Source organism: Vigna unguiculata, chromosome 2 (assembly GCF_004118075.2).
Source record: "Vigna unguiculata cultivar IT97K-499-35 chromosome 2, ASM411807v1, whole genome shotgun sequence".
NCBI lineage: Eukaryota > Viridiplantae > Streptophyta > Magnoliopsida > Fabales > Fabaceae > Vigna > Vigna unguiculata.
Genome location: NC_040280.1, coordinates 11,101,656 through 11,173,744, shown reverse-complemented (window position 1 = coordinate 11,173,744; position 72,089 = coordinate 11,101,656).

Sequence of the window (72,089 nt, the reverse complement as noted above, 5' to 3'; positions counted from 1 at the left end):
CTATTCGACCTGCAAATATGATTCATAAACCTGATACGTAAACTCGGTTCGAAAATACGAAATGAAACTGAACTAGTAAACAAGAGCCATAAAAGAAGATCAGTGAACTCGGTCGATAGATCATACCCGTAAACTCGGCTTGAAACTTGACCATAAACACGACCCGAACAATAAACTCGATCATAAACTTGTCTCATAAACACGACCCGAACAATAAACCAGAAAACTCAGCCTGTAAACTTGACCCGTAAATTTGCCCCAAAAGTTTTACTCGTAAACCTATCGAATAAACTCGATTATAAACTTGTCTGCTAAACACGAACCCTACAATTGACATGTAAATTTGACCATAAACGCAGACCAAAAACACGACCCAGAAAATCGACATAAAATTTGACCTCGTAAAATATGAGTCATAATCACGACCCATAAACCCGACACGTAAATTTGACTAAACTATTCGACCTATAAACATGATTCGTAAACCTGAAATGTAAACTCGGCTCGAAAAGACGAAATGAAACTGAACTTTTAAATTTGACCCGTAAAAGAAGATCAGTGAACTTGGTCGATACACTGTACTTGTAAACTTGGCCTGAAACTTGACCGTAAACTCAAGCAGTAAACTTGTCTAATAAACTTGATCATAAACTTGTCCCGTAAACACTACCACAATAACATACCCGAAAATTCGGCCTGAAAACTTGATCCATAAACTCGGCCCGTAAACCTGTCCAATACAGTCAATCATAAACTTGGCCCGTAAACACGACCCCAACAATCAATCTTAGCGAAAAGACAATGCACAAAATCGACATAAATTCGACCTCATAAGATATGAAGCATAATTAAAACCCATAAACTTGACTAACCTAGTCAACCTGTAAAAACAAGATTTGTAAACTCGACTCAAAAAGTTTATACGAAACTCAATTTGTAAACTCGACCCTTATACCTGACCAATTAACTCATCCAGAAAACTCGGCCCATAAACCTAACCCGTAAACCTGGCTCGATAATTCAGGCTTTAAAGTTAGCTCCTAAACCTATCGAATAAACTCGATCGTAAAGTTGTCCAGTAAACATGAACCCTACAATCGCTATTTAAATTCCACCATAATCGCAAACCAAAAACACGACCTGGAAATCGAAATAAAATTCGACCTCGTAAAAGATGAGTCACAATCACGAACCATAAACCCGACACGTAAATTTGACTAACCTTTTCGACCTATAAACATGATTCATAAACTTGATACGTAAACATGGCTCGAAAATTTGAAATGAAAATTAACGAAAATTTGGCCTGAAATCTTGACCCATTAAGTCGACCCGTAAACCTATCCAATAAAGTCAATCGTAAAGTGGTCCCGTAAACACAACCCCAACAACAAATCGCTAAATTTGACCATAAACTCGAACCAAAAACCTGACGCACAAAATAGACATAAATTTGACACCATAAGATGTGAAGCATAATTAGAACCCATAAACTTGACTAACCTAGTCGACCTGTAAAACAAGATTTGTAAACGCGATCCGTAAACTCGAGACAAAAAGTTGAAACGAAACTCAATTTGTAAATTCAACCCTTAAACCTGACTCATTAACTCATGCCGAAAACTTGGCCCGTAAACTTGGCCCGATAATTTGGCCCTTAAACGCGGCCCGTAAACCAATTGAATAAACTCGATCGTAAACTGTTCTGATAAACACGAACCCTAGTATCACCATGTACATTTGACCATAAACGCAAACCGAAAACACGACGCAAAAAATTGATATAAAATTCGACCTCGTAAAATATGAGTCACAATCACGACCCAGGAACGGTACGTAAATTTGACTAACCTTTTCGACTTGTAAACATGATTCATAAACTTGGTACGTAAACTTGGCTCGAAAAGACGAAATGAAACTGAACTAGTAAACTAGAGCCACAAAAGAACATCAGTGAACTTAGTCGATAGACCGTACCCGTACTCTCGACTTGAAACTTGACCATAAATTCAGCCCGTAAACTTATCCAATAAACTTGATCATAAACTTGTCTCATAAACATGACCCGAACAATAAACCCGAAAATTCGGCCCGAAAACTTGATGCATAAACTAGGCCCGTGAACCTATCCAATAAAGTCGATCGTAAACTTGTCGCGTAAACACAACTCCACAATAAATCCCTGAATTTGACCGTAAACACAAACTGAAAACATGAACCATAATATCGACATAAAATTCGACCTTGTAAGATGTGAGGCATAATTAGGAACCGAAAATTAGGCAAAAAAAGTTGAAACGAAACTCAAATAGTAAACTCGACTCTTGAACCTGACACGTAAACTCATCCCGAAAACTGAGCCGTAAACTTGACCTGTAAATTTGGCCCAAAAATCGGCCGTTAAACTCGGCCTGTAAACCTATCGAATAAACTTGATCGTAAACTTGTCCGGTAAAAATGAACCCTACAATCGCCATGTAAATTGACCACAAATGCAAACCAAAATCATGACCCAGAAAATCGACATAAAATTTGACCTCGTAAAATATGTGTCATAATCACGACCCAGAAACACAACACGCAAATTTGACAAATCTATTCGACCTGTAAACATGAGATGTAAACTTGGCTCGAAAAGTCGAAATGAAACTAAGATAGTAAACTAGACCCGCAAAAGAAGATCAGTGAACTCGGTCGATACACCGTAACGGTAAACTCGACCTGAAACTTGACCGTAAACTCAGCCTATAAACATATCTAATAAACTCAATCATAAACACAACATATACACTTCACACGTAAATTCGAACTTAAACTCGAACCGAAAAAATCACCATGTTATAAACAACTATTTCTTGGCTTTCTAAATCATTATGAATTTACGGTTGAAATCACGGGCGTCACACAAAATCATGTTTTTTTTTAATTTACGGTTGAATTTACAAATCTATTGTAGAGGTTGTGTTTATAAGACCAGTTTATGATCCACTTTATTGGATAGGTTTATGGGCCGAGTTTACGGGTCAAGTTTTCTGTAGAGCCCACTTTTATTGACTCCCCTAATGCTAAAGGCTGCCTCACTGATGGCTTTTTCTTGTCTCCATTGAAGCTTGCATGAAGAATGGAGGCTCCATGGATGGTGTCTGATGCGGAACCATGAAGGAAAGAAGCTTAAAGTGTTTGGTTTGGTGTAGGTGAAAGGATTCATAAGAGAGGTGAGGCCAGCTCCTAAGGAAGAAGACTAGAGTAAACTAGAGAAGAGTTTACTCTAAGGTGAGCTCAAAAGAGATTTGTGCACAAATTTGGGCAGCAATTCATTACTCAATTTCAAGCTGAAAAATACATCTCCTAAGCCTTCTATTTATAGGCTAAAATGAGACCAAGGAGTCTCCAAAAAGTGGAGGGAAAAAGGAGTCTAAAAAGTCGAATTTTGGAGCCAAAAAGGAGCATGTGGGAGGTGTGACTTGCCACCTAAGCAAGTCACACTTGTCTTGCCATGGGAAGTTAACTCTCATCCTTGGAGAGCAAGTTTGATAAGCTTCTAGGCTTTTCTAGAGTAGACACACTACTCTTGGCACATTTCGCCCAATTCCCTTTTTTGGTCCAAAATTACTTCTAAAGCCCAATTTCTTCTAAGGCCCATGGCCTAAAGAAAACCCTATTCTATTGGGCCAAAATACAAAGCCCAAAATAAAATCCTAATCTAGCATTTACAAGAAAAATGTCCTAGGCTAGGTCTTCACATCTTCCTTGGCCCAAGCGAAGTTCATCTTGGGCCTTGCATGCGCATTTAAGGCCCATTCCTCTTATATTTTCCTAGCCATGGCTTTGTTGTAGGTCCCTTGGCTCGAGGCATCTCATCACTCACTATTGGTGATGAGGCTCCTCCGTCACGGTACTCGCCAGAAAAGCTCTCCAATCAGCGTTCCACCGATTGAATCTCGCGGAGAGCGAGAGAAATGTAGAGGAATTGTTCGTGTATGGTGTTTAACACTCAGATTGCTCTCGTATCTCACTTGTTTGGAAACCCTAGGAGGAGAAATCCTCATCCCAAGGGAAAGGGGAGCTAAGACGAACGGTGGGAGTGATCTCAACCGGACTAACATTCATCAAAGCTACCATACATGTGGTTGGCCTGCCTTTATATAGGTGGAAAGGCAGCCGAGAAGCAAAGACAAAGAGGAAGCCAACTAACAGATTCCTAACAGCAAAAAAAGGTGAAACGGGATAAGCATTCCTATCTAAAGGGACAGAACCCTAAAATGGCACAACCCTCTCAAGAACCCTAGCAGCTGGTGATGTAGAAACCTAGCTACGGCGTGGGTGTACTTTAGGCGAAAGGAATGAATTCACGAGCCAAAACCGTGATTACAGAATGTTATTGGGCTGCACGGGTGAAAGGAAATTGTATGCGTGAAGGCTGGAAGAAAGTTTGGCGAGCAAGAACCCTAGCTGCATCTATCTTCAATATGGATGCATTGGAGAATTGGCTGGAAGCGGTGAGTGTTGGACCCGTTGATGCAGATTGGGCTTAAGCCCAATAACGTTGATTCATGAGCAATGGCTGGTGTGATAACGTGAGGTGCGTTGCCGTGTTGCAAAGTGGTGGTTTACGCACAATAATTGGGCTGATGTATGATTAGTCTTGGCCCAACAAATGGAGAAGAGAATGTTGACGAAGCGTGGCTGCATATCCTTGATCTGTGTGATGTGCTGGAAAAAATTTAGATGACGCGTGGACTGCTTGTGTTCGGCCACTAAAACATATGGAATGAACGACTTCACAATGGTTCTTGGCACAACAAAGACACGTACTTCTCATGCCACTTTCAGAAAAAAAAAATGTTGTTCACATTGGTGTGGTGAATTGGGTCGTAGGCCCAATATCAATTGGCAGCTTGAAAAGTGGGCTGCATTTAGCAAAAACAAACCAATTAGAACAAATTTATTTAATTAAAAATAAAAGAAATTAAAAGGATTAGGCCTAGGCGTTGGCCCAATGCTATAAGCCTTATTGGGATCACATCATCCCCTCCCTCTTGAAGAGGATCTGTCCTCAGATCTAGAGGTTTATTAAAGGCCCAAAGCAACGAAAGTTAAAGTTCCACCAGAATCAAAAACAAATCTGCACTAGTCATCAAATAAAATTATAATGAAATCATAATGACCATGCAGTAAAATTGAATGGAAAACTTTTGAAAATGGGCCTTTGAAAATTAAAAAAGATGATATTAAGCCCACTTCACAAAAAGAGTGTTTCACACTTTGACTAAAATGATTTTTGAAAAGAATTTTAGAGTCAAAGTGTGTTTTGACACAAGATATGGAAGAGGATGAAATAAGGGAATGAGATGGGGAACAAAATGTTTGAGAGGGAAACAAAACAAAAGATTTAATGACAAAGTAAATAAATCCTTAACAATTAGTTCCCCTTTTGCTTTTGAAACAATCTTTAACTCTACCATTGATGATTGTATTTCAATCTCACTCTTTTTGTCGTATTTTGTCTCTTTCCTCTAATTCTTTTCTCTCATTCTCTTCTTTTGCTTTTCTTAGACTCTCTTCTTTAGCCTTTTCTTCCTCATCTCTTTTCTTTCTCTCTATTATCTCTTTTTCCTCTTGTTCTCTTTGAGCACAAAGCTTCTCAAACTCTTCTTTTTCGCGCTTCTTTTCAAACTCTCGAAGCTTTTGATGTTTAGCTTGCTCTCTCTTGTAGTTTCCTCTATTTCTTTGTTCACTCAAGAGCAAGTCTAAATTGTGCTTAAAATCTTTTTCTAGTCTAGAAAACTTAGCAATGTTTTGGATGAATTGATGAAGGATTGACCCCAACCAAGGATGGAGGCACATGCTTAAGAAGACTAAGCATGATGAAGGATTGATTCCCTATGTTGACTTAGTTGAATCAACTTTAGTTGACTTGTTAACCTTTGACTAGGTTTGACTTGTTGACTATAGTTGACTTGACTTAAGCCAACATGCTAATATATGTTTATTTGCTTTGTAGGTTAATTAGGAGTAACAAAGCAATGCTAGGTGCCGCATGGTGATTGGGGAGCATAAATGATGTGGAGGAGAGAGTAAAGCAAAGGCATAAAGCATAAAATAAAAGGCATGAAGCAAGTGTACCTATGTACCTTTGGTCTCCTTTGTTTTTAGCACACTTTGGCCACTTTTTGGAGACATATGAGACACATTCTTTGTCTCCTTTTGTGTTAGAACGAAATTAGCCTTGCACACACCATAGTTAGGTCTTTTGTCTATCATTTTTGTAACCTTATTTGACCTAGATTCTAGAAGCTAGGGTTAAGTTTTTGTAGAGACATCCTTAGGTATCTTTTATTTGCTTAGAGGCCCCTAAACTCTTCTATATAAGGGGTGCTCCTAGACATGTAAAAGGGTTGTACATTTTGAAGTAAAAACACTCTTGTGTCTCAACCATTTGTGAGAGTTTCCTCCCTTAGGAGTGAATACTTTTAAGCCTTATCTTGCATAGCAAGTGGCGGCACACATCTACTCATCTTCAAGGTTGCCATGGCTTCTAGCCTAGCCTTGTAGTGGCGTGCTTCTTACATTTTTACCATTTCTTTCCTTTCCATTTTATGTTTTCTTCTTCCTTTAATTGTTCTTGGTTTTCTATGGTTTATGTGCTTTCCTTTTCCTTTTTGTTTTGAATCAATCCATCATCTTCTTCTCTTGAGCTTTGTGAAAGGAACCTTCACATCTAGATAGCTTGCTATCTTAATGTCCAGTGGGGATTTTACTTAGCTTTGTTAATCAACTCACACCATATTCAATTATCTTAAAAAGAAACAAGATAATCCTTCATCACACATACAAACTGATCACGAAATGCAATTGGACAAACAATGCAAGAATGCAGCACAAATTCAACATGAAATAGTGAAAAATGTACTGCAAGAAATTGCTATTCATCTAGTAGCAATAGGTGAACTCCACAATACACCAAAACAGAAACTAAGCATGTGATAGACCAAACATGTACTGAAACAGAGACAAAAACAGGGACAATACACAAATTAGGCACGCATCTATGGAATCATTGACACAGAAAATGAACTAACAAAACCTAAGACAAAAACACGAGATTATAAAATTTAAAGCTAGGTAATCAAAACTGAAATTAAACATAACAAACATGCATTAAGCGGCAGATTGAGAGAGCTAAACATTTCAACAGCACAGTTACTGATTCAAGGCAATCTGAACAATAGTAAAGAATCAATTTTAGCACGAAAACACATCAAGAGCACAAGATCAACACTAGAGAAGCAAAAATGACTCAAACGAGTATAGAACACGACATAATCGAACAGATAAAGAGAAAAACAATAGAGAGAGTGCTCGAATACTTAGCTTTGAAGACATCCGAGAACCGAGTGGCTCTAAATACCACTTGATGAGGCTCCTCCATTGCGGTACTCGCCAGAAAAGCTCTCCAATCGCCAGGAAGCCAACTAACAGATTCCTAATGACAAAAAAAAGGAGAAACGGGACGGACATTCCTATCTAACGGGACAGAACCCTCAAGGGCACAACCCTCTTAAGAACCCTAGCGGTTGGTGATGTAGAAACCTAGCTGCGACGTGGGTGTACTTTAGGCGAAAGGAATGGATTCACGAGCCAGAACCGTGCTGCACGGGTGAAAGGAAATTGGATGCGTGAAGGCTGGAAGAAAGTTGGGCGAGCAAGAACCCTAGCCGCACCTATCTTCAATATGGATGCATTGGAGAATTGGCGAGAAGTGGTGATTGTTGGACCTGTTGATGCAGATTGGGCTTAAGCTCAATAACATTGATTCATGAGCAACGGTTGGTGTGATAATGGGAGGTGCGTTATCGTGTTGCAAAGTGGTGGTTTACGCACAATAATTGGGCTGATGTATGATTAGTCTCGGCCCAACAAATGGAGAAGAGAATGTTGATGAAGCGTGGAATGAACGTCTTCACAATGGTTCTTGGCCTAGCAAAGACACGTACTGATCTTGCCACTTTCAAAAAAAAAATGTTGTTCACATTGGTGTGGTGAATTGGGCCGTAGGCCCAATATCAATTAGCAGCTTGAAGAGTGGGCTGCATTTAGCAAAAACAAAACCAATTAGAGCAAATTTATTTAATTAAAAATAAAGAAAAATAAAAGAAATTAAAAGGAATAGGCCTAGGCGTTGGCCCAATGCTATAAGCCTTATTGGGATCACATCAGTTAGGCCTAAAGGGCTGGCCCATAGGGTGCCAAGGCCCCTAAAGTAGCCAAGGTCCCTCAATTGCAAGTCATTCAGAAAAATCAGTGCCCTAACTTACCCATTTTTTCTCCACAAAACCTCTGCTAGGGTTTCGAAGTATGCTGAGATTCGCGCTCAACTTGACCATGGTTCGACTCACTTTTGGAGGTCTAGTTCTAGAGCTGCTGTGCTTCGTGGTTCAATGTCAAACGTATAACCCCTTTCCAGGTAAGGGAAGCTAGGGTTTGCTGGTTTCTTTCGATTTGTTACTTGCTTTGATTCTGTTTCATGATGGCATGACTTGATTGATTATTCTAATTGATTGGAAACATGTTTAAACATTGTTTGGCCTGAATGCTTATTTGTTGCACGCGAGAAAAGTGGTAAGTATTGTCTTTCTCGCCCAAGCGAGCGTGTCTCGCCTAGGCGAGACTAATAGAGGCTCGCCCAGGATCTTCTGCTTGAACTGTCGCTCAGGAAACGAGTTTGCATTTTTTTAGCGATGGTGATCTCGCTGAGGCGAGAAGGGACTCGCTTGAGTGAGAGATCGCAGAAGCTGCTGTCCCACTTCTTGAACCCTCGCCTAGGCGAGAAGGGGCTTACCTAAGCGAGAGGATCTCCCTCGCCTGAGCGAGACCTTTTAGCCTGAGCGAGACTGGAGGCAAGTTTTGGTACTATTGTTGAGTGATTCACTGATGTGTTGCTTGCTTGTTCGATCTAAATGCTTTATTGGAAGGGTTGAGGGATGATACCATGGTTATAGTATGAGGTTGAGATGGAAATAAGATGTTGCTTTATTGTGTGTGAATTGGGAACTGTGATTTGTATGATTGGCTGTTTATATACATATGCATGTCAACATGATATTAGTATTTATGGGAACTCTCTGATTGGTTGGTGAGACATATACATAGTCTGAGAAGGACGTAATTCCATGACTCTTGTAGTGAGAGTTTTTAGTGGTGCCTCACCTAATGGACGTAATCCCATGGGCCTTCATATTGGGAGTCCCTGGTGGTGCCTCATCTAATGGACTTAAAGGAGACCAAAGGTACATAGGTACACTTGTTTTATGCCTTTTACTTTATGCTTTATGCCTTTGCTTTACTCTCTTTTCCATATCATTTATGCTCCCCAATCACCATGTGCCACCTAGTATTGCTTTCTTACTCCTAGTTAACTTACAAAGCAAATAAACATAGATTAACATGTTGGCTTAAGTCAAGTCAACTATAGTCAACAAGTCAAACCTAGTCAAAGGTCAACAAGTCAACTAAAGTTGATTCAACTAAGTCAACTTAGGGAATCAAAATAACAAACACAAATGAAAGGGATGAAGGATTAGTGAACTTCCTTTCTCAACATGCTTAGTCCTCTTAAGCATGTGCCTGCATCCTTGGTTGGGGTCAATCCTTCATCATCCTGCCATTCTAGGAGAGAATTTGACCACAAATTCTTTAAGCCTTTGTAAATGGAGCTTGACTTGTTTTGGGGGAGGTTTTGTGCGTCCCTTTTATCAGCTCTTGTTGCATCCTTTCTAAGGGTACTACACCTAGCTTTGGTTAGGCCATCCCTTTTTTCTAGACTACTTTTCCTCTCATGCTTGCGCATTGGTTCTTCCTTTTGAGCCTTGCAAGAGAAGGAAGAATGGTGATGTCCATCTTGCTTTGGAAATCCTTTTTTGGAGGCAAGTAACACTTTGGAGGTAACTTGCTCTTTTTCTTTTTCATCTTTTCTCTTATCTTTCACTTTATTTTGGTCCTCATTTGTTTGATTGGGTGAGAGAGGTAGGAGTGTGAACTTCTTGCCTTGGAAGGAGAAAGCATAGGTGTTAGCATGGCCATCATAAATGACTTTTCTACCAAATTGTCATGGCTTACCTGGCAAAATACGAGCTGCTTCCATAGGCACAACATCACATAACACCTCATCTTTAAAATTTCCAATTGAAAAGTTAATGAGGACTTGTTGAGTTACCTTAATGTCTTCTTCCTTAAGCCATGATAACTTGTAGGGCTTGGCATGAGGGATAGTTTTCAAGCCAAGCTTGTCCACAACCCTTGTGCTAGCCACATTTACACTACTTCCATTATCTATGAGAAGGGGACATAGTTTGTCATTGATATGGCACCTTGAATGAAAAATGTTTTGTCTTTGAGAAGGGTCAAGTTCCTTGGAAACTTGTCTTAGTTGGTGCCTTATCATTAACAATCCAACTTCAAGGGGTTTAATCCTTTCACTTCAAGAAGAAGTGTGGGCAGAAGTACTTTTGGGGGAAGGGGGAAAAGAATGTTCACTCTCTACATTTTTAAGGTTTAAGGCCATGGTTCTTTTGGTAGGACAATTTGAAGCTATGTTCCCATATCCCAAACACTTAAAACATTTTATAGAACTTGTCCTTGTACCTTGAGAAGAATTAGGAGTTTCATTAGAAGGCCTAAACGAATTAGTCCTAGGAGGTGGGTATTGGGAACTCTTGGGTGGTGATTTATCATGTTTTCTTTCTTTATCTTTCCAAGTACTAGAATAATAGTCATTGTATGAACCACTCCTCTTGGCCTCTTTTTCCTTTTGCAATTGAGTTTCCACTTTGGTGGCCAAATGTATAACTTTGTCAAGAGAGGAAGTCATGGCATAATCCTCAAACTCTAAGACTACCAAATCTACTTGCTTTTGATCACTAACAACATGAATGGTAAAAATTTGGTCCACTTTTTGTTCCCACTCAATGTAGATGTTTGGGTCATTTTCTCCTTTGAACTTAGGAATCTTTGGAGTTTGCTTCTCTTGTGATGGGTTGTGCCTAGAATGCCCTCTTTTCCTTGCCTCTCTTTCTTGATCCCTAGCTTCAAGCCTTTGAATTTTATCTTGGATTCTTAGGTCACTTTGCTCCTTGTCCTTTCTCAATTGTTCAAAGAACTCCTTCCTATACAACTTCAAATCCCGAAGCAATCTCACCAATGTATTGTTTTTGTTTGGAGTAGGTGCATTTGATGAACTTGCCATGATTCCTACAACAAAACACTCAAAGCCAAGACAAAATAAATCAATTAGGGGTTAGACAACATGAAAACCAAGACCAATTCCAACCCAAAATGCAACCTAAGTGTTTAGATCACACTCCCAAAGTAACAAGGCAAGGCTAACACTCAAAATCCATCAAAGGATTGAAGAAAATACTTTTAAAAACTTGTGCAAAACCTTTCAAATGCAAGACAAGTGATTTGGCCACAACACCCCAAGAGTTTCAAGAAAAGAAAACTAGTAAGACAAAACAAAGAACACCTAGTGACAAGCAAGAAAAGCACAAAAACAAGGAAAGCTAAACTCTAAAGAAGAAAAGTTTGAGACAAAACTTTTAACAAGACTAAAACAACAAAAACACATTTTAAAGACTATGGAAAATACTTGACAAGCATCTTCAAGTCTTAAATCATGCATGCACCAAGAAAGATCATAACTAAGTTAAAATATGGAACTAATTAGCCAATATCACCCAATTCTCAATTATGAAAACTAGTGGCATAACATCTAGTGAAAAACACACTTTTAGTTCACAAAGGAGTAAGGTTGCTCTCGGTTTTTAGGCAAAAATTGGTGCAAAATTTTCTTCTTTCACAACTAGTTTCATAAAATGGTGAGAAAGAGTTTTAGGTGGCTTGGACACTTAGTTCCTTAAGTTTTAGGCCAAAATCAATTTCATGGAGCTTACATCAAGCAAGACATAAAGTGAAAGCAAAATTCAAATACTTGGAAAAACAAGAATAAGAAAACTTCAAGTTAACATATGACATATAACTCAAGCAAAAGTTACGCACCTTTAAAGACTCAACATGACATACACAAAGACACAAACATGTAGCTATCAAGCATTTAAACTCATGGATTTGAGGCTTAAAGACTAAGCATCCAAAGACATGTTATCCAACCACATTTAGGAGCTTAAAGAGGTGCAAAAACCGTAACCAAACTGCCACAACAGAACCTGAAAACATTGATTCACGTATTCTTGGCAGATTTGTCCTTTGCTTACTAATTTGATCATAACTTTCTCCATAGAACTCCAAATGCGTTGGTTCTTTTTTTTCCTGGAAACTAGCCTCAAAGAGCTTTCTTTTGACACAAAAAACTTAATTTTTTACCGCTAAGTTGGTGCAGTTGAATGTTTTAAAATCGTCACGTTATCTTTCAGCACTATTTTTATGTGTAATGAAAGTGGATTTGAACCATACAAAGATAGCTACAATAAGACAACGTTAGCACATGAAAAACACCATATTCAAGATAACCTAGGCTCTAGATATAAAATGATGATGGAGTTGATTATTGAGTATGGTGTGAGTTGATTAAGAAAGCTAAGTGAAATCCCCACTGGACATTAAGATAGCAAGCTATCTAGATGTGAAGGTACCTTTCACAAAGGTCAAGAGAAGAAAATGACGGATTGATTCAAATGAAAACGAAATGGAAAACACATAAACCATAAAAAACCGAGAACAATTAAAGAAATAAGAAAACATAAAATGGAAAGGAAAGAAATGGTAAAAATATGAGAAGCACGCCACTACAAGGCTAGGCTAGAAACCATGGCAACCTTGAAGATGAGTGGATGTGTGCCGCCACTTGCTATCCAAGATAAGGCTTAAAAGTATTCACTCCTAAGGGAGGAAACTCTCACAAATGGTTGAGACACAAGAGTGTTTTTACTTCAAAATGTTCAACCCCTTTTACATGTCTTGGAGCACCCCTTATATAGAAGAGTTTAGGGGCCTCTAAGCAAATAAAAGATACCTAAGGATGTCTCTACAAAAACCTAACCCTAGCTTCTTGATGAAGGATTATCTTGTTCCTTTTTAAGATTATTGAATATGGTGTGAGTTGATTAAGAAAGCTAAGTGAAATCCCCACTGGACATTAAGATAGCAAGCTATCTAGATGTGAAGGTTCCTTTCACAAAGCTCAAGAGAAGAAGATGATGGATTGATTCAAAACAAAAAGGAAATGGAAAGCACATAAACCATAGAAAACCAAGAACAATTAAAGGAAGAAGAAAACATAAAATTGAAAGGAAAGAAATGGTAAAAATGTGAGAAGCACGCCACTACAAGGCTAGGCTAGAAGCCATGGCAACCTTGAAGATGAGTGGATGTGTGCCACCACTTGCTATGCAAGATAAGGCTTAAAAGTATTCACTCCCAAGGGAGGAAACTCTCACAAATGGTTGAGACACAAGAGTGTTTTTACTTCAAAATGTTCAACCCTACTCACTCACACTCATAGAACCTTGGTGAAGCCTTTGGAGCTTCAAAAGAAGTTCCTTCCTATAGGAGGGAGGAACAAATCTAGCGCGCATAAGAGTTTTAATGTCCATCCAAGAAGCCGCGAGTGGCCCTTGGTCATAATTCTTACAAACTTTATGCCACCAAGTATTGGCATACTCCAAAAATCCTAAAACTACTAGATCAACTTGTGTTTGATCCTTTACATGATTTTCATTGAAAATTTGATCAACTTTAGCTTCCCAATCAAGGAAGACTTTGGGATCACTTCCTCCATAGAACTTAGGAATCTTTGGAGTTTGCTTCTCTTGTGATGGGTTGCGCCTAGAATGCCCTCTTTTCCTAGCCTCTCTTTCTTGCTCTTTAGCTTCAAGCCTTTGAATGTGCTCTTGGATTCTTAGGTCACTTTGCTCCTTGTCTTTTCTTAATTGTTCAAAGGCCTCCTTCCTAGACAACTCCAAATCCCAAAGCAATCTCATCAATGTATTGTTTTTGTTTAGTGTAGGTGCATTTGATGAACTTGCCATGATTCCTACAACAAAAACACTTAAATCCGAGACAAAATAAATGGATTAGAGGTTAGACAACATGAAAACCGAGACCAAATCCAACCCAAAATGTAACCCAAGTGTTTAGATCACTCTCCCAAAGTAACAAGGCAAGACTAGCACTCAAAATCCACCAAAGGAGTGAAGCAAACACTTTTAAAAACTTGTTCAAAACCTTTCAAATGCAAGACAAGTGATTCGGCCACAACATCCCAAGAGTTTCAAGAAAAGAAAACTACTAAGACAAAACAAAGAACACCTAGTGACAAGCAAGAAAAGCACAAAAACAAGGAAAGCTAAACTCTAAAGAAGAAAAGTTTGAGACAAAACTTTTAACAAGACTAAAACAAGAAAAGCACATTTTAAAGACTCTATGGAAAGCACTTGACAAGCATCTTCAAGTCTTAAATCATGCATACACCAAGAAAGATCATAACCAAGTTAAAGCATGGAACTAATTTGCCAATATCACCCACTTCTCAAGCATGAAACTAGTTGCATAACACTTAGTGAAAAACACACTTTTAGTTCACCAATGAGCAAGATTGCTCTCGGTTTTTAGACAATATTTGGTGCAAAAATTTTATTCTTTTCACAACTAGTTTCATAAAATGGTGAGAAAGAGTTTTAGGTGGCTTGAACACTTAATTCCTCAAGTTTTAGGCCAAAATCAATTTCATGGAGCATACATCAAGCAAGACATAAAGTGAAAGCAAGATTCAAATACTTGGAAAAACAAGAATAAGAAAACTTCAAGCTAACATATGACATATGACTCAAGCAAAAGTTAGGCGCATTTAAAGACTCAAACATGTAGCTATCATGCATTTAAACTTTTGGAAATGAAGGTCAATGATTAAGCACACAAAGACATGTTATCTAACAACATTTAGGAGTAAGAAGAGTAACAAAAACAGTAGCCAAAACTGCCCAACATAACCTGAAAAATGTTGATTCGCGGTGATCTCGGCAGCTCTGACCTTTGCTCACTATTTCAATCATAACTCTCTCCACAGAACTCCAAATGCATTGGTTCTTTTTTTGTTAAAAACTAGACTAACAGAGCTTTCGTCGGACATCAAGAACATAATTTTTGGACCACTGAGCAGGTGCAGTTTAATCTTTTAAAATCGTGAACAGTTTCTGCCAGCATTGTTTTTATGTGGACCATTCAAAGATAGCTACACAAGACAAGGTTAGAACATGAAAACACCATATTCAAGGACAACCAAAGCTCTAGATACCAAATGATGAAGGATTATCTTGTTCCTTTTTAAGATTATTGAATATGGTGTGATTTGATTAAGAAAGCTAAGTGAAATCCCCACTGGACATTAAGATAGCAAGCTATCTAGATGTGAAGGTTCCTTTCACAAAGCTCAAGAGAAGAAGATGATGGATTGATTCAAAACAAAAAGGAAATGGAAAGCACATAAACCATAGAAAACCAAGAACAATTAAAGGAAGAAGAAAACATAAAATGGAAAGGAAAGAAATGGTAAAAATGTGAGAAGCACGCCACTACAAGGCTAGGCTAGAAGCCATGGCAACCTTGAAGATGAGTGGATGTGTGCCGCCAGTTGCTATGCAAGATAAAGCTTAAAGGTATTCACTCCCAAGGGAGGAAACTCTCACAAATGGTTGAGACATAAGAGTGTTTTTACTTCAAAATGTTCACCCCTTTTACATGTCTAGGAGCACCCCTTATATAGAAGAGTTTAGGGGCCTCTAAGCAAATAAAAGATACCTAAGGATGTCTCTACAAAAACCTAACCTTAGCTTCTAGAAACTATGTCAAATAAGGTTACAAAAATGAGAAATAAAAGAGACTAACAAAGAGAAAATAAAAAGATTTGTGAGTGGTCTTAGGAGATACATACAAGACCAAGTAGAGTTGTATGAGTACTCCACTCTTGAAAATGTTTTCACACTTGCCCTTGGGATTGAAATTCAATTGAAAAGAAAAAGAAGGGCAAGGAAGAGTTACTCACCCAACCACTACTTTAGTCACTCATGGAAGGGAAAGGATAAAAAGAAACATGATAAGTTCCCTTCTAACTCTCATCAAGAGCCACCAAGTAAAAGTAAGTCACCAAGTGATCACATTCACCATTCCACTTCTCAAAGATCAAGTTCCATTAAATGTTTTAAATGTTTGGGTTATAATCACATTGCTTTAAATTGTCCAACCAAAAGGACCATGATCTTAAAGAAGAGTAATGATGTTGAAAGTGAACACTCATCTCCCCATTCTCTTTCAAAAGAATCTTCTTCCTCTAGTAAAACTAAAATTTTTGAGAAAGACCCTATGTTATTAAGGCGCATGATAGGTCAAGATCAAAGTGAGCTTGAGCCAACTCAAAGAGAAAACATTTTTCAATCTAGGTGCAAAATTAACAAATGGGTTTGCTCTCTAATTATTGATGGAGGAAGTAGTACCAATGTAGCTAGCACAAGGTTGGTGGAAAAGCTTAGCTTAGAGACCATTCCTCATGCTAAACCCTACAAGCTTGCTTGGATAAGTAAAAAGGGAGAAATAGATGTCAATAAACAAGTCCTAATTAACTTCTCTATAGGAAGCTACAAAGATGAGGTGCTATGTGATGTTGTTCCCATGGAAGTCACACATATCTTACTAGGTAGGCCATGGCAATTTGATAAACAAACTTTACATGATGGCTATACCAACCAATACATTTTCTTCAAAAATGGGAAAAAGACAACTTTACTACCTCTATCACCTCAAGAAGTTAATAAGGATAGAAATATAATAAGAAAAGATAAAGAAGAAAAAGAAAAGGGGCAAGCTTTCACCAAGGTTTTACTTGCCTACAAAAAAATTCTTCCAAAGCAAGATGTGCATCACTCTTCCTTCTCTTCCCAAGCCAAAAAGGAAGGCCCAAAGCATAAGCAAGAGAGGAAGAGTAGTCTAGAAAATAAAGATGGCCTAACCAAAGCTAGGGGTAATACCCTTACAAAGGATGGAACAAAAGCTCATAAAAGGGAGGCGCAAATCCTCCCCCAAATCAAGTCAAGTTCCATCCACAAAGGCTTCAAGAATTTGTAATTAAATTCTCTCCAAGAACGGGAGGATGATGAAGGATTGACCCCAACCAAGGATGAAGGCACATGCTTAAGAAGACTAAGCATGTTTAGAAAGGAAGTTCACTAATCCTTCATCCCTTTCATTTGTGTTTGTTATTTTTGATTCCCTAAGTTGACTTAGTTGAATCAACTTTAGTTGACTTGTTGACCTTTGACTAGGTTTGACTTGTTGACTATAGTTGACTTGACTTAAGCCAACATGCTAATCTATGTTTATTTGCTTTGTAGGTTAATTAGGAGTAAGAAAGCAATGCTAGGTGGCGCATGGTGATTGGGGAGCATAAATGATGTGGATGAGAGAGTAAAGCAAAGGCATAAAGCATAAAGTAAAAGGCATAAAACAAGTGTACCTATGTACCTTTGGTCTCCTTTGTTTTTAGCACACTTTGGCCACTTTTTGGAGACATATGAGACACATTCTTTGTCTCCTTTTGTGCTAGAACGAAATTAGCCTTGCACACACCATAGTTAGCTCTTTTGTCTCTCATTTTTGTAACCTTATTTGACCTAGTTTCTAGAAGCTAAGGTTAGGTTTTTGTAGAGACATCCTTAGGTATCTTTTATTTGCTTAGAGGCCCCTAAACTCTTTATATAAGGGGTGCTCCTAGACATGTAAAAGGGTTGAACATTTTGAAGTAAAAACACTCTTGTGTCTCAACCATTTGTGAGAGTTTCCGCCCTTGGGAGTGAATACTTTTAAGCCTTATCTTGCATAGCAACTGGCGGCACACATCCACTCATCTTCAAGGTTGTCATGGCTTCTAGCCTAGCCTTGTAGTGGCGTGCTTCTCACATTTTTACCATTTCTTTCCTTTCCATTTTATGTTTTCTTCTTCCTTTAATTGTTCTTAGTTTTCTATGGTTTATGTGCTTTCAATTTCCTTTTTGTTTTGAATCAATCCATCATCTTCTTCTCTTGAGCTTTGTGAAAGGAACCTTCACATCTAGATAGCTTGCTATCTTAATGTCCAATGGGGATTTCACTTAGCTTTCTTAATCAAATCACACAATATTCAATAATCTTAAAAAGGAACAAGATAATCCTTCATCACTTCTAGAAACTAGGTCAAATAAGGTTACAAAAATGAGAGACAAAAGAGTCAACTATGGTGTGTGCAAGGCTAACTTCGTTCTAGTACAAAAGGAGACAAAATGTGTCTCATATGTCTTCAAAATGGCCTACACTTGTTTTATGCCTTTTACTTCATGCTTTATGCCTTTGCTTTACTCTCTCATCCACAACATTTATGCTCCCCAATCACCATGTGCCACCTAGCATTGCTTTCTTACTCCTAATTAACCTACAAAGCAAATAAACATAAATTAACATGTTGGGTTAAGTCAAGTCAACTATAGTCAACAAGTCAAACCTAGTCAAAGGTCAACAAGTCAACTAAAGTTGATTCAACTAAGTCAACTTAGGGAATCAAAAATAACAAACACAAATGAAAGGGATGAAGGGTTAGTGAACTTCCTTTCTAAACATGCTTAGTCTTCTTAAGCATGTGCCTCCATTCTTAGTTGGGGTCAATCCTTCATCACGGTCCTATTTTATAGGTCAAATTTGATGGTCGAGTTTACTAGTCGAATTTACAAGACAAGTTTAAACATTGAGGTGGTAGTTCGTCATTAGGGTCGTTTGATAGAGGGTCGAATTTTACCGGTGAGTTTACGGGTCTCGTTTAATTGTTGAGTTTTGTTTTACTTTTCAAACCGATTTTACGGATAGGATTTACGAATCGTATTTTACAACTCAAATAGGTTAGTCAAGTTTACGGGTCAAGTTGATAGGTTGTGATTTTGGCGATCGAATTATATTTTACGCGATCGAATTTTATGTCGATTTTACAAGTGATTTTTTCGGTTCGAGTTTATGGTCAAATTTACAAGTCAAATGTATGTGTTGTGTTTGTGGGTCGAGTTTATGGATTTTACGAGGTTGAATTTTATGTCGATTTTACATATTGATTTTTGGTTTGAGTTTTCCGTGTAATATATGGATAAATTATACGTGTTGTGTTTATGGGACCGAGTTTGCAATTCAAGTTTTCAGGTCGAGTTTACGGATCAATTGTACGAGTCAAGTTTACTGGTCATTTTTTCGAGTTTGGTTTGCAGATCCAGTTCACAAGTCGATTTTATCGAAAAGTGTACGGGTCTAGTTTATGGACGATATGAGTTGGGTTTACAAATCGAGATTACGGGTCTTGTTTTATAGGTAAAAATTTGATGGTCGAGTTTACTAGTCGGCCTGAAATCTTGATACAGGGTCGAATTTTAACGTTTATTAAATGACCCATGTTTTCTTTTTGACTTTACAGTTGAATTTACAGGTCTGTTATAGGAGTTATGTTTATAAGACAAGTTTACGATCGACTTTATTAGATAGGTTTACGGGCCAAGTTTACGCGTCAAGATTTCAGGCCGAGTTTACGGGTCAAGTTTATAGGCAGACTTTACTTATCCTGTTTACTAGTCGCATTTAATTGTTGAGTTTCATTTTACTTTTCGAACCGAGCTTACAGATCGAGTTTACGAATCGTGTTTTATAGGTCAAATAGGCTTGTCAAGTTTACGATTTGAGTTTAGGGGTTGTGATTATGCTCGAATTTATGGGTGAAATGTATGTGCTATGTTTGTGGGTCGAGTTTATGAAATATGTTTACGAGCCGAGTTTACGGGTGTTATTTCAGTAAACATTTTACGAGGTTGAATTTTATGTCGATTTTATGGGTTGTGTTTTTGTTTTGAGTTTTCAGTCTAATATATGGATAGATTATACGTGTTGTGTTTATGGGTTTAGTTTATGGGATAGGTTTTGATGAGTCCATCTTCAAGAGTAAGGAAGCCAAGGAGAAGCCATGCGGAATTGATGAAGCTTCCATGGAGAAGGAAGAAGGTGCGGTAGTTAGAAAATGAGAGGAGAAGTGGTGCAGCAAGTGTGTTTGGAGAAGCTCTTAGGCTAGGTCTTCACATCTTCCTTGGCCCATGTAAAGTTCATCTTGGGCCTTATATGTGCATTGGAGGCCCATTCCCCTTGTATCCTCCTAACCATTGCTCTTGTTGTAGGTCCCTTGGTTAGAGGCATCTCATCATCCCCTCCCTCTTGAGAAGGATTTGTCCTCAAATCTAAAATTTCTGCCTCATCATCTGTACCACCTGCAAAAGGTATTAAGTCAGCAACATTAAAGGTGGCATGTGCATCATATTCTTCAGGAAACTCTAGCCTATATGCATTATCATTGACCTTTTCAACACTTTAAAGGGACCATCACCTCGAGGGCTAAGTTTAGACTTCCTTTTCTTAGGAAATCTATCTTTTCTAAGGTGTAGCCACACCCAATCCCCTTCTTCAAAAATCATTTCCCTCTTCCCCTTATCGTTGTACTTAGCATACCTTTCGGTTTGTTGCTAGATTTGTCTTTTAATCCTCTCATGCATTTTCTTAACAAAATCAGATTTTGCCACCCCTTCTTTATGAATGAAATCAAAAGATGTAGGAAGTGGTAACAAATCCATAGGAGTGAGAAGATTCAAGCCATAAACAACTTCAAATGGAGAGATCTTAGTAGTCCTATGAACTACTCTATTGTAGGCAAACTCAATATGGGGAAGGTATTCATCCCAAGATTTATGGTTTCCTTTCAAAATTGCCCTTAGCATAGTAGACAGAGATTTGTTAACAACTTCAGTTTGCCCATCATTTTGTGGGTGACCTGAAGTAGAGAAATTAAGTTTAGTTCCTAGCCTTGACAAAAGAGTGTTCCAAAAATGGCTAAGGAACTTAGTATCTATATTAGAAACTATGGTGCATGGTATACCATGAAGCTTGACCACATCTCTAAAGAAAAGCCGAGCAATGTTGCTAGCATCATCCACTTTGTGGCAGGGTATAAAATGTGTCATTTTGCTAAAACGATCTACCACCACAAAAACGGAATCAAAACCCCTTTGTGTTCTTATGAGTCCTAAGACAAAATCCATACTTATATCTTCCCAAGGGGCTGAAGTAACAGGCAAAGGGGTGTATAATCCATGAGGCATTGTTTTAGACTTAGATTGTAAGCATGAAATACATCTATTACAATGCCTTTGGACATCCTTCCTCGTATGGGGCCAAAAGAATTTCTCTTTTAAAAGACCTAGGGTTTTTTCTACCCCAAAATGACCCATTAATCACCCTTCATGTGTTTCTTGAACAAGGAGTTTTCTCTATGAACCTTGGGGAATACAAATTTTTCCTTCTTTAAACAAATAACCCTCATTCACATAGAAACCTCCTTAAGGTCTTTCCATACATTCAACATAAGTAGAGGAAAACTCAGAATCTTGATTATACATTTCTGGAATGTGATCAAATCCAAGAATTTGGGCTCCCAATTTTGTAAACAAAGTGTGCCTTCTAGACAAGGCATCAACAACCACATTACTTTTTCCCTTCTTGTACTTTATCACATAAGGAAATTGTTCCAAGAATTCCATCCACTTAGCATGTCTTTTATTCAGCTTGTGTTGGCCCTTCAAATATTTTAGCGACTCATGTCACTATGAATGACAAACTCTTTGGACACAAGGTAGTGTTCCCAAGTTTGAAGGGCCCTTAACTAAGGCATACAATTCCTTATCATAGGTGGGATAGTTGAGGGAGGCACCATGAAGTTTTTCACTGAAATAAGCAATTGGGTGCCTTCCTTGCAACAATACAACACATATTCCTACACCGGATGCATCACACTCTAGCTCAAAGGTTTTTGAAAAGTTTGGTAAAGCTAGAATGGTGCATTGGTGAGCTTTTCCTTGAGTTGCTGAAAAGCAGACTCTTATTTTTCACTCCAATTAAAAGATATATCTTTCTTGACAAGTTCATTGAGGGGTGAAGCCAAAGTAGAGAAGTTAGGAACAAACCTCCTATAAAACCTTGCCAAACCATGGCAGCTCCTAACCTCTCCAACATTTTTAGGAGTAGGCCATTCTTGGATGGCCTTTATTTTTGTAAGGTCAACATGCACCCCATTTTTATTTACTACAAAACCTAAGAAAATAACACTATCTACACAAAAAGTGCATTTCTCTTTATTTGCAAACAAACTATTTACCGTAAGGATGGTAAGGACAGACCTCAGATAGTCTTTGTGCTCATGTAAGCTCTTGTTATAGATCAAAATGTCATCAAAGTAGACAACCATAAACTTTCCTATGCACTCTCTAAGATCGTGATTCATTAGCCTCATGAATGTGCTAGCTGCATTAGTAAGCCCAAAGGTCATCACCAACTACTCATATAATCCAAATTTGGTCTTAAAAGCGATTTTCCACTCATAACCTTCTTTGATTCTGATTTGGCTCTACAATCACAACACATTCTCCATTTCCCATCCTTTTTAGGTACTAACAAAACAGGCACAACACAAGGGCTAAAGCTCTTTTGAACCCAACCCTTCTCCAACAACTCTTAGACTTGAGACTCTATCTCCTTTGTTTCTTGAGGATTTGTCCTATAGGCTGTTCTATTTGGTAGACTAGCCCCAAGCACTAAATCTATTTGATGTTCAATTCCTCTAAAGGGAGGAAGCCCATCAGGCCAGTCCTTAGGGAATATATCCTCAAACTCTTTTAAAAGATTTTCAATTTTAGGAGGTAGATTCTTAAGCTCAAGAGCTTTGGCAGTACATGTGAGTGTTCCTTTACACAGCAGGAGGCATGAAGGTTGTTGAACATTGAGAACTTGATTTAAAGATTTAATGGTTAAAATATTCTCATTTTGAATGACCTTGGGAGAAGGAACACTAATCTCTCCGCCTCAGATTCATCTTTATTTAGCTTTTGGACTTTTGGAGGACTTTTTTGTTGTCCTCATCTTTGTCTTGAAGTTGATCCTCGGCCACTTGTGATGGAAAAAGAGGATGAAGAACAAACTTTTTAGCCTTGTGAGTAAAGGTAATCTCGTTGGTGAGACCATTGTGCATGGTTTTTTTATCAAATTGCCAAGGTCTACCCAATAAGATATGACAAGCTTCCATAGGTACTACATCACATAACACATTATCTTCATATTTCCCTATGGAAAACTTGACCTTTACTTGATGATTAACTGCTGAATCCCCATCTTAATTAAGCCAATGAAGTTTGTAAGGTTTTGGATGAGGTAAGACAGTCAAAGACAGCTTGTCAACCAACCTAGTATTACAACAGTTACAACACAAGCCACTATCCACAATTAGAGAACAAGTGTTTTCCAAAATTTTACACCTTGTGTGAAATATGTTCTCTCTTTGTGTAAGTGCTTGTGGACTAGGTTGATTGTTGAGGATCCTTCTAACCATTAAAAGGTCCCTATCACAAGGGTGAGCATCTTCTATATTAGACTCATTGGATTCCTCACTTTCATTTTCATCTTGGCTGCTATATCTATCAACACCCAAAAGAATCATGCTTTTTTGGTAGGGCATTGAGATACTATGTGACCTCTACCAAGACATTTGAAACATTTGATTTCAATTGTGCGAGTGTGTGATGAAACATTTGAAACATTTGTCTTTACCTTTTCCTAGATTCCTAGGTGGCTATTCCTTTTTCTCTTCTTTCTTAAAATCCTTCTTAACATAAGAGTTAGTTTGAGCTTGATTTCTTTTTGAAAAAGATTTTCTCAAATTTTGTTGTTTTACCTAAATGCATATTTGCACTAAATCATTCAAATCTTGGTAAGGTAGAAGCTCAACACTATATCTTATATCAAGGTTTAAGACACTTAAGAATCTAGAAATGGTAATCGAATCTTCCTCAATTATTCCCACCCTCATCATAAGTAACTCCATTTTCTTTCTATATTCTTCCACAGACATATTTCTTTGTTTGAGTCTTTGGAGCTTGTTCATGAGCTCTCTATTGTAGTAAGAGGGAATGTGTCTCCTCCTAAGGGCTGACTTAAGATCATTCCAATATTCAATTGAAGGTCTATTACTTCTTAGCCTCTCTTGGACTATAGAAGTGAGGAGACACATTCAATTGAATGTGTCTCCTCACTTCCACTCTCACTTTCAGTTTCATCTTGGTTGCTATATCTATCAACACCCCTAAGATTTATGGTCTTTTTGGTGGGGCATTGAGATGCTATGTGACCTCTACTAAGACATTTGAAACATTTGATTTCACTTGTGCGAGTGTGTGATGATGCACTCTCCTCTTTACCTTTTCCTAGATTCCTAGGTGGCTCTTCCTTTTTCTCTTCTTTCTTAAAATCTTTCTTAAAGTAAGAGTTAGTTTGAGCTTAATTTCTTTTTGAAAAAGATTTTCTCAAATTTCGTTGTTCTACCTTAATGCATATTTGTACCAAATCATTCAAATCTTGGTAAGGTAGAAGCTCAACTCTATTTCTTATATCAAGGTTTAAGCCACTTAAGAATCTAGAAATGGTTATGTGATGAAGGATTATCTTGTTTTCTTTTAGAGTTATGAATATGGTGAAGTTGTTTAAGAAAGCTTTTTGAAAATTCCCACTGGACATTAAGATAGCAAGCTATCTAGATGTGAAGGTTCATTTCTCAAGCTCATGAAAGGAAGAAGAGAGTTGGATTCAAGCTTAAACACACGGCATTAACAACACTTAAAGAACCAAAATGAAAGAAGAAACATTAAAAATGGAAAGCATAGAAGATGAAGCATGGAAGAAGCACGCCACTCATAGGGGGGATCTAAGCCAACCAAGCCCTAGAGATGAGTGATGGTGCCGCCACTTGCAAGCAAGATAAGGCAAAGGTGAGTTCACTTCTAGGAAGGAGAGCTCACGAAAATTTAAGGTTGAAACACAATAGTTTAGAAACAAAATGATCAACCCTTTTACAAGACAAGGAGCACCCTTTAAATAGGAGTTCATAGGGGTCCTTTAGCAAATACAAAAACATGAAAAAGGATTAACTAGCAAACCCTAAACCTAATGTGAGAGTGAGTCTTGGCCAAGTGAAGGGAGATGATTGGTGGAGGCATTCCCATGAGGATTCTAGGCCAAAAGAGGAAGGAGACCAAGTGACCTTCTAAGGCATAAACCACAAAGGCAAAAGGAGACAAGGTACATGTCTACTTTTGCTTTTGCTTTATGCTTTTTGCTTTCCTCTCTCTTCCACTTCATCCAAGTGCTCCAATCACCAAGTGCCACCTAGCCATGCTCTACTTTCTCTTAATTACCTACAAAACAAGACAAACAAGGATTAGCATGTTGGTTTAAGTTAATCTAATCTTGGTCAAAGGTCAACTTTGGATCAAAGTCAACAAGTCAACCAAAATAAATCAACTAGAAACCAACTTAGGGAATTCAAACTAAAGTAATGCAAAACAAAGATAAAGGTGATGGAATAGAAGACTCCCCTCTAGACATGCTTCTAGTGATCCTTCTTGAGGGAGCTTCTAAGGAGGTGGTCATGCCTTCATCATCCTCCCCTTCTTGGAGAGAATTCGACCACGAATTCTTAAACCCTACATCAAAAGGAGAAAGGTCACAAACATTAAATGAGTTACTTATGTTGTAGCTTGGGGGTAAGTCTAACTCATAAGCATTGTTGTTAATTCTCCTAATGACTTGAAAGGGGCCATCCCCTCTAGGGAGGAGCTTAGACTTCCTTTGAGTAGGGAATCTCTCCTTTCTCAAGTGAAGCCAAACCCAATCTCCCTCTTGGAAGATGACTTCCTTTCTTCCCTTATTACCATCCTCTTGTTGTTTCTTAACTCTCCTCTCAATGGTTTCCTTGACTTGTGAATGCAAGTCTTGGATGTACTTGGCTTTGGCCTCACCATCTTGGCAAGTCCATGCCTCATGAGTGGGTAGGGGAAGGAGGTCTAAGGGAGTTAGGGGATTGAACCCATACACAACCTCAAAAGGGGAATGAGAAGTAGTGGAATGCACAACCCTATTGTAGGCAAACTCTATGTGGGGAAGAAGTTCCTCCCACTCTCTAATGTTTTGCACTATCATACATCTTAGCATTTGCCCTAGGGTTCTATTAACCACCTCGGTTTGGCCATCACTTTGGGGATGCAAGTGGTGGAGAAAAGAAGCTTGGTGCCAAGTTTACCCCACAAGGTTCTCCAAAAATGGCTTAGGAACTTGGAGTCCCTATCACTTACAATGGACCTAGGTAGGCCATGTAGTCTTACCACTTCCTTGAAGAAAAGATTTGCAATATAAGTTGCATCATCAATCTTATGGCAAGGAATGAAATGGGCCATCTTAGAGAACCTATCCACCACTACAAAAATGGAATCCCTACCTTTTTTGGTCCTTGGGAGGCCTAAGACAAAATCCATAGAAATGTCAACCCAAGGCTTGGAAGGGATAGGCAAGGGGTGTAAAGACCATGGGGTTGGACTCTAGACTTGGCTTTCATGCATGCTATGCAACTTTGCAATGCCTATCTACATGCTTCCTCATGTGAGGCCAATAGAAGTGTTCTTTCAAGACTTCCAAAGTCTTGTTTGGCCCAAAATGCCCCATTAATCCTCCCTCATGTGCCTCTCTAATGAGTGAGGCTCTTAAGGAACCTTGGGGAATGCAAAGTCTCTTACCTTTGAAAAGATATTGATTGAGAAGGTAAAAGTCTTTGTAAGCCCCTTGGTGGCACTCACTAAGAATGGGGAGAAATCAACATCCTTTGGATACAATTCCTTAATATGATCAAAACTAAGAAATTTAGTTTCAAGAATGGAAAGGAGGGAATGCCTTCTTGAAAGTGCATCCGCCACAATGTTAGCCTTTCCTTGCTTATGTTTGATCACATATGGGAATTGTTCTAAGAACTCTACCCACCTAGCATGTCTCTTGTTTAACTTGCCTTGGCTTTTCAAAAATTTGAGTGACTCATGGTCACTATGTATCACAAACTCCTTTGAAAGAAGATAGTGTTGCCAAGTTTGCAAAGTTCTCACAAGAGCATAAAGCTCTTTGTCATAGGTGGAGTAGTTGATGTGACTCCCCTTGAGTTTCTCACTAAAATAGCTATGGGGTGCCCTTCTTGGAGAAGCACGGCCCCAATGCCTACATTGGATGCATCACACTCAATTTCAAAAGTTTTGGAGAAGTTAGGGAGGGCTAAGAGTGGTGCATTGATCAATTTTTGTTTTAAAGTTTCAAAAGCCTTTTCTTGATCTTTGCCCCACTTATAGGCCACACCTTTCTTGACCAATTCATTGAGAGGGGCGGCTATGGTGCTAAAGTTTGGCACAAACCTCCTATAGAAACTAGCTAACCCATGGAAAGACCTAAGCTCACTTACATTCTTTGGGGGAGGCCAATCCTTGATGGCCATCACTTTTTCTTGGTCCACATGGACCCCATGTTGATTTATTTTGAAACCTAGGAAGATCACATGATCCATCCCAAACACACATTTCTCCATGTTAGCATACAAGGATGCCTTCCTTAAGGTTCTAACACACTCCTTAAATGATGCAAGTGGTCATCTTGAGACATACTATAAATGAGAATGTCATCAAAGTATACCACAACAAACTTCCCTAAGAACTCTCTAAGAACATGGTGCATGAGTCTCATGAATGTACTAGGTGCATTGGTCAAGCCAAAAGGCATGACTAACCACTCATATAATCCAAACTTAGTCTTGAAAGAGGTTTTCCATTCATCACCTTCTTTGATTCTAATTTGATTGTACCCACTCTTCAAGTCTATTTTGGAAAATATGGTTGCACCATGTAACTCATCAATCAAATCATCTAACCTAGGAATGGGATGCCTATACTTGATGGTTATGTTGTTGATAGCCCTACAATCTATGCACATTCTCCATGTTCCATCCTTTTTGGGGACTAGATCACGGGCATTGCACAAGGACTCATGCTATGTTGCACCCACCCCTTTTCTAACAACTCATTCACTTGTTTTTGAATTTCTTAGCCTCCTCGGGACTAGTCCTATAGGCTGGCCTATTAGGCAAAGATGAGCCTTGTATGAAATCAATTTGGTGTTCTATACCTCTTAGGGGTGGGAGACCCTTTGGAGGTTCTTGAAAAACATCTTTGAACTCATCTAAGACTAATGACAAGTCTAAGGGACATCTAGAGTGAGGGTTTTGGAAGGAGGGGGAAGATTCACTAGGATAAGCTAGGAAGATGGGTTTTTGGGCAAGCATTACCTTCTTCACCCCTTGAGGTGATCATGCTCTTCTTGGACTCATTGCCATGCCCTTGCGCCTTCTTTTGCGCCTTCTCTTCTTTTCTTTTCTTATCATTTGCAATTGGTCCTCATTGACTTCTCTTGGTGAAAGAGGTAGTAATGTGATCTTTTTGCCTTGGAAGCTAAAGGTAAACTTGTTAGCATGGCCATCATGAAAAGCTTTCTATCAAATTGCCATGGCCTTCCTAATAAAATGTGAGTTGCTTCCATGGGCACTAAGTCACATAATACCTCATCTTGTAGTTTCCAATGGAGAAGTTAATAAGGACTTGTTTGTCCACTTTAATCTCACCTTCCTCACTAAGCCAAGAAAGCTTATAGGGCTTGGCATGAGGGATGGTTTTCAAGCCAAGCTTGTCCACAACCCTTGTGCTAGCCACATTAACACAACTTCCACTATCAATTATGAGGGAGCAAGTTTTGTTGTTGATTTGGCACCTTGAGTGAAAAATATTTTCTCTTTGGTTTTCAAATTCTTTAGGCACTTGGCCTAGCATGCGCCTAACCACCAACAAACCTCCTTCATTAGGTTTGATTTCATCCTCACTTGAAGATTGGGAAGAAGTGTGGGAGGAAGAACTTTTAGGGGAGGGGGAGAAGAATGTTCACTTTCAACCTCTCCTTTAGGGTTCAAGATCATGTTCCTTTTGTTGGGCAATTTGAAGCAATGTGACCATAGCCCAATTATAACGCTGTCATTGACGCATTCAAATTAATACTACTTATCTATAACAACTTTAGTATTGTTAAGAAAGTAGTCAATAAAATAGAAAGGGTAAAGTAACCCAAAGTCGTCTCCCAACGAACACGGAATTGATTTTTAACAAGTTAGTTCTTATAAAATCTATACAAAACGGTTAGTCAAATAAAATAATAAAAATATGAGGGATAAAGATAAAAAGATAAAATAAGATATAAACAATAGTAAAGAAAATAGATTGATTCCATTGCTTTTTCAAAATAGATTCATCATCGGTTATCTAAAGATTATTGCTCAATTAACTATTGTAATAGATTTAAAAATTAATCAATGTAAGTCTCAATTAATTTGTTGGCGTTCTCACTTTTAACCAAAGTACAGTCTCAATTAAAAGTGAGAACTTTTAGATTATCCACAATAAATTCAACCAAAGTACAGTCTCAATCAAATTTACTATGCCTAATCATGTCTATTCTTTTATCTCCTTACCAAATAAAAAGCTTAATTAATCAGAGTAAAGTCTCAATTAATTGTAGTTAGAGTAAATACCTTTAACCAAAGTAAAGTCTCAATTATTGGTGAAAACTCATTTAATCATATGAAAGTTTCTAAATAAAATCAATGCAAAGTCTCAATTCAATTTAAAAACCCTTGAACTCATATGATCAACATGCATATAGATTTTAAATCATTACTTTTTACGTGATTCAAAGATAAAAGACATAGATGAATTAAAACCTCAACAATAATAAAAAGAACAAAGAAATTAATTCATTCTAACCTCAAAATCCATAATGAAACTACAATGGAATCAACCCAAGAAATTTTGCAATCCATGGAATACAAAAGAAGAATAAAGAGAAGGAAAGAAATTAGGCCCCCTAAGGGTTCCTAAATTCCGAAGTGTCGAGCTTGTCTTTCTGCTTCTTCCTTGGTCTCTTTATATAGGAATTGGACTGGGCTTTTCTGTTGCTAAAACCTCTCACTTATCTTTTAAAATAAAGATAAAGATAAATATTCAAAGATATTTGGAGAGATATAAACTATTTGACAAATATAATTGGTTGATAATATCAATATCTAATATAATTAAATTAATTAATTAATTAAAGATATATGATAAATTATCACCAATTAATATTTGTATTAATTTTCCAAATCAACCCTTTGCAATCTCCTTAAATTATCTTCTAAATAATCCAATATCTTCAAGATATATTTGTTTGTTGTGAAACTAAAAAGATTCAAGAAGATCTTGTCATATTTAAAAAGATTCGGTAGTTATTATCTTTTAATATTTTATGATATAATTAAATAAGATAATTATTTAAAAATATCAAATAAAATATCTAAAGATATATTTTCCCAAATTATCTTCTATCATAAAGATAAAGAAAACCGCAAGATCCAATTTTTCTTTCCTCTCTTCTTGGTTTAGCCAAGCTTCTTCACTTTTTTAAGCTTTTCTTGCCGTCTTCATGCAATGCTTGGCTTTGATTTTTGTGCTTTTGATAATTTCTTATTCTTTGATTTATCTTTAAGGTGTCATGAAGATTTAATCAATTTATTTCCACACCTCCATGAGCTCAACTTAGCTGCAGCTGCACTAACACACCTCAAAATATCCAAAGAACATTTATGCAACTAAAAAGTTTACGGATCAGATTTATGAATTGTGTTTTAAAGTTCAAATAGTTTAGTCAAGTTTACGGGTCGAGTTTACGGGTCGTGATTTTTGCTCATATTTTACGGGGTGAAATATTTTGTCGATATAACCGGTGATTATTTCGGTTCGGGTTTATGCTCGAATTTAGAGGTGAAATTTGTGTGATGTGTTAATGGGTGAAGTTTATGGAATATGCTTACAGCCGAGTTTACGAATGTTATTTCGGCAAACATTTTATGAGGTCAAATTTTATGTCGATTTTAGAGGTTGTGTGTGTGGTTTGAGTTTTCAGTCTAATATATGGATAGATTATACATGTTGTGTTATGGGTTGAGTTTTTGGGATAGGTTGACGGGCCGAGTTTGCGACCCAAGTTTTCAGACCGAGTTTACAGATCAAGTGTACGAGTGTAGTTTACTGCTCATTTTTTTCGGGTTGACTTTGCAGATCCAATTCATAGGTCAAATTTACAAATGAGTTTACAGGTCTAACTTATGGACATATGAGGTGGGTTTACAAATCGAGATTTCGGGTCCTGTTTTTTAGGTCAAATTTGATGGTCGACTTTACTAGTCAGATTTACAGGACGAGTTTTAAAATCGAAATTACAGTTCGTGATTAGGATCGTGTTATACATGGTCAAATTTTAAGGTTTCTTTTACACCTCATGTTTACTTTTTGAGTTGATGGTTGAATTTACAAGTCAACTATAGGGGTTGTGTTCATAAGAGAAGTTTACGATCAACTTTATTGGATAAGTTTATGGGCTGTAGTAATGGGTCAAGTTTTCATGCCGAGTTTACGGGTCAGGTTTATAGTGAGACTTTACAAATACTATTTACGGGTCTCTTTTATCTGTGTTGGTTCGTTTTACATTTCAAACAAAGCTTACGAATCAGATTTACAATTGTATTATACAATTTAAATAGTTTAATCAAGTTACGGGTCGAGTTTATGGGTCGTGAGTTTTGCTCATATTTTACGGGGTGAAATTTTATTTCGATTTAACCGGTGATTATTTCGGTTCGGGTTTATGCTCGAATTTACAGGTGAAATTTGTGTGATGTCTGAAAGGTTGAAGTTTATGGAATATGCTTATAGCCGAGTTTATGATGAAGGATTATCTTGTTTCCTTTTAGAGTTATGAATATGGTGAAGTTGTTTAAGAAAGCTTTTTGAAAATTCCCACTGGACATTAAGATAGCATGCTATCTAGATGTGAAGGTTCATTTCTCAAGCTCATGAAAGGAAGAAGAGAGTTGGATTCAAGCTTAAACACACACGGCAATAACAACACTAAAGAGCAAAATGAAAGAAGAAACAATAAAAATGGAAAGCATAGAAGATGAAGAATGGAAGAAGCACGCCACTCATAGGGGGGATCTAAGCCAACCAAGCCCTAGAGATGAGTGATGGTGCCGCCACTTGCAAGCAAGATAAGGCAAAGGTGAGTTCACTTCTAGGAAGGAGAGCTCACGAAAATTGGTGGTTGAATGCACAAGTTTATAACAAAATGATCAACCCTTTTACAAGACAAGGAGCACCCTTTAAATAGGAGTTCATAGGGGTCCTTTAGCAAATACAAAAACATGAAAAAGGATTAACTAGCAAACCCTAAACCTAATGTGAGAGTGAGTCTTGGCCAAGTGAAGGGAGATGATTGGTGGAGGCATTCCCATGAGGATTCTAGGCCAAAAGAGGAAGGAGACCAAGTGACCTTCTAAGGCATAAACCACAAAGGCAAAAGGAGACAAGGTACATGTCTACTTTTGCTTTTGCTTTATGCTTTTTGCTTTCCTCTCTCTTCCACTTCATCCAAGTGCTCCAATCACCAAGTGCCACCTAGCCATGCTCTACTTTCTCTTAATTACCTACAAAACAAGACAAACAAGGATTAGCATGTTGGTTTAAGTTAATCTAATCTTGGTCAAAGGTCAACTTTGGATCAAAGTCAACAAGTCAACCAAAATAAATCAACTAGAAACCAACTTAGGGAATTCAAACTAAAGTAATGCAAAACAAAGATAAAGGTGATGGAATAGAAGACTCCCCTCTAGACATGCTTCTAGTGATCCTTCTTGAGGGAGCTTCTAAGGAGGTGGTCATGCCTTCATCATCCTCCCCTTCTTGGAGAGAATTCGACCACGAATTCTTAAACCCTACATCAAAAGGAGAAAGGTCACAAACATTGAATGAGTTACTTATGTTGTAGCTTGGGGGTAAGTCTAACTCATAAGCATTGTTGTTAATTCTCCTAATGACTTGAAAGGGGCCATCCCCTCTAGGGAGGAGCTTAGACTTCCTTTGAGTAGGGAATCTCTCCTTTCTCAAGTGAAGCCAAACCCAATCTCCCTCTTGGAAGATGACTTCCTTTCTTCCCTTATTACCATCCTCTTGTTGTTTCTTAACTCTCCTCTCAATGGTTTCCTTGACTTGTGAATGCAAGTCTTGGATGTACTTGGCTTTGGCCTCACCATCTTGGCAAGTCCATGCCTCATGAGTGGGTAGGGGAAGGAGGTCTAAGGGAGTTAGGGGATTGAACCCATACACAACCTCAAAAGGGGAATGAGAAGTAGTGGAATGCACAACCCTATTGTAGGCAAACTCTATGTGGGGAAGAAGTTCCTCCCACTCTCTAATGTTTTGCACTATCATACATCTTAGCATTTGCCCTAGGGTTCTATTAACCACCTCGGTTTGGCCATCACTTTGGGGATGACAAGTGGTGGAGAAAAGAAGCTTGGTGCCAAGTTTACCCCACAAGGTTCTCCAAAAATGGCTTAGGAACTTGGAGTCCCTATCACTTACAATGGACCTAGGTAGGCCATGTAGTCTTACCACTTCCTTGAAGAAAAGATTTGCAATATAAGTTGCATCATCAATCTTATGGCAAGGAATGAAATGGGCCATCTTAGAGAACCTATCCACCACTACAAAAATGGAATCCCTACCTTTTTTGGTCCTTGGGAGGCCTAAGACAAAATCCATAGAAATGTCAACCCAAGGCTTGGAAGGGATAGGCAAGGGGTGTAAAGACCATGGGGTTGGACTCTAGACTTGGCTTTCATGCATGCTATGCAACCTTTGCAATGCCTATCTACATGCTTCCTCATGTGAGGCCAATAGAAGTGTTCTTTCAAGACTTCCAAAGTCTTGTTTGGCCCAAAATGCCCCATTAATCCTCCCTCATGTGCCTCTCTAATGAGTGAGGCTCTTAAGGAACCTTGGGGAATGCAAAGTCTCTTACCTTTGAAAAGATATTGATTGAGAAGGTAAAAGTCTTTGTAAGCCCCTTGGTGGCACTCACTAAGAATGGGGGAGAAATCAACATCCTTTGGATACAATTCCTTAATATGATCAAAACTAAGAAATTTAGTTTCAAGAATGGAAAGGAGGGAATGCCTTCTTGAAAGTGCATCCGCCACAATGTTAGCCTTTCCTTGCTTATGTTTGATCACATATGGGAATTGTTCTAAGAACTCTACCCACCTAGCATGTCTCTTGTTTAACTTGCCTTGGCTTTTCAAAAATTTGAGTGACTCATGGTCACTATGTATCACAAACTCCTTTGAAAGAAGATAGTGTTGCCAAGTTTGCAAAGTTCTCACAAGAGCATAAAGCTCTTTGTCATAGGTGGAGTAGTTGATGTGACTCCCCTTGAGTTTCTCACTAAAATAAGCTATGGGGTGCCCTTCTTGGAGAAGCACGACCCAATGCCTACATTGGATGCATCACACTCAATTTCAAAAGTTTTGGAGAAGTTAGGGAGGGCTAAGAGTGGTGCATTGATCAATTTTTGTTTTAAAGTTTCAAAAGCCTTTTCTTGATCTTTGCCCCACTTATAGGCCACACCTTTCTTGACCAATTCATTGAGAGGGGCGGCTATGGTGCTAAAGTTTGGCACAAACCTCCTATAGAAACTAGCTAACCCATGGAAAGACCTAAGCTCACTTACATTCTTTGGGGGAGGCCAATCCTTGATGGCCATCACTTTTTCTTGGTCCACATGGACCCCATGTTGATTTATTTTGAAACCTAGGAAGATCACATGATCCATCCCAAACACACATTTCTCCATGTTAGCATACAAGGATGCCTTCCTTAAGGTTTCTAACACACTCCTTAAATGATGCAAGTGGTCATCTTGAGACATACTATAAATGAGAATGTCATCAAAGTACACCACAACAAACTTCCCTAAGAACTCTCTAAGAACATGGTGCATGAGTCTCATGAATGTACTAGGTGCATTGGTCAAGCCAAAAGGCATGACTAACCACTCATATAATCCAAACTTAGTCTTGAAAGAGGTTTTCCATTCATCACCTTCTTTGATTCTAATTTGATTGTACCCACTCTTCAAGTCTATTTTGGAAAATATGGTTGCACCATGTAACTCATCAATCAAATCATCTAATCTAGGAATAGGATGCCTATACTTGATGGTTATGTTGTTGATAGCCCTACAATCTATGCACATTCTCCATGTTCCATCCTTTTTGGGGACAAGAATCATGGCACCTTGAGTGAAAAATATTTTCTCTTTGGTTTTCAAATTCTTTAGGCACTTGGCCTAGCATATGCCTAACCACCAACAAACCTCCTTCATTAGGTTTGATTTCATCCTCACTTGAAGATTGGGAAGAAGTGTGGGAGGAAGAACCTTTAGGGGAGGGGGGAGAAGAATGTTCACTTTCAACCTCTCCTTTAGGGTTCAAGATCATGTTCCTCTTTGTTGGGCAATTTGAAGCAATGTGACCATAGCCCAAACACTTAAAACATTTGATGGAACTAGTTCTTGAACTTTGAGAAGAGTTTGCACTTTCATAGGAGGTTCTAGACGAATTAGTCCTAGGTGGGTGGTCTTTGGAAGGTGGTTTCTCATCCTTTCTTTCTTTTCCTTTCCAAGTTCTAGAGTAGTATTCATTGTATGAAGTAATCCTCTTGGCCTCTTGTTTCTTTTTCAATTGACTTTCAACTTTTAAGGCCAAGTGTAAAATTTTGTCAAGAGTGGAATACTCATACAACTCAACTACATCTTGAACTTATCTTCTAAGACCACTCACAAATCTAGCTACCTTTTCTTCTTCACTTTCAAATTGGAGTCCTACTTTGAGAAGCATGGACTCCATCATTTTAAAATATTCATTCACACACATAGACCCTTGTTGAAGCCTTTGGAGCTTCAAAAGAGTCTCCCTCCTATAGTAGGAAGGAACAAATCTAGCGCGCATCAAAGTCTTAATGTCTATCCAAGAGGCCGCGGGTGGCTCGTGGTTAATATTGTCCATACACAATTGATGCCACCATGTCATGGCATAATCTTCAAATTCTAAAACTACTAAATCTAGTTGTTCTTGATCACCAACTAAATGAATGTTGAAGATTTGGTCCACATTTTGCTCCCACTCTATGTAGAGATTTGGGTCATTCTCCCCCTTGAACTTTGGAATCTTGATTGGTGGAGGTTGTCTTTGTGGGAGTTGATTGCGCCTTCCACCACCATCATAGTCGTGCCTTCTTCTTCTTCCACCATGGCTAGAGTCCTCGGAAGAGGACCTCTTCCTTCTCCTCTCATCTTCCCTAAGCTCAAGTCTTTGGATGTGCTCTTATAGGAAGATCTCACTTTGCTTCCTATCCGCCCTCAATTGGTCAAAAGTTTCTCTCCTACTCACTTCCATCTCACGTAAGATGTTGGCAAGGGTCATTTGTTCACTTTCTTGGGCCATAGGAGTCACCATGGGAGGGGAATAAGCTGAGACCGACTCCTCCTCTTATTCTACCTCCAAGATTGGATCCATATTCATGTTCCTACACCAAATACTCACCAAAAATCGAGACAATGAAGAGGTTAGCTAACAAAAAATTCCAAACCCGAGACCAACTGTGGTCTTCTCAAGCACCTAAGTGTTTTTGATCACACTCCCAAAGCACATAAGCAAGGCTAGCACTCAAAAACTTCCAAACAAGTGAAAATACCTTTAAAGAGATGAAAACCTTTTCAAAGCTCAAACAAGTGGCTCGGCCACAACACTCTAGGAAGACAAGGAAAAGAAAACTACTAAGACAAAACAAAGATTACCTAAAGACAAGCAAGCAAAGCTCAAAAAACAAGAAAGTTTAACTTCTAAGGAAACTTATTTTTAAAGAAAAACTTGAACAAGACTAAAGCAATGAAAAGCACTTTCAAAGACTCTATGGAAAGCATTTGAACAAGCCAAGATTATACCTCAAATTATGCATACACCAAGAAAGATCATAACCAAGTTAAAGCATGGAACTAATTTGCCAATATCACCCAAAATCCAATTATAAAATTTGGTAGCATAACACCTAGTAAAAATGGCCAAATGGATTCACCAAGCAACACATTCGCTCTCGGCCAAACTGTTTTTGGTCAAAAATAATTTTTCTTTTCAAAACTAGGTACTTAAGATGATGAGAAGGATATTTTAGGGTGTCTTGAACACTTAGTTCCCAAAAAAATTAGGTCAAAATCAATTTCAAGGAGCATACAACAACACAAGGCATAGATCTCATGCAATAGCTCAAATACTTAGAAACAAGAACAAGAAAACTCAAAGAAGCATATGACAAGAGACTCAAGCATCCAAAGACATGTTATCCAACCACATTTAGGAGCAAAAGAGTCACAAAACCGAAGCCAAAATTGCCACAACATAACCTGAAAACGTTGTTTTTCGTATTCTCGGCAGCTCTAACCTTTTCTCACTCATTTGATCATAACTCTCTCCACAGAACTACAAATGCGTTAATTCTTTTTTTTTTTGGAAACTAGACTCACAAAGCTTTCTTTTGATATAAAGAACGTTACTTTTGGACCACTGAGCTAGCTGCAGTATTTTTTTCAAAAACGCAAACGTTGTTGCCAACACTGTTTTTATGTGGACCATTCAAAATAGCTACACAAGACAAGGTTAGAACATGAAAACACCATATTCAAGGACAACAAAACTCTAGATACCAAATGATGAAGGACTATCTTGTTTCCTTTTAGAGTTATGAATATGGTGAAGTTGTTTAAGAAAGCTTTTTGAAAATTCCCACTGGACATTAAGATAGCATGCTATCTAGATGTGAAGGTTCATTTCTCAAGCTCATGATAGGAAGAAGAGAGTTGGATTCAAGCTTAAAACACACGACAATAACAACACTAAAGAGCAAAATGAAAGAAGAAACAATAAAAATGGAAAGCATAGAAGATGAAGAATGGAAGAAGCACGCCACTCATAGGGGGGATCTAAGCCAACCAAGCCCTAGAGATGAGTGATGGTGCCGCCACTTGTAAGCAAGATAAGGCAAAGGTGAGTTCACTTCTAGGAAGGAGAGCTCACGAAAATTGGTGGTTGAATGCACAAAGTTTATAACAAAATGATCAACCCTTTTACAAGACAATGAGCACCCTTTAAATAGGAGTTCATAGGGGTCTTTAGCAAATACAAAAACATGAAAAAGGATTAACTAGCAAACCCTAAACCTAATGTGAGAGTGAGTCTTGGCCAAGTGAAGGGAGATGATTGGTGGAGGCATTCCCATGAGGATTCTAGGCCAAAAGAGGAGGAGACCAAGTGACCTTCTAAGGCATAAACCACAAAGGCAAAAGGAGACAAGGTACATGTCTACTTTTGCTTTTGCTTTATGCTTTTTGCTTTCCTCTCTCTTCCACTTCATCCAAGTGCTCCAATCACCAAGTGCCACCTAGCCATGCTCTACTTTCTCTTAATTACCTACAAAACAAGACAAACAAGGATTAGCATGTTGGTTTAAGTTAATCTAATCTTGGTCAAAGGTCAACTTTGGATCAAAGTCAACAAGTCAACCAAAATAAATCAACTAGAAACCAACTTAGGGAATTCAAACTAAAGTAATGCAAAACAAAGATAAAGGTGATGGAATAGAAGACTCCACTCTAGACATGCTTATAGTGATCCTTCTTGAGGGAGCTTCTAAGGAGGTGGTCATGCCTTCATCAGTTTACGAGTGTTATCTCAACACATATTTTACGAGGTCGAATTTTATGTTGATTTTCGAGGTTGTGTTTTTGGTTTGAGTTTTCAGTCTAATGTATGGATAGATTATACATGTTTTGTTTATGGGTTGAGTTTATGCGATAGGTTTAAGGGTCGAGTTTGCGATCCGTGTTTTCAGACCGAGTTTACGGATCAAGTGTACGAGTGTAGTTCACTAGTCATTTTTTCGGGTTGACTTTGCAGATCCAGTTCACTGGTCAATTTTACAAATGACTTTAGGGTCTAACTTATGGACATATGAGGTGGGTTTATAAATTGAGATTACGAGTGTTGTTTTATTAGTCAAATTTGATGGTCAAGTTTACTAGTAAGATTTACAAGACGAGTTTTAAAATCGAGATTGTAGTTCGTGATAGGATCGTGTTATACAAGGTCAAATTTTAAGGTTTGTTTTACGCCTCATGTTTTCTATTTGACTTGATTGTTGAATTTACAAGTCTACTATAGGGGTTGTGTTCATAAGAGAAGTTTACTATCGAGTTTATTGGATAAGTTTATGGGCCGTGTTAACGGGTCAAGTTTTCATGCCGAGTTTACGGGTCAGGTTTATAGGCAGACTATACTGGTACTATTTACGGGTCTCGTTTATCTGTTGTGCTTCGTTTTACTTTTTTAACCAAGTTTACGGATCGAATTTACGAATCGTGTTTTACAGTTCAAATGGTTTAATCAAGTTTACGAGTCGAGTTTATGGGTTGTGATTTTAGCTCATATTTTACGGGGTGAAATTTTATTTCGATTTAACCGTTGATTATTTCGGTTCGGGTTTATACTCGAATTTACAGGTGAAATTTGTGTGATGGCTTAATGGTTGAAGTTTATGGAATATGCTTACAGCCGAGTTTACGGGTGTTATTTCAACACATGTTACGAGGTTGAATTTTATGTCAATTTTTGAGGTTGTGTTTTTGCTATGAGTTTTCAATCTAATGTATGGATAGATTATACATGTTTTGTTTATGAGTTCAGTTTATGCGATAGGTTTACGGGCCGAGTTTGCGATACGCGTTTTCAGATCGAGTTTACGGATGAAGTGTACGAGTGTGGTTTAATAGTCATTTTTTCGGGTTGACATTGCAGATCCAGTTCACGGGTCAAATTACTAGTGAGTTTAGGGTCGAACTTATGGACATATGAGGTGGGTTTACAAAATTGAAATTACGGGTCTTGTTTTATAAGTCAAATTTGATGGTCGAGTTTACTAGTCAGATTTACAGGACGAGTTTTAAAATCGAGATTGCAGTTCGTGATTAGGAATGTGTTATACAAGGTCAAATTTTAAGGTTTGTTTAACGCCTCATGTTTTCTTTTGACTTTATGGTTGAATTTACAAGTCTACTATAGGGGTTGTGTTCATAAGAGAAGTTTACGATCGACTTTATTGGATAAGTTTATGGGCCGTGTTAACGGGTCAAGTTTTCATGCCGAGTTTACGGGTAAGGTATAAAGGTAGACTTTACTGTACTATTTATGGGTCTCGTTTATTTGTTGTGCTTCGTCTTACTTTTTTAACCAAGTTTACGGATCAGATTTACGAATCGTGTTTTACAGTGCAAATAGTTTAATCTAGTTTTCGGGTCGAGTTTATGGGTCGTGATTTTTACTCATATTTTACGGGGTGAAATTTTATTTCGATTTAACGGGAGATTATTTCGGTTCGGGTTTATGCTCGAATTTACAGGTGAAATTTGTGTGATGTCTGAATGGTTGAAGTTTATGGAATATGCTTATAGCCGAGTTTACGGGTGTTATTATAACACATTTTACGAGGTCGAATTTTATGTCGATTTTCGAGGTTGTGTTTTTGGTTTGAGTTTTCAGTCTAATGTATGGATAGATTATACATGTTTTGTTTATGGGTTGAGTTTATGCGATAGGTTTACGGGCTGAGTTTGTGATCCGGAGTTTTAGACCGAGTTTACGGATCGAGTGTACGAGTGTAGTTTATTAGTCATTTAATCCGGTTGACTTTGCAGATCCAGTTCACGGGTCAAATTACTAGTGAGTTTAGAGTCAAACTTATGGACATATGAGGTGGGTTTACAAAATTGAAATTGCGGGTCTTGTTTTATAAGTCAAATTTGATGGTCGAGTTTACTTGTCAGATTTACAGGACGAGTTTTAAATCGAGATTGCAGTTCGTGATTAGGAATGTGTTATACAAGGTCAAATTTTAAGGTTTGTTTAACGCCTCATGTTTTCTTTTTGACTTTATGGTTGAATTTACAAGTCTACTATAGGGGTTGTGTTCATAAGAGAAGTTTACGATCGACTTTATTGGATAAGGTTATGGGCCGTGTTAACGGGTCAAGTTTTCATGCCGAGTTTACGGGTAAGGTATAAAGGCAGACTTTACTGGTACTATTTACGGGTCTCGTTTATTTGTTGTGCTTCGTTTTAGTTTTTTAACCAAGTTTACGAATCGGATTTACGAATCGTGTTTTACAGTGCAAATAGTTTAATCTAGTTTTCGGGTCGAGTTTATACGTCGTGATTTTTGCTCATATTTTACGGGGTGAAATTTTATTTCGATATAACGGGTGATTATTTCAGTTCGGGTTTATGCTCGAATTTACAGGTGAAATTTGTGTGATGTCTGAATGGTTGAAGTTTATGGAATATGCTTGTAGCCGAGTTTACGGGTGTTATTTTAGCACATTTTACGAGGTCGAATTTTATGTCGATTTTCGAGGTTGCGTTTTTGGTTTGAGTTTATGGGTTGAGTTTTGTTATAACCGGTGATTATTTCGGTTCAGGTTTATGCTCGAATTTACAGGTGAAATTTGTGTGATTTCTTAACGGGTGAAGTTTATGGAATTTGCTTACACCCGAGTTTACGGATGTTATTTCGCCAAACATTTTACAAGGTCGAATTTGATGTCGATTTTAGAGGTCGTGATTTTTGCTCATATTTTACGGGGTGAAGTTTTATTTCGATTTAACCGTTGATTATTTTGGTTCGGGTTTATACTCGAATTTACAGGTGAAATTTGTGTGATGTCTTAATGGTTGAAGTTTATTGAATATGCTTACAGTCGAGTTTACGGGTGTTATTTCAACACATTTTACGACGTTGAATTTTATTTCGATTTTCGAGGTTGTGTTTTGGTTTGAGTTTTCAGTCTAATGTATGGATAGATTATACATGTTTTGTTTATGGGTTGAGTTTATGCGATAGGTTTACGGGCTGAGTTTGCGATCGAGTTTTTAGACGAGTTTACGGATCAAGTGTACGAGTGTGGTTTACTGGTCATTTTTTCGGGTTGACTTTGTAGATCCAGTTCACGGGTAATTTTACTAGTGAGTTTAGGGTCTAACTTATGGACATATGAGGTGGGTTGACAAATCGAGATTACGGGTCCTGTTTTTTAGGTCGAATTTGATGGCCGAGTTTACTAGTTAGATTTACAGGACGTGTTTTAGAATCGAGATTGCAGTTCGTGATTAGGATCGTGTTATACAAGGTCAAATTTTAAGGTTTGTTTTACGCCTCATGTTTTCTTTTTGACTTTATGGTTGAATTTACAAGTCTACTATAGGGGTTGTGTTCATAAGAGAAGTTTACGATCGACTTTATTGGATAAGTTTATGGGCGTAGTAACGGGTCAAGTTTTCACGCCGAGTTTACGGGTCAGGTTTATAGGGAGACTTTATTGGTACTATTGACGGGTCTCGTTTATCTGTTGTGCTTCGTTTTACTTTTCAAGCCAAGTTTACGGATCGGATTTACGAATCGTGTTTTACAGTTCAAATGGTTTAATCAAGTTTACGGGTCGAGTTTATGGGTCGTGATTTTTGCTCATATTTTACGGGGTGAATTTTATTTCGATTTAACCGTTGATTATTTGGTTCGGGTTTATGCTCGAATTTACAGGTGAAATTTGTGTGATGTCTTAATGGTTGAAGTTTATTGAATATGCTTACAGCCGAGTTTACGGGTGTTATTTCAACACATTTTACGAGGTCGAATTTTATGTCGATTTTCGAGGTTGTGTTTTTGGTTTGAGTTTTCAGTCTAATGTATGGATAGATTATACATGTTTTGTTTATGGGTTGAGTTTATGCGATAGGTTTACGGGCTGAGTTTGCGATCGAGTTTTAGACGAGTTTACGGATCAAGTGTGTGACGAGTGTGGTTTACTGGTCATTTTTTCGGGTTGACTTTGCAGATCCAGTTCACGGGTCAATTTTACTAGTGAGTTTAGGGTCTAACTTATGGACATATGAGGTGGGTTGACAAATTCGAGATTACGGGTCCTGTTTTTTAGGTCAAATTGATGGCCGAGTTTACTAGTCAGATTTACAGGACGTGTTTTAGAATCGAGATTGCAGTTCGTGATTAGGATCGTGTTATACAAGGTCAAATTTTAAGGTTTGTTTTACGCCTCATGTTTTCTTTTTGACTTTATGGTTGAATTTACAAGTCTACTATAGGGGTTGTGTTCATAAGAGAAGTTTACGATCGACTTTATTGGATAAGTTTATGGGCCGTGTTAACGGGTCAAGTTTTCGCCGAGTTTACGGGTCAGGTTTATAGGGCAGACTTTACTGGTACTATTACGGGTCTCGTTTATTTGTTGTGCTTCGTTTTACTTTTAACCAAGTTTACGGATCGGATTTACGAATCGTGTTTTACAGTGCAAATAGTTTAATCTAGTTTACGGGTCGAGTTTATGGGTCGTGATTTTTGCTCATATTTTACGGGGTGAAATTTTATTTCGATTTCACTAGTGATTATCGGTTCGGTTTATGCTCGAATTTACAGGTGAAATTTGTGTGATGTCTGAATGGTTGAAGTTTATGGAATATGCTTATAGCCGAGTTTACGGGTGTTATTTCAACACATTTTACGAGGTCAAATTTTATGTCGATTTTCGAAGTTGTGTTTTTGGTTTGAGTTTTCAGTCTAATGTATGATAGATCATACATGTTTTGTTTATGGGTTGAGTTTATGCGATAGGTTTACGGGCTGAGTTTGTGATCCGAGTTTTCAGACCGAGTTTACGATCTAGTGTTGGACTGTAGTTTACTGGTCATTTTTTCGCGTTGAGTTTGCAGATCCAGTTCACGGGTCCCTTTTACTACTGAGTTTAGAGTCTAACTTATGGACATATGAGGTGGGTTGACAATCGAGATTACGGGTCCTGTTTTTTAGGTCGAATTTGATGGCCGAGTTTACTAGGCAAATTTACAGGATGTGTTTTAGAATCGAGATTGCAGTTCGTGATTAGGATCGTCTTATACAAGGTCAAATTTTACGGTTTATTTAACGCCTCATGTTTTCTTTTTGACTTTATGGTTGAATTTACAAGTCTACTATAGGGGTTGTGTTCATAAGAGAAGTTTAAAATCGACTTTATTGGATAAGTTTATGGGTCGTGTTAACGGGTCAAGTTTTCATGCCGAGTTTACGGGTAAGGTATAAAGGCAGACTTTACTGGTACTATTTACGGGTCTCGTTTATTTGTTGTGCTTCGTTTTACTTTTTCAACCAAGTTTACGGATCGGATTTACGAATCGTGTTTTACAGTGCAAATAGTTTAATCAAGTTTACGAGTCTAGTTTATGGGTTGTGATTTTAGCTCATATTTTACGGGGTGAAATTTTATTTCGATATAACCTGTGATTATTTCGGTTCGGGTTTATGCTCGAATTTACAGGTGAAATTTGTGTGATGTCTGAATGGTTGAAGTTTATGGAATATGCTTATAGCCGAGTTTACGGGTGTTATTTCAACACATTTTACGAGGTCGAATTTTATGTCGATTTTTGAGGTTGTGTTTTTGGTTTGAGTTTTGAGTCTAATGTATGGATAGATCATACATGTTTTGTTTATGGGTTGAGTTTATACGATAGGTTTACGGGCCGAGTTTGCGATCCGAGTTTTCAAACCGAGTTTACGGATCAAGTGTATGAGTGTGGTTTAATGGTCATTTTTTCGGGTTGACTTTGCAGATCCAGTTCACGGGTCCCTTTTACTACTGCGTTTAGAGTCTAACTTATGGATATATGAGGTGGGTTGACATATCGAGATTACGGGTCCTGTATTTTAGGTCGAATTTGATGGCCGAGTTTACTAGGCAAATTTACAGGATGTGTTTTAGAATCGAGATTGCAGTTCGTGATTAGGATCGTCTTATACAAGGTCAAATTTTAAGGTTTGTTTAACGCCTCATGTTTTCTTTTTGACTTTGTGGTTGAATTTACAAGTCTACTATAGGGGTTGTGTTAATAAGAGAAGTTTACGATGGACTTTATTGGATAAGTTTATGGGTCGTGTTAACGGGTCAAGTTTTCATGCCGAGTTTACGGGTAAGGTATAAAGGCAGACTTTACTGGTACTTTTACGGGTCTCGTTTATTTGTTGTGCTTCGTTTTACTTTTTTAACCAAGTTTACGGATCGGATTTACGAATCGTGTTTTACAGTGCAATAGTTTAATCTAGTTTTTGGGTCGAGTTTATGGGTTGTGATTTTTACTCATATTTTACGGGGTAAAATTTTATTTCGATTTAACGGATGATTATTTCAGCTCCGGTTTATGCTCGAATTTACAGGTGAAATTTGTGTGATGTTTGAATGGTTGAAGTTTATTGAATATGCTTATAGCCGAGTTTACGGGTGTTATTTCAACACATATTACGAGGTCGAATTTTATGTCGATTTTTGAGGTTGTGTTTTTGGTTTGAGTTTTCAGTCTAATGTATGGATAGATTATACATGTTTTGTTTATGGGTTGAGTTTATGCGATAGGTTTACGGGCTGAGTTTGTGATCCGGAGTTTTAGACCGAGTTTACGGATCGAGTGTGTGAGGGTAGTTTATTGGTCATTTAATCTGGTTGACTTTGCAGATCCAGTTCACGGGTCAAATTACTAGTGAGTTTAGGGTCTAACTTGTAGACATATGACGTAGGATGACAAATCGAGATTATGGGTCTTCTTTTATAAGTCAAATTTGATGGTCGAGTTTACTTGTCCGATTTACAAGACGAGTTTTAAAATTGAGATTGCAGTTCGTGATTAGGATCGTGTTATACAAGGTCCAATTTTAAGGTTTGTTTTACGCCTCATGTTTTCGTGTTGACTTTATGGTTGAATTTACAAGTCTACTATAGGGGTTATGTTCATAAGAGAAGTTTACGATCGACTTTATTGGATAAGTTTATGGGCCGTGTTAACGAGTCAAGTTTTCGTGCCGAGTTTATGGGTCAGGTTTATTGGCAGACTTTACTGGTACTATTTACGGGTCTCGTTTAATTGTTGTGCTTCGTTTTAGTTTTTTAACCATGTTTACGAATCGGATTTACGAATCGTGTTTTACAGTGCAAATAGTTTAATCTAGTTTACGGGTCGAGTTTATGGGTCGTGATTTTTGCTCATATTTTACGGGGTGAAATTTTATTTCGATTTCACTTGTGATTATATCGGTTCGGGTTTATGCTCGAATTTACAGGTGAAATTTGTGTGATGTCTGAATGGTTGAAGTTTATGGAATATGCTTATAGCCGAGTTTACGGGTGTTATTTCAACACATTTTACGAGGTCGAATTTTATGTCAATTTTCGAGGTTGTGTTTTTGGTTTGAGTTGTCAGTCTAATGTATTGATAGATCATACATGTTTTGTTTATGGGTTGAGTTTATGCGATAGGTTTACGGGCTGAGTTTGCGATCCGAGTTTTCAGACCGAGTTTACGAATCTAGTGTTGGAGTGTGGTTTACTGGTCATTTTTTCGCGTTGAGTTTGCAAATCCAGTTCACGGGTCAATTTTACTAGTGAGTTTAGGGTCTAACTTATGGACATATGTGGTGGGTTTACAAATTGAGATTACGGGTCCTGTTTTTTAGGTCAAATTTGATGGCTGAGTTTACTAGTCAAATTTATAGAATGTGTTTTAGAATCGAGATTGCAGTTCGTGATTAGGATCGTGTTATACAAGGTCAAATTTTAAGGTTTGTTTTACGCCTCATGTTTTCTTTTTGACTTTATGGTTGAATTTACATGTCTACTACAGGGGTTGTGTTCATAAGAGAAGTTTACTATCGACTTTATTAGATAAGTTTATCAGCCGTGTTAACGGGTCAAGTTTTCATGCCGAGTTTACGGGTCAGGTTTATAGGCAGACTTTACTAGTACTATTTACGGGTCTCGTTTATCTTTTGTGCTTCGTTTTACTTTTCAAGCCAAGGCTATGGATCGGATTTACGAATCGTGTTTTATAGTTGAAATAGTTTAGTCAAGTTTACAGGTCGAGTTTATGGGTCATGATTTTTGCTTATATTTTATGGGGTGAAATTTTATTTCGATTTAACCGGTGATTATTTCAGTTCAGGTTTATGCTCGAATTTACATGTTAAATTTGTATTATGTCTTAATAGGTGAAAATTATGGAATATGCTTACAGCCGAGTTTACGGATGTTATTCCGCCAAACATTGTACGAGGTCAAATTTTATGTCGATTTTCGAGGTTGTGTTTTTGGTTTAAGTTTTCAGTCTAATGTATGGATAGATTATACATGTTTTTTGTTTATGGGTTGAGTTTATGCGATAGGTTAACGGGCCGAGTTTGTGATCCGTGTTTTCAGCCCAAGTTTACGAATCAAGTGTTGGAGTGTAGTTTACTGGTCATTTTTTCGCGTTGAGTTTGCAAATCCAGTTCACGGGTCAATTTTACTTGTGAGTTTAGGGTCTAACTTATGGACATATGCGGTGGGTATACAAATCGAGATTACGGGTCCTGTTTTTTATGTCAAATTTACAGGATGTGTTTTAGAATCGAGATTGTAGTTCGTGATTAGTATCGTGTTATACAAGGTCAAATTTTAAGGTTTGTTTAACGCCTCATGTTTTCTTTTTGACTTTATGGTTGAATTTACAAGTCTACTAAAGGGGTTGTGTTCAAAGGAGAAGTTTACGATCGACTTTATTGGATAAGTTTATGGGTCGTGTTAACGGGTCAAGTTTTCATGCCGAGTTTACGGGTCAGGTTTATAGGCAGACTTTACTGGTACTATTTACGGGTCTCATTTATTTGTTGTGCTTCGTTTTAGTTTTTTAACCAAGTTTACGAATCAGATTTACGAATCGTGTTTTACAGTGCAAATAGTTTAATCTAGTTTACGGGTCGAGTTTATGGGTCGTGATTTTTGCTCATATTTTACGGGGTGAAATTTTATTTCGATTTAACTGGTGATTATATCGGTTCGGGTTTATGCTCGAATTTACAGGTGAGATTTGTGTGATGTCTGAATGGTTGAAGTTTATGGAATATGCTTATAGCCGAGTTTACGGGTGTTATTTCAACACATTTTACGAGGTCGAATTTTATGTCGATTTTCAAGTTTGCGTTTTTGGTTTGAGTTTTCAGTCTAATGTATGGATAGATCATACATGTTTTGTTTATGGGTTGAGTTTATGCGATAGGTTTACGGGCCTAGTTTGCGATCCGAGTTTTCAGACCGAGTTTACGAATCAAGTGTTGGAGTGTAGTTTACTGGTCATTTTTTCGCGTTGAGTTTGCAATTCTAGTTCACGGGTCAATTTTACTAGTGAGTTTAGGGTCTAACTTATGGACATATACGGTGGGTTTACAAATCGAGATTACGGGTCTAGTTTTTTAGGTCAAATTTGATGGCCGAGTTTACTAGTCAAATTTACAGGATGTGTTTTAGAATCGAGATTGCAGTTCGTGATTAGGATCGTGTTATACAAGGTCAAATTTTAAGGTTTTTTTAACGCCTCATGTTTTCTTTTTGACTTTATGGTTGAATTTACAAGTCTACTCTAGGGGTTGTGTTCATAAGAGAAGTTTTGATTAACTTTATTGGATAAGTTTATGGGCTGTGTTAACGGGTCAAGTTTTCATGCCGAGTTTACGGGTCAGGTTTATAGGCAGACTTTACTGGTACTATTTACGAGTCTCGTTTATTTGTTGTGCTTCGTTTTAGTTTTTTAACCAAGTTTACGAATCGGATTTAAGAATCGTGTTTTACAGTGCAAATAGTTTAATCTAGTTTAGGGGTCGAGTTTATGGGTCGTGATTTTTGCTCATATTTTTCGAGGTGAAATTTTATTTCGATTTAACTGGTGATTATATCGGTTCGGGTTTATGCTCGAATTTACAGGTGAAATTTGTGTGATGTCTGAATGGTTGAAGTTTATGGAATATGTTTATAGCTGAGTTTACGGGTGTTATTTCAACACATTTACGAGGTCGAATTTTATGTCGATTTTCGAGGTTGTGTTTTTGGTTTGAGTTTTTAGTCTAATGTATGGATAGATCATACATGTTTTATTTATGGGTTGAGTTTATGCGATAGGTTTATGGGCCGAGTTTGCGATTCGAGTTTTCAGACCTAGTTTACGGATCAAGTGTACGAGTGTGGTTTAATGGTCATTTTTTCGGGTTGACTTTGCAGATCCAATTCAGGGGTCCATTTTACTAGTGAGTTTAGAGTCTAACTTATGGACATATGAGGTGGGTTGACATATCGAGATTACGGGTCCAGTTTTTTAGGTCAAATTTGATGGCCGAGTTTACTAGTCAAATTTACAGGATGTGTTTTAGAATCGAGATTGCAGTTCGTGATTAGGATCGTGTTATACAAGGTCAAATTTTAAGGTTTGTTTAACGCCTCATGTTTTCTTTTTGACTTTATGGTTGAATTTACAAGTCTACTATAGGGGTTGTGTTCATAAGAGAAGTTTACGATCGACTTTATTGGATAAGTTTATGGGCCGTGTTAACGGGTCAAGTTTTCATGCCGAGTTTACGGGTAAGGTATAAAGGCAGACTTTACTGGTATTATTTACGGGTCTCGTTTATTTGTTGTGCTTCGTTTTACTTTTTTAACCAAGTTTACGGATTGGATTTATGAATCGTGTTTTACAGTGCAAATAGTTTAATCTAGTTTTCGGGTCGAGTTTATGGGTCGTGATTTTTGCTCATATTTTACGGGGTGAAATTTTATTTCGATTTAACGGGTAATTATTTGAGTTCGGGTTTCTGCTCGAATTTACAACTGAAATTTATGTGATGTCTGAATGGTTGAAGTTTATGGAATATGCTTATAGCCGAGTTTACGGGTGTTATTTCAACACATTTTACGAGGTCGAATTTTATGTCGATTTTCGAGGTTGTGTTTTTTGTTTGAGTTTATGGGTTGAGTTTTGTTATAACCGGTGATTATTTCGGTTCAGGTTTATGCTCGAATTTACAGGTGAAATTTGTGTGATTTCTTAATGGGTGAAGTTTATGGAATTTGCTTACACCGTGTTTACAGATGTTATTTCGTCAAACATTTTACAAGGTCGAATTTGATGTCGATTTTAGAGGTTGTGTTTTTGGTTTGAGTTTATGGGTTGAGTTTTGTTATAACCGGTGATTATTTCGTTCAGGTTTATGCTCGAATTTACAGGTGAAATTTGTGTGATTTCTAAATGGGTGATGTTTATGGAATTTGCTTACAGCCGAGTTTACGGATGTTATTTCGCCAAACATTTTACAAGGTCGAATTTTATGTCGATTTTAGAGGTTGGGTTTTTGGTTTGAGTTTTCAGTCTAATCTATGGATAGATTATAGATGTTTTGTTAATGGGTTGAGTTTATGCGATAGGTTTACGGGCCGAGTTTGCGATCCGAGTTTTCAGACCGAGTTTACAGATCAAGTGTACGTGTCTGGTTTACTGGTCATTTTTCTGGTTGACTTTGCAGATCCAGTTCACGGGTCAATTTTACTAGTGAGTTTAGGGTCTAACTTATAGACATATGAGGTAGGTTGACAAATCGAGATTATGGGTCTTCTTTTATAAGTCAAATTTGATGGTCGAGTTTACTAGTCAGATTTACAGGACGAGTTTTAAAATCGAGATTGCAGTTCGTGATTAGGAACATGTTATACAAGGTCAAATTTTAAGGTTTGTTTTACGCCTCATGTTTTCTTTTTGACTTTATGGTTGAATTTACAAGTCTACTATCGGGGTTGTCTTCATAAGAGAAGTTTACGATCGACTTTATTAGATAAGTTTATGGGCCGTGTTAACGGGTGAAGTGTTCATGCCGAGTTCACGGGTTAGGTTTATAGGCAGACTTTACTGGTACTATTTACGGGTCTGGTTTATCTTTTATGCTTCGTTTTAATTTTCAAGCCAAGTCTATGGATCGAATTTACGAATCGTGTTTTACAGTTGAAATAGTTCAGTCAAGTTTACAGGTCAAGTTTATGGGTCATGATTTTTGCTTATATTTTATGGGGTGAAATTTTCTTTCGATTTAACCGGTGATTATTTCAGTTCAGGTTTATGCTCGAATTTACAGGTTAAATTTGTGTGATGTCTTAATAGGTGAAAATTATGGAATATGCTTACAGCCGAGTTTACCGATGTTATTCCGCCAAGCATTGTACGAGGTCGAATTTTATGTCGATTTTAGAGGTTGTGTTTTGGTTTAAGTTTTCAGTCTAATGTATGGATAGATTATACATGTTTTGTTTATGGGTTGAGTTTAAGCGATAGGTTTACGGGCCGAGTTTGCGATCCGATTTTTGAGACTGAGTTTACAGATCAAGTGTACGAGTGTGGTTTACTAGTCATTTTTTCGGGTTGACTTTGCAGATCCAGTTCACGGGTCCATTTTACCAGTGAGTTTAGGGTCTAACTTATGGACATATGAGGTGGGTTGACAAATCGAGATTACGGGTCCTGTTTTTTAGGTCAAATTTAATGGCCGAGTTTACTAGTTAGATTTACAGGATGTGTTTTAGAATCGAGATTGCAGTTCGTGATTAGGACCGTGTTATACAATATCAAATTTTATGGTTTGTTTTACGCCTCATGTTTTCTTTTTGACTTTATGGTTGAATTTACAAGTCTACTATAGGGGTTGTGTTCATAAGAGAAGCTTACGATCGACATTATTGGATAAGTTTATGGGCCATAATAACGGGTCAAGTTTTCATGCCGAGTTTACGGGTCAGATTTATAGGGAGACTTTACTGGTACTATTTACCGGTCTCGTTTATCTGTTGTGCTTCGTTTTACTTTTCAAGCCAAGTTTACGGATCGGATTTATGAAACGTGTTTTACAGTTCAAATTGTTTGATCAAGTTTACGGGTCGAGTTTATGGGTCGTGAATTTTTTGTCATATTTTACGGAGAAATTTCATTTCGATTTACCCGTTGATGATTTCGGTTCGGGTTTATACTCGAATTTACAGGTGAAATTTGTGTGATGTCTTAATGGTTGAAGTTTATGGAATAGGCTTACAGCCAAGTTTACGGGTGTTGTTTCAACACATTTTACGAGGTCGAATTTTATGTCTATTTTCGAGGTTGTGTTTTTGGTTTGAGTTTTCAGTCTAATGTATTGATAAATTATACATGTTTTGTTTATGGGTTGAGTTTATGCGATAGGTTTACGGGCGGAGTTTGCGATCCGAGTTTTCAGACCGAGTTTACAGATCAAGTGTACGAGTGTGGTTTACTGGACATTTTTTAGGGTTGACTTTGCAGATCCAGTTCACGGGTCCATTTTACTAGTGAGTTTAGCGTCTAACTTAAGGACATATGAGGTTTGTCTACAGATTGAGATTACGGGTCCTGTTTTTTAGGTCAAATTTGATGGCCAAGTTTACTAGGTAGATTTACAGGACGTGTTTTAGAATCGAGATTGTACTTCGTGATTAGGGTCGTGTTATACAAGGTCAAATTTTAAGGTTTGTTTTACGCCTCATGTTTTCTTCTTGACTTTATGGTTGAATTTACAAGTCTACAATAGGGGTTGTGTTCATAGGAGAATTTACGATCGACTTTATTGGATAAGTTTATGCGCCATAGTAACGGGTCAGGTTTATAGGGAGACTTTACTAGTACTATTTACGGGTCTCGTTTATCTGTTGTGCTTCGTTTTACTTTTCCAGCCAAGTTTACGGATCAGATTTACGAATCGTGTTTTATAGTTCAAATAGTTTAATCAAGTTTACGGGTCGAGTTTATGGGTCATGGTTTTTGCTCATATTTTACGGGTCAAAATATTTTGTCGATATAACCGGTGATTATTTCGGTTAAGGTTTATGCTCGAATTTATAGGTGAAATTTGTGTGATGTCTTAATGGGTGAAGTTTTTGGAATATGCTTACAGCCGAGTTTACGGATGTTATTTCGCCAAACATTTTACAAGGTCGAATTTTGTCTCGATTTTTGAGGTTGCGTTTCTGGTTTGAGTTTTCAGTCTAATTTACTGATAGATTATACATGTTTTGTTTATAGGTTGAGTTTATGCGATAGGTTTACGAGCCGAGTTTGCGATCCGAGTTTTCAGACCGAATTTACGGATCAAGTGTACGTGTCTGGTTTACTGGTCATTTTTTCGGGTTGACTTTGCATATCCAGTTCACGGGTCAATTTTACTAGTGAGTTTAGGGTCTAACTTATAGACATATGAGGTAGGTTGACAAATCGAGATTATGGGTCTTCTTTTATAAGTCAAATTTGATGGTCGAGTTTACTAGTCAGATTTACAGGACGAGTTTTAAAATCGAGATTGCAGTTCGTGATTAGGAACATGTTATACAAGGTCAAATTTTAAGGTTTGTTTTACGCCTCATGTTTTCTTTTTGACTTTATGGTTGAATTTACAAGTCTACTATCGGGGTTGTCTTCATAAGAGAAGTTTACGATCAACTTTGTTGGATAAGTTTATGGGCCGTAGTAACGGGTCAAGTTTTCATGCTGAGTTTACGGGTCAGGTTTATAGGCAGACTTTACTGGTACTATTTACGGGTCTTGTTTATCTGTTGTGCTTCGTTTTACTTTTCAAGCCAAGTTTACGGATCGGATTTACGAATCGTGTTTTATAGTTCAAATAGTTTAATCAAGTTTACGGGTCGAGTTTATGGGTCGTGATTATTGCTCATATTTTACGGGGTGAAATATTTTGTCGATATAACCGGTGATTATTTCGGTGCGGGTTTATGCTCGAATTTATAGGTGAGATTTGAGTGATGTCTTAATGGGTGAAGTTTATGGAATATGCTTACAGCCGAGTTTACGAATGTTATTTCGCCAGGCATTTTACGAGGTCGAATTTTATGTCGATTTTAGAGGTTGTGTTTTTGGTTTGAGTTTTTAGTCTAATATATGGATAGATAATACATGTTGTGTTTATGGGTTGAGTTTATGGGATAGGTTTACGTGTCGAGTTTGAGAATTTGAATTTTCAGACCAAGTTTACAGGTCAGGTGTACGAGTGTAGTTTACTGGTCATTTTTTCTGGTTGAATTTGCAGATCCAGTTCACGAGTCAATTTTACTTGTGAGTTTACGGGTCTAACTTATGGACATATGAGGTGGGTTGACAAATCGAGATTACGGGTCCTGTTTTTTAGATCAAATTTAATGGCCGAGTTTACTAGTTAGATTTACAGGACGTGTTTTAGAATCGAGATTGCAGTTCGTGATTAGGACCGTGTTATACAAGGTCAAATTTTAAGGTTTGTTTTACGCCTCATGTTTTCTTTTTGACTTTATGGTTGGATTTACAAGTGTACTGTAGGGCTTGTGTTGGTAAGAGAAGTTTACGATCAACTTTATTGGATAAGTTTATGGGCCGTAGTAACGTGTCAAGTTTTCATGCTGAGTTTACGGGTCAGCTTTATAGACAGACTTTACTAGTACTATTTACGGGTCTCGTTTATCTGTTGTTCTTCATTTTACTTTTCAAGCCAAGTTTACGGATCAGATTTATGAATCGTGTTTTATAGTTCAAATAGTTTAATCAAGTTTACGGGTCGAGTTTATGGGTTGTGATTTTTGCTCATATTTTACGGGTCGATATATTTTGTCGATATAACCGGTGATTATTTCGGTTTGGGTTTATGCTCGAATTTACAGGTGAAATTTTTGTGATGTCTTAATGGGTGAAGTTTATGGAATATGCTTACAACTTTGTTTACGGATGTCAGTTCGCCAAACATTTTACGAGGTCGAATTTTATGTCGATTTTAGAGGTTGTGTTGTTGGTTTGAGTTTTCAGTCTAATATATGGATAGATTATACATGTTGTGTTTATGGGTTGAGTTTATGGGATAGGTTTACGGGCCGAGTTTGCGATCCGCGTTTTCAGACCGAGTTTACGGATCAAGTGTACGAGTGTAGTTTTCTTGTCATTTTTTCGGGTTGACTTTGCAGATCCAGTTTACGGATCAATTTTACCAGTGAGTTTATGTAAGACCCAGGAAAAAAAATGTTAATGGCTTGGTTAATATAATTAATTAATTTAATTTAATTAGGTTATTAAATTATGAAATAGGAAATAATTATTATGTGAGAAATTTAAGTTATTGTGGTATTTATAATAATTATTTAAGTGATTTAAGGAATTACGGTTAGTAAAGTATAAATGGTTTAATTTTTATAATGCATATGATATCATGTGATGTTATGTAGCGTAGTGGTGAAAGTGTAATGCATTGGATAGCCTAGTGGTGAAAGTTGCGTTTTTGATTTTTTTAGAATTCAAAACTTTTCTCTCCTTTAAAGGTGTGGGGCCCATGCAGCGTAAATGGATTGTGTTTCCATGGGCATGCAGAAATATTAAATAGATTGTGTTTCTAGGGGCCTGCGAAAATAACGCTGCAACCAATTTATGTTCGTTGCTCATTTTCTTTCTATTTTATCTTCTGTTTTTTTTTATCTTTTAGAGTTAAATGATAAGGAAAAATAAAATGGGCTAAAAAATGTTAACAGAATTATTGGGTGGGATTAGATAAAGCTAAACCCTAGAAATTTTCTTTAGAGAAAAGAGTGAGACGGGAGAAGGAAAAGAGAGGAAGGGTGCAAGTTAGAGTTTTCAGTGGTAGAGAAGAGGAATCATCTAGAGAGGTAGGGGAAGCTATATCTATTTTTTTTCTTGTTTTCGTGTGCTTGATGCATGAAGCTTAATATTTTTTTTCTTCTCTATGCTTTGGTTGTTTGGTGATGGGTTCTTGGAGAATTTGCATGCTGTTATAGATTGATGATGAGGGTTGTTCTGCTTTTGTTTTTTTTTTAGTGTTCGAACCCACTATTGATGAATACACCCACTTGCTTTTCTTTTCATTGCTTACTTGCGTGAGGTTTGTCTTGGATGAGTTATTGCGCTGCCACCGTTTGGGTAGGGATATACCTTCGTTTACGCTGTTTTGGTGTGCAACGTTGAAGAGGTTGTTGGTGCAGTATAAACGTGCGTGCATGCAGTTCGTTTGGGTTCTGTTGAGGTTGTTTAGTGTTCTTATGGTAATGTGGTTCATATTCTTGGGTGGATGTTTCTTACTACAAATCTAGTTGTTGAGGTTTGGAGGTAAATGGGTTCATGAATATACACGGTGCGGCAGTTGGTTCATGGTGTAGAAGTGGGTTAATGGTGCAACAGTTTGGGTTGCATGGGTTCATGCGTTGGTTCTTTTATTTTTTTCTTTTTGGCTTACCTTTTCATAGTAAACTGTAGAGTACATGTTCATGGGGTGCAAAGAGATTCACGGGTTTCCATTTTTCTTCCTTCTTCTAAGTTCTTTCTCTTCTTTATTCTTTAATTATAATCAATACATGAGGTATTATTTTGGCTTTTCCTTTGGAGTTGAGAGTGCAGATTGTCTCACAGAAATAGGGGTTCCTTTCGGGAAATATTATTTTGCTGCGTCACTGGAGAATTGCATGGTTTGGTTTTGTGTTTCTTCACTTTGTAGGGATGAGAATGGGTTCCTAAACTTTTTCTCTTTCTTCCCTTTCCATTTATTTCACATAAAGGCATGTTTTGTTTTGCTCTTTCACGTCTCCAGCTGTTCCTCTCTCCTTCTCTTAATTTTTTTTTCTCTTTCTTTTACTCTTTCTATTAATACCACACGTAAATACATGAGGTGGTGGGGGGCCACGGGGTTGTTTTGTGTTTTTCTTTCTTTCTCTAAACCAATCATATCTCTTTTGATGAAGTTGGGTTCCTTCATTTTTGGTGCAGACCGTGCCATGGGGTTCTCCCTCCTTTAGCTTAAGAATTCATGTGAATAAAGGGTGAAAAGTTGTTGGTCTTTGCTTGCTTTATTTTCTATTGTTGTGCGAAAAGAAATTTGGGGTAGCGTGTTCACTGTGTTATACATGATAAGTTATTTCGTTGTTCTCTTTAGAAATATTTAAGTGCAGGTTAAACTTTAAATTATTTTTCGTTGTTCCCGTGTATTTTATTAAATATTTGGTGTGTATTAAATATGCAAGCGATAAATGAATTTGGTTTGGTTATGAGACTTTATTTTTCAAGCATGATGTGATGGTGTATATTTAGTTGGCAATACGAAATTCTCATGAGTAGAATGTTGACAGTATTTTGATTTGCTTCAAAACTCTTGCTGGAATTTAATGAAGATTTTAGATGAAAGTTATGCTATGTTTGGTTTAGTATGATTGTTTGGATTTGGGGTTTGTGTGTTCAAACCAAGGATGAAATGTGACTATAATGCTTCCTTGTTACTTGAATGCGACGTTGAGTATTATTGGACATGTTTTATTTATGAATTTCTTTTATGAATATCATTGTTTATGGTTAGCTTACCCCTATTTGTTTGTTTGTGTGTTTGTTGCATGTGCGATGATCGTATAACGTGTGTGTTATACGGGAGCAGACGACAAAGCAGATATTTCTGATTCGAAGTAGATTTCGGAAAGGATGGAGTGAATTCGGGGAATTATGGTTTCTTTTGTTGATTTAAATCAAACAGTGAAGACTATGAAATTTTCTTTTGATTCCTAGTATTTAGTTCGAACTTTATTTTTTTAATTATTATTATTTCAAATTAGCATTTGGATTACCTATTTACATTTATATTTGAAAGTAATTTTTATTATTATTAAGTGTCTTTTCGTGATACATTTATTTTAATTTTAAGTAAATGAACTATAAACCTTCTCGTGACATCCTAAAATTGGGGTGTTACAGTTTAAGGGTCTAACTTATGGACATATGCGGTGGGTTTACAAATCGAGATTACGGGTCCTGTTTTTTAGGTCAAATTTGATGGCCGAGTTTACTAGTCAAATTTACAAGATGTGTTTTAGAATCGAGATTGCAGTTCGTGATTAGGATCGTGTTATACAAGGTAAAATTTTAAGGTTTGTTTAACGCCTCATGTTTTCTTTTTGACTTTATGGTTGAATTTACAAGTCTACTATAGGGGTTGTATTCATAAGAGAAGTTAACGATCAACTTTATTGGATAAGTTTATAGGCCGTGTTAACGGGTCAAGTTTTCATGACGGGTTTACGGGTCAGGTATAGAGGCAGACTTTACTGGTACTATTTACGGGTCTCGTTTATTTGTTGTGCTTCGTTTTAGTTTTTTAACCAAGTTTACGGATCGGATTTACGAATCGTGTTTTGCAGTGCAAATAGTTTAATCTAGTTTACGGGACGAGTTTATGGGTCGTGATTTTTGCTAATATTTTACGGGGTGAAATTTTATTTTGATTTAACCGCTGATTATTTCGGTTCGGGTTTATGCTCGAATTTACAGGTGAAATTTGTTTTATGTTTGAATGGTTGAAGTTTATGTAATATGCTTATAGCCGAGTTTACGGGTGTTAATTCAACACATTTTACGAGGTCAAATTTTATGTCGATTTACGAGGTTGTGTTTTTGGTTTGAGTTTTCAGTCTAATGTATGGATAAATTGTACATGTTTTATTTATGGGTTGAGTTTATGCGATAGGTTTACGGGCCGAGTTTGCGATCCGAGTTTTCAGACCGAGTTTACAGATCAAGTGTACGTGTCTAGTTTACTGGTCATTTTTTCCGATTGACTTTGCAGATCCAGTTCACGGGTCAATTTTACTAGTGAGTTTAGGTTCTAACTTATAGACATATGAGGTGGGTTGACAAATCGAGATTATGGGTCTTGTTTTATAAGTCAAATTTGATGGTCGAGTTTACTAGTCAGATTTATAGTACAAGTATTAAAATCGAGATTGCAGTTCGTGATTAGGAACGTGTTATACAAGGTCAAATTTTAAGGTTTGTTTTACGCCTCATGTTTTCTTTTTGACTTTATGGTTGAATTTACATGTCTACTATAGGGGTTGTGTTCATAAGAGAAGTTTACGATCGACTTTATTAGATAAGTTTGTGGGCCCTAGTAACGGGTGAAGTTTTCGTGCCGAGTTTACGGGTCAGGTTTATAGGCAGACTTTAGTGGTACTATTTACGGATCTCGTTTATCTTTTGTGCTTCGTTATACTTTTCAAGCCAAGTCTATGGATCGTTTTTACGAATCGTGTTTTACAGTTGAAATAGTTTATTCAAGTTCACAGGTCGAGTTTATGGGTCATGATTTTTGCTTATATTTTATGGGGTGAAAATTTATTTTGATTTAACCGACGATTATTTCAGTTCGGGTTTATGCTCGATTTTATAGGTTAAATTTGTGTGATGTCTTAATATGTGAAAATTATGGAATATGCTTACAGCCTAGTTTATGGATGTTATTCCGCCAAACATTGTACAAGGTCGAATTTTATGTCGACTTTAGAGTTTGTGTTTTTGGTTTAAGTTTTCAGTCTTATGTATGGATAGATTATACATGTTTTTTGTTTATGGGTTGAGTTTATGCGATAGGTTTACGGGCCGAGTTTGCGATCCGTGTTTTCAGGCCGAGTTTACGAATCAAGTGTTGGAGTGTAGATTACTGGTCATTTTTTCGGGTTGACTTTGTAATCCAGTTCACGGGTCAATTTTACTAGTGAGTTTAGGGTCAAACTTATGGACATATGCGGTGGGTTTACAAATCGAGATTACGGGTCCTGTTTTTTAGGTCAAACTTGATGGCCGAGTTTACTAGTCAAATTTACAGGATGTGTTTTAGAATCGAGATTGCAGTTCATTATTAGGATTGTGTTATACAAGATCAAATTTTAAGGTTTTTTTAACGCCTCATGTTTTCTTTTTGACTTTATGGTTGAATTTACAAGTCTACTATAGGGGTTGTATTCACAAGAGAAGTTTACGATCGTCTTTATTGGATAAGTTTATAGGTCGTGTTAACGGGTCAAGTTTTCATGACGAGTTTACGGGTCAGGTATACAGGAAGACTTTACTGGTACTATTTACTGGTCTCGTTTATTTGTTGTGCTTCGTTTTAGTTTTTTAACCAAGTTTACGGATCGGATTTACGAATCGTGTTTTACAGTGCAAATAGTTTAATCTAGTTTACGGGACGAGTTTATGGGTCGTGATTTTTGCTAATATTTTACGGGGTGAAATTTTATTTCGATTTAACCGCTGATTATTTCGGTTCGGGTTTATGCTCGAATTTACATGTGAAATTTGTTTGATGTTTGAATGGTTGAAGTTTATGTAATATGCTTATAGCCGAGTTTACTGGTGTTATTTCAACACATTTTACGAGGTCGAATTTTATGTAGATTTTCGAGGTTGTGTTTTTGGTTTGAGTTTTCAGTCTAATGTATGGATAAATTATACATGTTTTATTTATGGGTTGAGTTTATGCGATAGGTTTACGGGCCGAGTTTGCGATTCGAGTTTTCAGACCGAGTTTACAGATCAAGTGTACGTGTCTGGTTTACTGGTCATTTTTCTGGTTGACTTTGCAGATCCAGTTCACGGGTCAATTTTACTAGTGAGTTTAGGTTCTAACTTATAGACATATGAGGTGTGTTGACAAATCGAGATTATGGGTCTTGTTTTATAAGTCAAATTTGATGGTCGAGTTTACTAGTTAGATTTACAGGACGAGTTTTAAAATCGAGATTGCAGTTCGTGATTAGGAACGTGTTATACAAGGTCAAATTTTAAGGTTTGTTTTACGCCTCATGTTTTCTTTTTGACTTTATGGTTGAATTTACATGTGTACTAAAGGGGTTGTGTTCATAAGAGAAGTTTACGATCGACTTTATTAGATAAGTTTATGAGCCGTGTTAAGGGGTGAAGTTTTCATGCCGAGTTTACGGGTCAGGTTTATAGGCACACTTTACTGGTACTATTTACCGGTCTCGTTTATCTTTTGCGCTTCGTTTTACTTTTCAAGCCAAGTCTATGGATCGGATTTACGAATCGTGTTTTACCGTTTAAGTAGTTTAGTCAAGTTTACAGGTCGAGTTTATGGGTCATGATTTTTGCTTATATTTTATGGGGTGAAATTTTATTTTGATTTAACCGGTGATTATTTCAGTTCGGGTTTATGCTCGAATTTACAAGTTAAATACGTGTTTTAGATTTACTTCGTGATTAGGATCGTGTTATACAAGGTCAAATTTTAAGGTTTGTTTTACGCCTCATGTTTTCTTTTTAACTTGATGGTTGAATTTACAAGTCTACTATCTGGGTTGTGTTCATAAGAGAAGTTTACGATCGACTTTATTGGATAAGTTTATGCGCCATAGTAACGGGTCAGGTTTATAGGGAGACTTTACTGGTACTATTTACGGTTCTCGTTTATCTGTGGTGCTTCATTTTACTTTTCAAGCCAAGGTTACGGATCAGATTTACGAATCATGTTTTACAGTTCAAATAGTTTAATCAAGTTTACGGGTTGAGTTTATGGGTCATGATTTTTGCTCATATTTTACGGGTCAAAATATTTTGTCGATATAACCGGTGATTATTTCAGTTCAGGTTTATGCTCGAATTTACAGGTGAAATTTGTGTGATGTCTTAATAGGTGAAGTTTATGGAATATGCTTACAGCCGAGTTTACGGATGTTATTTCGCCAAACATTTTACAAGGTCGAATTTTATGTCGATTTTAGAGGTTGGGTTTTTGGTTTGAGTTTTCAGTCTAATATATGGATAGATTATACATGTTTTGTTTACGGGTTGATTTTTTGGGTTAGGTTTACGGGCGGAGTTTGCGGTTCGAGTGGTGAGGCCAAGTTTACAGATCAAGTGTACGAGTCGAGTTTACTAGTTGTTTTGTCGGGTTGACTTTGTAGATTCAGTTCATGGGTCAATTTTGTCGATGAGTTTACGGGTCTAGTTTATGGACAAATGAGTTGTGTTTACAAATCGAGATTAAGGGTCTTGTTTATAGGTCAAATTTGATTATCGAGTTTACTAGTCAAATTTAACGGACGAGTTTTAAAATTGAGGTTGTAGTTCTTGTTTAAGGTTTGTTTTACGACTCATGTTTTCTTTTTTACTTTGCGGTTGGATTTACAAGTCTATTGTAGGGGTTGTGTTTATTCGACAAGTTTACGATCGACTTTATTGAATATGTTTATGGGTCGTCTTTACGGGTCAAGTTTTCATGCCGAGTTTACGGGTCAGATTTATAAGTGGACTTTACTCGTCCTGTTTACGAGTCTCGTTTATCTATTAAGTTTTGTTTTACTTTTCTAACCGAGTTTCCAAACGGATTTATGAATCGTGTTTTATAGGTCAAATAGGTTAGTCAAGTTTATTTGTCGAGTTTTTGGGTTGTGATTATGGTTTATATTTTACGGGGTCGAATTTTATGTCGATTTTACCAGTGATTTTTTTGGTTCGAGTTCATGCTCAATTTTATGGGTGAAATGTATGTGTTCTGTTTGTGGGTCGAATTTATGGAATATGTTTACTGGTCGAGAGTACGGGTGTTATTTCGGCACACATTTTACGAGATCAAATTTTATGTCGATTTTAGGTGTTGTGTATTTTATTTGAGTTTTCAGTCTAATATATGGATAGATTATACATGTTGTGTTTATTGGTTGAGTTTAAGCGATAGGTTTACGAGCCGAGTTTGAGATTCGAGTTTTCAGGCCGAGTTTACGGATCATGTGTACGGGTCGAGTTTCTTGATCGTCTTTTCGGGTTGAGTTTTTAGATCCAGTTACCGGGTGAATTTTACCGATGAGTTTATGGGTGTTTTTTACAGATGAAAGAGTTGGGTTTATAAATCGAGATTACGGGTCTTGTTTTATAGGTCACATTTGATGGTCACGTTTACTAGTCAGATTTACAGCACGAGTTTTAAAATCGAGGTTGTAGTTCGTGAGTAGGGTCGTGTTATACAGGGTCAAATTTGAAGGTTTGTTTTATGAATCATGTTTTCCTTTTAAATTTACGGTTGAATTTAAGAGTCTATTCTAGGGGTTGTGTTTATAAGACAAGTTTATGATCGACTTTTTTGGATAGGTATATGTGCCGTGTTTACGGGTCAAGTTTTCTTGTCGAGTTTATTGGTCGTTTGTTTGGGTTGACTTTGTAAATTCAGTTCATGGGTCGAATCTATCGCGGACTCTACGTGTCTAGTTTATGGACATGTGAGTTTGGTTTAAAAATAGAGATTACGGGTCTTGTTTTATAGGCCACATTTGTTGGTCACGTTTACTAGTCAGATTTAGAGGAAGAGTTTTAAAAACGAGGTTGTGGTTCGTGATTAGGGTTGTGTTATACATGGCCAAATTTAAAGGTTTGTTTTACGACTCATGTTATATAGGGTTGTGTTTATAAGACAAGTTTAAGATCGACTTTATTGAATAGGTTTATGGGTCGTGTTTACGGGTCATGTTTTCATGCCCAGTTTACGGGTTAGGTTTATAGGCGGACTTTACTCGTCCTGTTTACGAGTCTCGTTTATCTATTAAGTTTTGTTTTACATTTCGAACCGAGTTTATGGATCGAATATACGAATCATATTTTATAAGTTAAATAGTTTAGTCAAGTTTACGAGTCGAGCTTATGGGTCGTGATTATGGCTCATATTTTAGGGGGTCGAATTTTATGTCGATTTTACAGGAGATTTTTTCGAATCGGGTTTATGCTGAAATTTAATGGTGAAATGTATTTGTTGTGTTTATGGGTCGAATTTATGGAATATGTTTACGGGCCGAGTTTATAGGTGTTATTTTGGCACCCATTTTACGAGGTCATATTTTATGTCGATTTTAGGGGTTGTGTTTTTGGTTTGAGTTTTCAGTCTAATACATGGATAGATTATACGTGTTGTGTTTACGGGTTGGTTTTGTAGGATAGGTTTACGGGCGAAGTTTGCGATTCGACTATTGAGGCCGAATTTATAGATAAAGTGTACGAGTTGAGTTTACTAGTCGTTTTTTCGGGTTGACTTTGCAGCTTCGGTTCATGGGTCGATTTTACCGATTAGTTTACGGGTCTAGTTTATGGACATATGTGTTGGGTTTACAAATCGATATTACGGGTCTTGTTTTATAGGTCACATTTGATGGTCTAGTTTACTAGTCAGATTTACAAGACGAGTTTTAAAATCGAGGTTGCAGTTCGTGATTAATGTTTGATTATACAGGGTCAATCTTTAAAGTTTGATTTACGAATCATGTTTTCTTTTTAATTTTACAGTTGAATTTACAAGTCTATTGTAGGGGTTGTGTTTATAAGACAAGTTTATGATCGACTTTATTGGGTAGGTTTATGCGTCGTGTTTACGGGTCAGTTTTCTTGCCGAGTTTATTAGTCATTTGTTCGGGTTGACTTTGCAAATTTAGTTCACGGGTCGAATCTACCGCTGACTCTATGTGTCTAGTTTATGGATATATGAGTTGGGTTTACAAATCGAGATTACGGATCTTGTTTTATAGGTCACCTTTGATGGTCCAGTTTACTAGTCAGATTTACAGGACGAGTTTTAAAATCGAGGTTGCAGTTCGTGACTAGGGTCGTGTTATACAAGGTCATATTTTAAGGTTTGTTTTACAAATCATGTTTTCCTTTTAACTTTACGGTTGAATTTAAAAGTCTATTCTAGGGGTTGTGTTTATAAGACAAGTTTACGATTGACTTCATTGGATAGGTTTATGCGCTGTGTTTATAGGTCAAGTTTTCTGGCCGAGTTTACTAGTCGTTTTTTCGGGTTGACTTTGCAAATTCAGTTCACGGGTCCAATTTACCAATCACTTTACGTGTCTAGTTTATGGACATATGAGTTGGGTTTACAATCGAGATTACGGGTCTTGATTTATAGGTCAAATTTGATTGTCGAGTTTACTACACAGATTTACAGGACGTGTTTTAAAATGGAGGTTGTAGTCCGTGATTAAGGTTATGTTATACAGGGTGTAATTTTATGGTTTGTTTTATGACTCATGTTTTCTTTTTTACTTTACTGTTGGATTTACAAGTCTATTGTAGGGGTTGTGTTTATAAGACAAGTTTACGATCGACTTTATTGAATACGTTTATGGGTCGTGTTTACAGGTCATGTTTTCATGCCGAGTTTACGGGTCAGGTTAATACGCGGACTTTACTCGTCCTATTTACGACTCTCGTTTATCTATTAAATTTTGTTTTACTTTTCGAACCGATTTTACAGATGGAATTTATGAATAGTATTTTGCAGGTTAAATAGTTTAGTTAAGTTTACAAGTCGAGCTTATGGGTCCTGATTATGGCTCATATTTTAGGGGGTCGAATTTTATGTCGATTTTACAGGTGATTTTTTCGGTTCGGATTTATGGTCAAATTTAATGGTGAAATGTATGCGTTGTGTTTATGGGTCGAATTTATGGAATATGTTTACGAGCCGAGTTTATGGGTGTTATTTTGGCACACATTTTACGAGGTCGTATTTTATGTCAATTTTAGGGGTTGTGTTTTTGGTTTGAGTTTTCAGTCTAATACATGGATAGATTATACGTGTTGTGTTTACGGATTGAGTTTGTGGGATAGGTTGAGGCCGAGTTTACAGATTAAGTGTACGAGTCGACTTTACTAAGCGTTTTTTCGGGTTGACTTTGCAGATTCAGTTCATGGGTCAATTTTACCGATGAGTTTACGGGTCTACTTTATGGACATATGTGTTGGGTTTACAAATCGAGATTACGGGTCTTGTTTTATAGGTCACATTTGATGGTCCAGTTTACTAGTCAGATTTACAGGACGTGTTTTAAAATCGAGGTCGTAGTTTGTGATTAGGGCTTGATTATACAAGGTCAATTTTAAGGTTTGTTTTACGAATCACGTTTTCTTTTTTACTTTACGGTTGAATTTTCAAGTCTAATATAGGGGTTGTGTTTATAAGACAAGTTTACGACCGACTTTATTAGATAGGTTGATGCGCCGTGTTTACACATCAAGTTTTCATGCCGAGTTTACGGTCAGGTTTATAGGCAAACTTTAGTGGTCCCGTTTAAGGGTCTCATTTATCTGTTAAGTATAGTTTTACTTTTCGAACCGAGTCTCTGGATCGTGTTTACGAATCATGTTTCGTAGGTCAAATAGGTTAGTCAAGTTTACTTGTCGAGTTTATGGGTTGTGATTATGGCTCATATTTTACGGGTTCGAATTTAGTGTCGATTTTACCAGTGATTTTTTCGGTTCGAGTTGATGCTCAATTTTACGAGTGAAATGTATGTGTTGTGTTTATGGGTCAAATTTATGGAATATGTTTACTGGTCGAGTTTACAGGTGTTATTTCGGCAAACATTTTACGAGGTCGAATTTTATGTGTTGTATTTTTGGTTTGAATTTTCAGTCTAATAAATGGATAAATTTAAGTGTTGTGTTTATGGGTTGAGTTTATGCGATAGGTTTACGTGCCGAGTCTGAGATTCGAGTTTTCAAGCCGAGTTTACGGATCAAGTGTACGAGTCGAGTTTCTTGGTCGTCTTTTCGGGTTGAGTTTTCAGATCCAGTTACCGGGTGAATTTTACCGATGAGTTTATGGGTGTTTTTTTACGGATGAATGAGTTGGGTTTATAAATCGAGATTACGGATCCTGTTTTACAGGTCACGTTTGATGGTCATGTTTACTAGTCAGATTTACAGGACAGTTTTAAAATCGAGGTTGCAGTTCGTGACTAGGGTCGTGTTATACAAGGTCAAATTTTAAGGTTTGTTTTACAAATCATGTTTTCCTTTTAACTTTACGGTTGAATTTAAAATTCTATTCTAGGGGTTGTGTTTATAAGACAAGTTTACGATTGACTTCATTGGATAGGTTTATGCGCTGTGTTTATAGGTCAAGTTTTCTTGCCGAGTTTACTAGTCGTTTTTTCGGGTTGACTTTGCAAATTCAGTTCACGGGTCCAATTTACCGATGACTTTACGTGTCTAGTTTATGGACATATGAGTTGGGTTTACAATCGAGATTACGGGTCTTGATTTATAGGTCAAATTTGATTGTCGAGTTTACTACACAGATTTACAGGACGTGTTTTAAAATGGAGGTTGTAGTCGTGATTAAGGTTATGTTATACAGGGTGTAATTTTATGGTTTGTTTTATGACTCATGTTTTCTTTTTTACTTTACTGTTGGATTTACAAGTCTATTGTAGGGGTTGTGTTTATAAGACAAGTTTACGATCGACTTTATTGAATACGTTTATGGGTCGTGTTTACAGGTCATGTTTTCATGCCGAGTTTACGGGTCAGGTTATACGCGGACTTTACTCGTCCTATTTACGACTCTCGTTTATCTATTAAATTTTGTTTTACTTTTCGAACCGATTTTACAGATGGAATTTATGAATAGTATTTTGCAGGTTAAATAGTTTAGTTAAGTTTACAGGTCGAGCTTATGGGTCCTGATTATGGCTCATATTTTAGGGGGTCGAATTTTATGTCGATTTTACAGTGATTTTTTCGGTTCGGATTTATGGTCAAATTTAATGGTGAAATGTATGCGTTGTGTTTATGGGTCGAATTTATGGAATATGTTTACGAGCCGAGTTTATGGGTGTTATTTTGGCACACATTTTACGAGGTCGTATTTTATGTCAATTTTAGGGGTTGTGTTTTTGGTTTGAGTTTTCAGTCTAATACATGGATAGATTATACGTGTTGTGTTTACGGATTGAGTTTGTGGGATAGGTTGAGGCCGAGTTTACAGATTAAGTGTACGAGTCGACTTTACTAAGCGTTTTTTCGGGTTGACTTTGCAGATTCAGTTCATGGGTCAATTTTACCGATGAGTTTACGGGTCTACTTTATGGACATATGTGTTGGGTTTACAAATCGAGATTACGGGTCTTGTTTTATAGGTCACATTTGATGGTCCAGTTTACTAGTCAGATTTACAGGACGTGTTTTAAAATCGAGGTCGTAGTTTGTGATTAGGGCTTGATTATACAAGGTCAATTTTAAGGTTTGTTTTACGAATCACGTTTCTTTTTTACTTTACGGTTGAATTTTCAAGTCTAATATAGGGGTTGTGTTTATAAGACAAGTTTACGACCGACTTTATTAGATAGGTTGATGCGCCGTGTTTACACATCAAGTTTTCATGCCGAGTTTACGGTCAGGTTTATAGGCAAACTTTAGTGGTCCCGTTTAAGGGTCTCATTTATCTGTTAAGTATAGTTTTACTTTTCGAACCGAGTCTCTGGATCGTGTTTACGAATCATGTTTCGTAGGTCAAATAGGTTAGTCAAGTTTACTTGTCGAGTTTATGGGTTGTGATTATGGCTCATATTTTACGGGTTCGAATTTAGTGTCGATTTTACCAGTGATTTTTTCGGTTCGAGTTGATGCTCAATTTTACGAGTGAAATGTATGTGTTGTGTTTATGGGTCAAATTTATGGAATATGTTTACTGGTCGAGTTTACAGGTGTTATTTCGGCAAACATTTTACGAGGTCGAATTTTATGTGTTGTATTTTTGGTTTGAATTTTCAGTCTAATAAATGGATAAATTTAAGTGTTGTGTTTATGGGTTGAGTTTATGCGATAGGTTTACGTGCCGAGTCTGAGATTCGAGTTTTCAAGCCGAGTTTACGGATCAAGTGTACGAGTCGAGTTTCTTGGTCGTCTTTTCGGGTTGAGTTTTCAGATCCAGTTACCGGGTGAATTTTACCGATGAGTTTATGGGTGTTTTTTTACGGATGAATGAGTTGGGTTTATAAATCGAGATTACGGATCCTGTTTTACAGGTCACGTTTGATGGTCATGTTTACTAGTCAGATTTACAGGACGAGTTTTAAAATCGAGGTTGCAGTTCGTGACTAGGGTCGTGTTATACAAGGTCAAATTTTAAGGTTTGTTTTACAAATCATGTTTTCCTTTTAACTTTACGGTTGAATTTAAAATTCTATTCTAGGGGTTGTGTTTATAAGACAAGTTTACGATTGACTTCATTGGATAGGTTTATGCGCTGTGTTTATAGGTCAAGTTTTCTTGCCGAGTTTACTAGTCGTTTTTTCGGGTTGACTTTGCAAATTCAGTTCACGGGTCCAATTTACCGATGACTTTACGTGTCTAGTTTATGGACATATGAGTTGGGTTTACAATCGAGATTACGGGTCTTGTTTTATAGGTCAAATTTGATTGTCGAGTTTACTAGACAGATTTACAGGACGAGTTTTAAAATGGAGGTTGTAGTTCGTGATTAAGGTTGTGTTATACAGGGTGTAATTTTAAGGTTTGTTTTACGACTCATGTTTTCTTTTTTACTTTACTGTTGGATTTACAAGTCTATTGTAGGGGTTGTGTTTATAAGACAAGTTTACGATCGACTTTATTGAATACGTTTATGGGTCGTGTTTACAGGTCATGTTTTCAAGCCAAGTTTACGGGTCAGGTTTATAGGCGGACTTTACTCGTTCTGTTTACAAGTCTCGTTTATCTATTAAATTTTGTTTTACTTTTCGAACTGATTTTACGGATGGAATTTATGAATAGTATTTTGCAGGTTAAATAGTTTAGTTAAATTTATAGGTCAAGCTTATGGGTCCTGATTATGGCTCATATTTTAGGGGGTCGAATTTTATGCCGATTTTACAAGTGATTTTTTCGGTTCGGGTTTATGCTCAAATTTAATGGTGAAATGTATGCGTTGTGTTTGTGGGTCGAATTTATGTAATATGTTTATGGGCCAAGTTTATGGATGTTATTTTGGCACACATTTTACGAGGTCATATTTTATGTCGATTTTAGGGGTTGTGTTTTTGGTTTGAGTTTTCAGTCTAATACATGGATAGATTATACGTGTTGTGTTTACGGGTTGAGTTTGTGGGATAGGTTTACGGGCGGAGTTTGTGATTCGAGTATTGAGGCCGAGTTTACAGATTAAGTGTATGAATCGAGTTTACTAAGCGTTTTTTCGGGTTGACTTTGCAGATTCAGTTCATGGGTCAATTTTACCGATGAGTTTACGGGTCTACTTTATGGACATATGTGTTGGATTTACAAATCGAGATTACGGGTCTTGATATATAGGTCACATTTGATGGTCCAGTTTACTAGTCATATTTACACGACGAGTTTTAAAATCGAGGTCGTAGTTTGTGATTAGGGCTTGATTATACAAGGTCAATTTTAAGGTTTGTTTTACGAATCACGTTTTCTTTTTTACTTTACGGCTGAATTTACAAGTCTAATATAGGGGTTGTGTTTATAAGACAAGTTTACGACCGACTTTATTAGATAGGTTGATGCGCCGTGTTTACACATCAAGTTTTCATGCCGAGTTTACGGTCAGGTTTATAGGCAAACTTTAGTGGTCTCGTTTAAGGGTCTCATTTATCTGTTGAGTATAGTTTTACTTTTCGAACCGAGTCTCTGGATCGTGTTTACGAATCATGTTTCATAGGTCAAATAGGTTAGTCAAGTTTACTTGTCGAGTTTATGGGTTGTGATTATGGCTCATATTTTACGGGTTCGAATTTAATGTCGATTTTACCAGTGATTTTTTCGGTTTGAGTTGATGCTCAATTTTACGAGTAAAATGTATGTGTTGTGTTTATGGGTCGAATTTATGGAATATGTTTACTGGTCGAGTTTACAGGTGTTATTTCGGCAAACATTTTACGAGGTCGAATTTTATGTATTGTGTTTTTGGTTTGAGTTTTCAGTCTAATAAATGGATAAATTATACGTGTTGTGTTTATGGGTTGAGTTTATGCGATAGGTTTACGTGCCGAGTCTGAGATTCGAGTTTTCAAGCCGAGTTTACGGATCAAGTGTACGAGTCGAGTTTCTTGGTCGTCTTTTCGGGTTGAGTTTTCAGATCCAGTTACCGGGTGAATATTACCGATGAGTTTATGGGTTTTTTTTACGGATGAATGAGTTGGGTTTATAAATCGAGATTACGGATCCTGTTTTACAGGTTACGTTTGATGGTTACGTTTACTAGTCAGATTTACAGGACGAGTTTTAAAATCGAGGTTGTAGTTCGTGACTAGGGTCGTGTTATACAAGGTCAAATTTTAAGGTTTGTTTTACAAATCATGTTTTCCTTTTAACTTTACGGTTGAATTTAAAAGTCTATTCTAGGGGTTTTGTTTATAAGACAAGTTTACGATCGACTTCGTTGGATAGGTTTATGCGCTGTGTTTACAGGTCAAGTTTTCTTGCCGAGTTTACTGGTCGTTTTTTCGGGTTGACTTTGCAAATTCAGTTCACGGGTCCAATTTACCGATGACTTTACGTGTCTAGTTTATGGACATATGAGTTGGGTTTACAAATCGAGATTACGGGTCTTGTTTTATAGGTCAAAATTTGATTGTCAAGTTTACTAGACAGATTTACAGGACGAGTTTTAAAATGGAGGTTGTAGTTCGTGATTAAGGTTGTGTTATACAGGGTGTAATTTTAAGGTTTGTTTTACGACTCATGTTTTCTTTTTTACTTTACTGTTGGATTTACAAGTCTATTGTAGGGGTTGTGTTTATAAGACAAGTTTACGATCGACTTTATTGAATACGTTTATGGGTCGTGTTTACAGGTCATGTTTTCAAGCCGAGTTTACGGGTCAGGTTTATAGGCGGACTTTACTCGTCCTGTTTACGAGTCTCGTTTATCTATTAAATTTTGTTTTACTTTTCGAACTGATTTTACAAATAGAATTTATGAATAGTATTTTGCAGGTTAAATAGTTTAGTTAAGTTTACAGGTCGAGCTTATGGGTCTTGATTATGGCTCATATTTTAGGGGGTCGAATTTTATGTCGATTTTACAAGTGATTTTTTGGGTTCGGTTTTATGCTCAAATTTAATGGTGAAATGTATGCGTTGTGTTTGTGGGTCAAATTTATGGAATATGTTTACGGGCCGAGTTTGTGGGTGTTATTTCGGCACACATTTTATGAGGTCATATTTTATGTTGATTTTAGGGGTTGTGTGTTTTGGTTTGAGTTTTCAGTCTAATATATGGATAGATTATACGTATTATGTTTATGGGTTGAGTTTGTGGGATAGGTTTAGGGGCGGAGTTTGCGATTCGAGTGTTGAGGCCGAGTTTACAGATCAAGTGTATGAGTCGAGTTTACTAGTCATTTTTTTGGGTTGACTTTGCAGATTCATTTGATGGGTCCATTTTACCGATGAGTTTACGGGTCTAGTTTATGGACATATGTGTTGGATTTACAAATCAAGATTACGGGTCTTTTTTTATAGGTCAC